This window comes from Rhineura floridana, chromosome 2 (assembly GCF_030035675.1).
Source record: "Rhineura floridana isolate rRhiFlo1 chromosome 2, rRhiFlo1.hap2, whole genome shotgun sequence".
Taxonomy (NCBI): Eukaryota; Metazoa; Chordata; class Lepidosauria; order Squamata; family Rhineuridae; genus Rhineura; species Rhineura floridana.
This window is the reverse complement of record NC_084481.1, coordinates 202,030,416-202,102,504: the sequence shown is the minus strand read 5'-3', so window position 1 is coordinate 202,102,504 and position 72,089 is coordinate 202,030,416. Positions and strand designations below refer to the sequence as shown.

The window sequence follows — 72,089 nt, the reverse complement described above, 5'->3', positions numbered from 1 at the left end:
AGCTTTAGTCGAAGGTGATTTTTGTTCCTTTCTGGCATGACAGAAATAAGGATTGGGTGTAATCATTTTTATTCATTCATTCATTCATTCATTCACTCATTCATTCATTCATTCATTTAACAGAATGTATATACTGCTTAAATCACCAAAACCTCTAAGCAGTTTACATAACATATAAAGTATACAATAAAATAACTGATAAAATTAGATGTTAAAAAAAGTTAGCCTTTTTTTCCAAGGTACAATCAGTAGTTTTAAAAACACGTGTTATAAAATTACATATTAAAATGCATGCCAAATGTATATGTCTGGGTAAGCTTGCTTAAACAAAAAAGTTTTTAGCAGGCAACCAAAACACTGCTTGGCTAATGACATTGTTACTTTTATATCTCAGTGTTGCATGCTTACTCAGACAAAAGTTAAACCCTACTGATTTCAGTGAGACTTCCATATACATATACTTAGGATTGTAGCCCTGGACTCAAGTGAATTCAAGATACTTCAATGAAGGTGTAATATATACTTATTTTATGTGTTATGTATTGTGTAATGAAGAATTTATTATCTGAGCCATGTTCTTTTGCCTTCCTTGACCATGTCAGTAACGATGGAACGCTTTCCCAAAGGAGGCCCGCCTACTTCTGCTCAAGATGCTATACTCAAGATGAGGTATTAAATTCTTGTAGCAAATGTTCTGGCTTCAGCTCACCACTCTTTGATTCACATCAGAGCAGGTGAAAAAGGTGGAAGCTGAAACATTTTGCTATAAGAATTTAATATAACTGTTGTCTTTGCATTTCCCTCATCAGGGGCAAGTTTGACTCATTCCTCCCTTCTTAATAAGATTCTGGATTGTCTCCTGAAGAGAGGAGCTGATTGGAAAGAGGGGCCATGTGGGCATCAGCAGCCAATGGGAGGGGATAGGAGTTAGACATAGGCGGTTGACTGCCTTGGCCACCTTCTTTTTCCCAGTGTCCATTTTATAGTGACTCAAAACAACAGACCTTTTTATTTTATAGCAGGACTAGTATCTGATCCACAGTACTCGTGTAGTATTTTGCTGGCCCACTATGAATTCTTGCTCTTCATATTTTGTTGAGCCCTTCCTCCCTCCTTACATGTGGTGTGGCTTGGCCAGGTGCCTCTTAAAGGGGCTAAGAAGGAATTATGGGGGTGGTTCCTTGAATGGCCTTGGGTTCCATTCCTTTTCTTCACTTATTTCACATTGTTGGGATATATTTGGCTTTTAGGGGACTGGCAAGGTTTATTGCTCATGGGTATGAAATACAGGCAGGTGAAGTAATTTGTGGGTTTTTTTCTATGTATACTGAGGCACAATTGGGTAAAGGGCACCCTTTAAGGATCTGCCAGTGCTGTATGCCAGTTGGGACCTGTGGGGTGCCCTCTGAACCTGACATGCATATTTGGGTGAAAGCACCCACAGTAGGGCCTTGGTGCATACGTTGGGCACATACCCAAGGATCACTTAAAAAAGAGGGAGTCAGTTCTTTCCCATCCTTTGCTGGGAACCCAGAGCCAGCAATTGTTAACACACATCCAGGGGTCTGGAGGGATCTTTCTTTACCAGAATTGGTCAAGACACTCACCGGCATGTACTTTCTGAAATAGGTTGGGGTGCAGTTGCTCCAAGTTGTTATATTTTAATAAATATAAACTTTCATCCATGTGAGTTTCCTGAGTCTTATTTCAGATGTGTGTGGTGGGCAAATATATGATTAACTGTAATAAATAAATGTAATTAGGGTTGCCAGGCTCAGGGCCTGAGACTGATCCTATATCTTTAGGAGAAGAGAAAGTCAGCCAAGCGCAGGTGTTCTTGCAACACTGTAATGGGAAAAACCACAAGGTGGAATTCTCCCTTCCCCCTGCACAACGTCTAAAGATACAGAAGACCTCTTGGAGGCCGGGCCTGGCAACCAAGAGGTCTTCTGTATCTTTAAACGTTGTGCAGGGGGAAGGGAGAATTCCACCTTGTGGTTTTTCCCATTACAGCATTGCAAGAACACCTGCACTTGGCTGACTTTCTCTTCTCTTAAAGATACAGGATCAGTCTCAGGCCCTGAACATGACAACCCTAAAGGTAATACAGAGTGATTAATCCTACCCTTCCAAGATTCTCTGTGTGTGGTCACATTCACACCAGAAATTGTCAGTCATGGCTTCCCACAAAGAATCCTGGGAAGTGTAGTTTATGAAGAGTGCTTAGTGTTATTAGGAGACTCCTATTCCCCTGACAGAGCTCTGATGGCCGGAGTGGTTTAACAGTCAACCCCTCTTCCCAGAGAATTCTGGGAACTGGAACTCTGTAAGAGAAATAATGGTCTCCCAACAACTCTCAGCACCCTTCACAAACTACACCTCCCAGGATTTTTGGGGGGATGCCATGACTGTTTAAAGAGGAATGATAGTGGGATGGTGTGAATGTGGCACCGGGTTAGAAGGTCAACGGACCAATATCAGTCCCACCCATCTCTCTCTGTCTCTCTCTCTGTCTCTGTCTCTCTCTGTGTGTGTGTGTGTGTGTGTGTGTGTGTGAGAGAGAGAGAGAGAGAGAGAGAGAGAGAGAGAGACTTAGCTTTAAGATTTTAAAGAGAATTGGGGAAGGGCCATACCTTAGTGGGGGAGCATCTGCTTTACATGCAGAAGGTCCCAGGTTCAAACCCCAGCATCTCCAAGTAAGGCTGTCTAAAACCCTGGAGAGCCACTGCTAGTCAGTGTAGACAATATTGAAGCAGACGGACCAATGGTGTGACTCAGTGAAAGGATGCTTTCTATGTTCCCACAACATTAACTAAATAATGACAACTCTACCAGCCTATATTATATTATAAATAACTTCAAATCTAAATATATAAATCACTCGCCTTCTCTCTCCATTCTGTGCCCCTCCCCCTTTTCACAGCTCACATTCCAAGGCCCTTAAAAGAAGGCATTACACCTGCAGGCTCACAATTCAACAGAAATGATACAAAAGGCGAGGGAGGGGGAGAATGGGTGCTATATAGAGGGTAGAGGAAAACAAGAAAATGCAGCCAACTATCTTTGAAGTTAGGTTATCTCAGCAACTGGCAGCTGGAGCCGAGGGCGAAGCAAGCTAAGCACATTAAGGGCATAGTGAGGGGGCAGGTTACAGGGGAGAGGGCAAGATAATTGCGGATTATTTGTAATGCCATTTATTCGCTGGCTTTAAATAACAGCATTGATAAAACTCACAGCATGGCCATCTCTTTTCGCTTAAGAAGGAAATCATCCAACAGCAAAAATAGAACCCAATGAAAGGGGAATAAAACAAACAGATGTAATTCTCTGGCTCCTGCCCAAGTGAAAATGACAAAGCGCTAAGGGATCATAGAGTGGGGGACATAGCAAGCCCTATGACATGAATTAGAAAACAATTTGATCTCAGACCATTCTTCAAATGATGCTAAATATGTCCCTGGGCAATTACTAACTGCCTAGCGAGATGCCCATGAAATGGCTGAATGTGTATGGATATGGGGGAGGGGGCACAGAGTAGAGCTGGAGCTTGGGATGGTGTACAGGGGAAACAACAGTTTAAACTTCCTTTCCCAGCTAGAATTTCCCCATTTCCTTGCCATTATCACATTATTGTGTTTCAAGAAGTAATAGTGGTGGTTGTTGATCGATAGACGAAGGGCATCTATCTGCAGATTGTCCCCACATGAGGATCTTTTCCCAGAAGAACACTTTGTTTGGGGGGGGGTATCTGGACCAGATGAAAACTTTTTCCCCTTCAAGGACTCTCCAAACACCCTTAGTATCTCTTGTCCAGTCAATGACAACTGCAGTAGAAGAGACACCATTCACAAGCTTTCTTTTTCATTCTGTCTATAATGCAAATATCAGGTGCAGAGGGTAAGTGGGTGGAATCCAGATCCAGACTGCAGTGGGGTGCAAAAGGTTAAAGCCCCCTAACGTCACCCATGTCCTAGTCCAGATTGTGCCCCTGCCACCTTTGCAGTTTACTTTTCAAAAGCCATCTCACAACTGCTAATCATATGAGTGGGGTCTTGTCTCGTTTGGCTCATACCACTCCATTTGAAACGTAGTGGAAGTTTCTAAATCTTATTTACTAAAGCATCAAAGTCCATTATAAAACAGTTTGCAGAGAAAACTGCTGATGCAATGACACAACCATTTAAAAAATGTCAAGAGCTTCTTTTTTTTAAAATGCCTTTGGAAGCAAGGCAGAGAGGAGCTTTGTGCCATCGCCAGATGAAGCAAGTGAGGGCTCTTGCCTCTAACCCACCAGAGACACTGTTTTGTCTGCAGACAAATGGAGACATAATGTGATGCCTGCCCAAGCTCAGCTCACTAGGGGTCATCAAAATGATGTCCTCTGAAATGAGATGTAGGGCTCTTTAAAGCCCAAGATATGGAGCTATAGCTTCTTAGATGCGCTGAACCTGGCTCCTTTATTCTACAGCAGCTGTCCGGGCAACCAGTACAAGGGAATTCCTAGACTCCCTTCCCCATTATTGTTCTGGGTCCCTGACATTTTCCTGGTGTGAAATGTAAGGCCTTTGAACCATATCCAATCAGCAATGTTTTTTTCCCCTCTTGGCTTCAGAGCCCTGGGAAAGTGACTCACCCATGAGCCAGTCATTCCAGGGGGTGGGGTGGGGGGTGGGAGTGCATGCAAACTGGAGGGGTAGATTGCCCATTGAAGAAGCATGATGAATTTCGTATGACATGCTTTGCTTTCTCTTGGACAGATAATGTTCTGGATCAGACCAGTGCCCATTGTTTTTCTCTTTGGAGAAATTGAGCATTCTCCACCCCCACCCCAGTAGTAGGATGATTCACTGTATTCTGAAATGAGTAAAAATTTGATTTTTTAAAAAGGTTCTATGTAACTGACATATGCCCATAGAATAATGTGCCTCTAGTGCCAGTTGAAGGCAATATCAGTTTCTCTATTATTATGACCCGTCCTTCACCAGCAGGCCCCAAAGCAGGTTATAGCAGTAAAATTCAGTATTAAAAGCAATTTAAAAAATTTCAGTCACAAGAATAGGGTGGGTCTTGAAAACATACATCTCAGGTGCCAAAAGCCAGGATAAAGTGGTGTGTCTTTAACATTTGCCCAAAACTGTACAGTGTAGGGGCCAGGCACACCTCTGTGGGGAGGGAATTCCACAACTCAGAGGCTTCCAGTAGAGAATGCCTTCTCCCAGGCCACCACCTCTGGAACAACCAGGGTTGTGGAACCACCAAGAAGGTCCCCTTTGTTGATCTTAACCAGTAATGTAGTGGCAAATTCAGAAGTGCAGGGTCCCTTCGCAATCGTCACAGCTATGCCTCCCCCCCCTTTTTTTCTTTTGCTGCTGGGTTGAGAATGAAGTCCTTGTTAATGCCTTCTCCAACAACAACAGACATCCCTATGAGCTAATCAGCATGAAATGGGAGTGTGTTAGCTACTGAGAAGAGTCTTCTCAGCGGCTGACTCACCTCCTTTAATTGATTCCAATCAGCAGGAAGGGACAAGGAAGCATGTTAGAAGACACTTTTCAGTGGCTAACACAATCCCATTTCATGCTGATTGGCTTGTAGGATGCTGGAGACATAGGGACCCCCCTGGGACCCTGCTCCCAAAAAAGGAAGGGTCTAAGACCCCCCAGGACCTCAGATGACTACACTCCTGATCTTAACACCTGAGAGAGTCTGTAGGGAAGGAGGTGGTCTCTCAGATATTTGGAGCCTGAGTTGTTTAGGGCTTTATACGCAAGAGGAAGCACCATAGACTGGGCCCAGAAACAAACTGGCAACCAATTGTATCCCACTCTTCCACCAAAGAGCTCAGGGCAGCTTATATATTAATCCTACTTCATCTGTACAATGTCTGTAAACTGGGAAAAGAAAAAGTTCTTGGCCCAAGGTAATGTTGCCCAGTGATGTTCAGATTCTGAAAGGAGGATTCAAATCCAGATCTTCCTGGTCCAAAGTTAATTATTCTGTCCACCACACTACATCGGCTTCCTTCACTACATATATTAAATGATAAAGCTCTCTGTGCCAGTATTTCAAATATACAACGATTAATGGAAATACTACTTTGAGTGAAAGGGCTTTTGTACCAAATGAATACCTTGAACTGAGTTGCAAGTGAATTTTGAACAACAAACTTCAAATGAGCCTGTCAAAAACATCCATCAATTGCCACGCTTAATTGTTTGATACATTAATTGCCCATTAAAAATGTAAATTTATAATGGGATTTTAAATACAGAGGTCCTCTGTGAAAGGATATCGAGTGCCAAAGGCATTGTTGTGAGCAAACTAGCCCCATCTCTGACGACAAGCAATGTGTTTCAGAAACATTTCTAAATCACAGATCTTCCCGTGTGATTTAGTCAAGATAAATGTCTCATTAATTCCCCTCAAAATATATCCTTCTTAAGATACTGTGATATTTGTTTCAATCATCTAATTGGTAAACTGCAATTTGTTAATCAACAGCTAAAGATTAAAACAGTATTTGCACCCTTAATTTAATTTGTTAGCATTGTCATCTATAAGTAAATGCAGTGTAGTTTTAAAAAATCAGTTAAAAGTCTACAAAATAGAAGATAAGATGATGGAATATATAATGCCATTGTAGACATGTGAGATCTGCAGCGATGAAGGCAAGGGTACCTGAAGATTTACTCAGATGAAGACCTTAATACTTGGACAGCTTCATAGAGGAGTAGATGGCCTTTCAGATAGTCATAAAGGTGCTGATGCTCACCTTTAAAACTCTAAATGATTTGGGATTAGGAATGAAGGAGAAATTCAATTCAGTTAACATTTAAACACAAATCTGCCTAATTTGCACTTCCCAGAACAATACACAAACCAAAATGCAATTATCCTTTAAAATTCACACTTTTCTGAATTTTGTAATGCAGTTCTTCATCCAAAGAATGTGTACAAAAATGTTTACAGCAACCTAGCCACAGCATTCTACACCAGCTCCAGCTTCTAGACTAAGCTTAAGGGCAGCCTGACATAAAACACATTATACTAATCCAACATTGAATTTACAAATACATGGACCACCATAGCCAAGCTATATCTGCCAGGAATGGTAATAGATGATGTACCAGCCAAAGGTGATCAAGGGTGCTCTGAGCCATTGAAACAGCTTGTTGCATCCAGGAACACTGTAAGCAGGAACAGTCTATCTGAACAAGTGAAATTTCGAATTTCAGCAGCAGTATCTTAAGGGTTTACAGCCATTGTCACTGGTATAGGAGTAAATACTGAAGTGTGGGAGCTCATCAATAGCCACACATCCAACAAAAGTCCAAAAATGCAGGCAGCTATCCTTATCAATGATGGTATAAAACTAAAACAGCGACCTGGAAAAGAGTGGTATAGTGGTTATATGTTCAGATTTGGCTGAGGAGACCTGGGTTCACATATTTGATAGGTCATGTAGCATGACTGCAATCCTTTGAAAGTACGTTCAGCTCAGTTCGGTGGTGATAACTTCTGACTACAGAAGTTCAAAATACATGGGTCCTGCAAAAAAAAAAGTTACCATTTAAAATGTTAGCATGAGGTAGGAACCCCATCAAAGGAAAGAAGTGCCCAAGCTCTGTTTGATTATTTTCCTCATTCTCTGTCTTCCTCTATTCTAATCTGTCATACACAATAGAAGAACATGAACAATTTCTCATTGCCTCATTCACTTACCAGAACAAGGAGATGCCCTGGAGGAAAATATCACTCTTCATTCGCCCGTCGTTTAGATAGTTTGGTAGACAGTGCTGGGAAGGAGTCAGTGGTCGTGGTGCACGTCGGCACCAACGACATGAGGAAATGCAGCCGTGAGGTCCTGGAAGCAAAATTTAGGTTGCTAGGTAGGATGCTGAAAGCCAGGACCTCCAAGGTGGCTTTCTCTGAAATGCTACCGGTTCCACGTGCAGGACCAGCCAGACAGGCCCAGCTTTGCAGTCTCAATGCATGGATGAGACGATGGTGTCGGGTGGAAGGGTTTAGATTTGTTAGGCACTGGGGAACATTTTGGGACAAGCCGGGCCTGTACAAAAGGGACGGGCTCCACTTGAACCAGAATGGAACCAGACTGCTGGCACTTAAAATTAAAAAGGTGGCAGAGCAGCTTTTAAACTGACTGAGGGGGGAAACCCGACAGGAGCTGAGAAAGGTCCGGTTCGGAATAAACCTCCCCCCTGGGATAAAAACCAAAGAAATGATGAAATTTTAAAAGGGGTAGGCCTAGAAGTAGGCATTGTGAAGAAGTAGGCATTGTAAATTCAGAAGAGCAAAATTACCACAGGCCAAACCACAAGTGCCCAACACACTTGAAGAGAGACACTGCTTACAAGTGCCTGTACGCTAATGCTAGGAGCCTGCGAACCAAGATGGGAGAACTGGAGTGCTTGGTCTTAGAGGAGAGCATTGATATAGTGAGCATAACGGAGACCTGGTGGAATGGAGAAAACCAGTGGGATACGGTTATCCCTGGATATAAACTATATCGGAAGGACAGGGAAGGACGTATTGGTGGAGAAGTCGCTCTATACGTGAAAGAAGGCATTGAATCCAGCAAGCTCGAAACCCCAACAGAGGCAGACTCCTCCACAGAATCGTTGTGGGTGGTGATACCATGCCCCAGGAGGGACTTAATACTGGGAACGATCTATCGTCCGCCTGATCAAAATGCTCAGGGAGACCTTGAGATGAGATATGAAATTGAGGAAGCATCCAAACTAGGAAATGTGGTAGTAATGGGTGACTTCAACTACCCGGACATAGACTGGCCGCATATGTGTTCCAATCATGACAAAGAAGCAAAGTTTCTAGATATTCTAAATGACTATGCCCTAGACCAGTTGGTCATGGAACCGACCAGAGGGATGGCAACCCTGGACTTAATCCTCAGTGGGGACCGGGACCTGGTGTGAGATGTAAGTGTTGTTGAACCGATTGGGAGCAGTGACCACAGTGCTATTAAATTAAACATACATGTAACTGGCCAATTGCCAAGAAAATCCAACACGGTCACATTTGACTTCAAAAGAGGAAACTTCACAAAAATGAGGGGATTGGTAAAAAGAAAGCTGAAAAACAAAGTCCAGAGGGTCACATCACTCGAAAATGCTTGGAAGTTGTTTAAAAACACTCTATTAGAAGCTCAACTGGAGTGCATACCGCAGATCAGAAAAGGTACCGCTAGGGCCAAGAAGATGCCAGCATGGTTAACGAGCAAAGTCAAGGAAGCTCTTAGAGGCAAAAAGTCTTCCTTCAGAAAATGGAAGTTTTGTCCGAATGAAGAAAATAAAAAAGAACACAAACTCTGGCAAAAGAAATGCAAGAAGACAATAAGGGATGCTAAAAAAGAATTTGAGGAGCACATTGCTAAGAACATAAAAACCAACAACAAAAAATTCTATAAATACATTCAAAGCAGGAGACCATCTAGGGAGGCGATTGGACCCTTGGATGATAAGGGAGTCAAAGGTGTACTAAAGAACGATAAGGAGATTGCAGAGAAGCTAAATGAATTCTTTGCATCTGTCTTCACAGTGGAAGATATAGGGCAGATCCCTGAACCTGAACTAACATTTGCAGGAAGGGATTCTGAGGAACTGAGACAAATAGTGGTAACGAGAGAGGAAGTTCTAGGCTTAATGGACAATATAAAAACTGACAAATCACCGGGCCCGGATGGCATCCACCTGAGAGTTCTCAAAGAACTCAAATGTGAAATTGCTCATCTGCTAACTAAAATATGTAACTTGTCCCTCGGGTCCTCCTCCGTGCCTGAGGACTGGAAAGTGGCAAATGTAACGCCAATCTTCAAAAAGGGATCCAGAGGGGATCCCGGAAATTACAGGCGAGTTAGCTTAACTTCTGTCCATGGGAAACTGGTAGAAAGTATTATTAAAGCTAGATTAACTAAGCACATAGAAGAACAAGCCTTGCTGAAGCAGAGCCAGCATGGCTTCTGCAAGGGAAAGTCCTGTCTCAGTAACCTATTAGAATTCTTTGAGAGTGTCAAGAAGCATATAAATAGAGGTGATCCAGTGGACATAGTGTACTTAGACTTTCAAAAAGCATTTGACAAGGTACCTCACCAAAGACTTCTGAGGAAGCTTAGCAGTCATGGAATAAGAGGAGAGGTCCTCTTGTGGATAAGGAATTGGTTAAGAAACAGAAAGCAGAGAGTAGGAATAAACTGACAGTTCTCCCAATGGAGGGCTGTAGAAAGTGGAGTCCCTCAAGGATCGGTATTGGGACCTGTACTTTTCAACTTGTTCATTAATGACCTAGAATTAGGAGTGAGCAGTGAAGTGGCCAAGTTTGCCGACGACACTAAATTGTTCAGGGTTGTTAAAACAAAAAGGGATTGCGAAGAGCTCCAAAAAGACCTCTCCAAACTGAGTGAATGGGCGGAAAAATGGCAAATGCAATTCAATATAAACAAGTGTAAAATTATGCATATTGGAGCAAAAAATCTTAATTTCACATATACGCTCATGGGGTCTGAACTGGCGGTGACCGACCAGGACAGAGACCTCGGGGTTGTAGTGGACAGCACGATGAAAATGTCGACCCAGTGTGCGGCAGCTGTGAAAAAGGCAAATTCCATGCTAGCGATAATTAGGAAAGGTATTGAAAATAATATAGCCGATATCATCATGCCGTTGTATAAATCTATGGTGCGGCCGCATTTGGAATACTGTGTACAGTTCTGGTCGCCTCATCTCAAAAAGGATATTATAGAGTTGGAAAAGGTTCAGAAGAGGGCAACCAGAATGATCAAGGGGATGGAGCGACTCCCTTACGAGGAAAGGTTGCAGCATTTGGGGCTTTTTAGTTTAGAGAAAAGGCGGGTCAGAGGAGACATGATAGAAGTGTATAAAATTATGCATGACATTGAGAAAGTGGATAGAGAAAAGTTCTTCTCCCTCTCTCATAACACTAGAACTCGTGGACATTCAAAGAAGCTGAATGTTGGAAGATTCAGGACAGACAAAAGGAAGTACTTCTTTACTCAGCGCATAGTTAAACTATGGAATTTGCTCCCACAAGATGCAGTAATGGCCACCAGCTTGGACGACTTTAAAAGAAGATTAGACAAATTCATGGAGGACAGGGCTATCAATGGCTACTAGCCGTGATGGCTGTGCTGTGCCACCCTAGTCAGAGGCAGCATGCTTCTGAAAACCAGTTGCTGGAAGCCTCAGGAGGGGAGAGTGTTCTTGCACTCGGGTCCTGCTTGCGGGCTTCCCCCAGGCACCTGGTTGGCCACTGTGAGAACAGGACGCTGGACTAGATGGGCCACTGGCCTGATCCAGCAGGCTCTTCTTATGTTCTTATGTTTAACCCTGTGAGGTAGGGTTGGAAACCAAGGCAGCTCAGAACAAGAAATAAAGCCATTTAAAATCCAATAACCATAAAGCAAGAATAAACAGTTGGAAAACAGCCTAAAGAGGCATGATTCTGAATTTTGGGTTGGGTGAATGAAGTTTATTTATTTATTATTTGATTTATATCCCGCCCTTCCTCCCAGTAGGAGCCCAGGGCGGCAAACAAAAGCACTAAAAGCACTTTAAAACATCATAAAAACAGACTTTAAAATATCTTTGAAAATATTTTTTTAAAGCTTTAAAAAAATATTTTTAAAATAATGGCGTTCCTGTTAAGGGGCATGTTTTGCCACAACCCCAAATAGAGAGGAGACTCGGGAAGGTTCTCGAAATCTAGAACTGAGTCACGTGGGTTTGATCCTCCAATTAGGAAGGGGTTTGAGCAGCAGTTATAAGGCTGCTCTGTCCCCCAAGCGTTTGCCTTTTTTGCCTTGCGGCACTTACTGTTGGTTCCTGCTTCCAGTGGCTCCTTCAGCGTCTGTGTGGTGATCGTTATACTGCTTATTGCCTCCTTTATTGTTCTTTGTTGTTTGTTTTCCTTCTGTGGTCTTCCTATCCCATTGTTTGTTTGCTAGTCTGCTTCCCGCCGATCAGCTGGGCTGCGGGAGTCCACCCACGCTCTGGGTGGTCGTCTGCCGGCTCGCCGGCTGTGTGCTTTGCCATTAAGTTTATTGGGCTTGATATCATTTGTTGGGATCCTTCTGTGCAGCCTGGTTTCCTAGGAGGGGGCTGGGGGTGGTGAAGTTCCCTGTGCTTGCTCTTATCCTCGCGTTTGTTACAGTTAGTTTCGTTTCCGTTTGAAACGCTCCCGCCCCCCCGCCCCCCCTCAAAAAAAAAAAACTTTTCCTATTTTCCTTATTAGCATTGTTAGTGATTTGTGGTTTGTGTGTTCTCTTGGTTTAGGTTCTAAATTGATTATTTGGTTTCTTAATTGTGGATAGCAGTTGCATTAATTGATTAAGGAGTTATTAATTTATTCTTTGTTTATTTGCAGGTTTGGCAATTTGATTTCCTTTAATTGTTCCAGTTTATTAATATTCCCCCCCTTATAATACCCCCCTCTTCAATAAAAAATAAATAAATAAATAATAACAATTTAAATTAAAGGGATAAAAATTTTATTTATATATTGTTTCTTTCTTTTTTGGTGGTGGTTATTGTGGTTTCCTTTTCTCTATTCTTATTGTGCATATATATCTTTGTTGGGAGTTATATCTTGCTGTTTTGTAATTTCTGGTTGTTGAGTTTTGTTATAGTTCAATTTTCTCAAGTGTTGTTTCTTCTGTTATTTTCTTCCTCACTGAGTAGAGTTTCAATATGCCACCCAGGAAGTTTCAGCAGAAAAAAGGTGTTCGGGTGGTGAAGCAGGCTTCCAAGCGCCCTCCATCTCAGCAGCACCAGTCTTCTGATGAGGACGAAGACATGGGCACCGTGCGAGCCTTGGTGGCTAGGGTAGAAGCTCTTGAGAGAGAGCGCAGGCAGACGGTGGATGTTGAGACGGGACCAAGTTCCGCCCCTTCAGGTAAGAAATCTTCTCGCTTGGCAGCTAAGAAGCCTAAGTCGCGTATTCTTGCTGATTTGGTTTCTAGGATCAGAGTTCTGGAAGCCGCAACACCTGCCGAGGAGCCCACTGTTCTGCTGCCTTCAGCTGGCTCTTCAGCTGGTACATCTTCAATGTCTGCGTCCATGCTCCCAGTTCCGGCGGCGGGGACACTTCAAGGGCAACCTTCCTTTCCTTCCACTGGTATCCCGCCCATTCCAACTGAGGCTTACGGGTTTGTCGTCCCACCTGTGGTTGCCTCTCCTGCTGTTTATACAGGTGAGCACAATGCACCACATCATGCTCACAACACGCTGGCACAGGCTCAAGGTCTTCATTCTCAAGCCCCTTCAGTGGCTGGAGTACCACTGGAAGGTGGTATTACGCAGCCTCTGGTTTTTATGGGTGGAGTGCTTGTTCCGCAGCAGCCTCAGCTTCCGTGGCCTGCGGCGGCGGTGACACCATGGCAGCCGCCTGCTTCTTCTTTAAGCCAATCCCCTAATTTGTTGCCCCTTCCTCAGGGAGTATATCCGCAGGGTGATACCTCCCTTCCTTTGGGTGACCATTTATTACTGACTACGAAGGAGAAAATTTGGCGGGGAGAGAATATTGATTTGTTTACTCTCCTTTTTCGTGAAAACGAGGTGAACTCTAAGGAAGGCCAAGAGGTTAGGGAGCATGAGGCAGCCACTAAAAAGAGGGCTGACCGCATATGGCCCAATTGGCTCAATGCCTACACTATTTATATGGGTGTTATGTCTCAAGCTTATCCGTCCAGGGCCTTGTCAATGATAAAATACCAGGATATTATTCATCGTGCCTTTCGTGAATTCTCTGGGACCGCTTGGTTGCAGTATGATGAGAATTTTAGACAAAGGGCCGCTTTGGACCCCACCCTTCATTGGGATGTAGAGCATGCTGGCCTGTGGCTGCGTTCTATGACCCCTGCTAGGCCCACTTTGGGTGATAGGGCTGATAGCGGGCACCTTTTGGCACGCACGCAGACTTCCGCCTCTGGCCCCAGCCAAGGCGGGCACTGGGTTCAACCCCAGCAAGTCTGTTGGGCCTTCAACAGCGCTGGCAGATGTTTCAGGCGCCCCTGTCGGTTCCGCCATGTCTGTGGGCTGTGTGGTGGCACCCACCCCAGTTCCTCTTGCCAGCGCGCACGTCAGGCTCGCCAGAGTGCGGGGGAGCAGCACCATCCCAAGTGAGGTTCTGGCAATAGCGGCAGTACGTCGCAAGGCCAGTAGCCCTATTAAGTTGTTTCCGCTTGCCGGTTTGTTGGTTGGTTACCCAGATAGGCGAGCGGCAAAATTTTTGTCGCAGGGTTTTTCTGAAGGTTTTTGCATCCCTTTTGAGGGTCCCAGGGTTGCTTCTTCCTCTGCCAATCAGTCCTCCCTTAGCTCTATGGCACCAGTGGTTTTGGCCAAACTCAATAAAGAGATTGCTGCCAACCGTATTTCAGGCCCCTTTGCCTTTCCTCCATTGGAGAATTTGCATATTTCTCCTTTGGGTGTGGTCCCTAAGAAACAGCCTGGGGAATATTGCCTCATCCATAATTGATCATTTCCAAAGGGTGCATCTGTTAACGATGGCATTTCTCGTCAGTATGCATCTGTCAGATATACATCTTTTGATGAGACTGTTAGGGTAGTCCGCAGGGCTGGTAGGGGTGCTTTAATGGCGAAGTGTGATATTAAATCTGCTTTTCGCCTCTTACCAGTACACCCCGACGATGTTGATTTGCTAGGTTTTACCTTTCAGGGCCAATTTTATGTTGACAGGGCAATGCCTATGCGGTGTTCTGTGTCTTGTGCTGCTTTTGAAACTTTTAGCACTTTCCTCGAGTGGGCATTGTGAAGGAGGGCCTCTTCTTCCTTCTCCGCCCATTATCTCGATGATTTTTTGTTTGTAGGGCCAGCGGGATCTTCGCATTGCCGCTATTTGATGCAATCCTTTGAAGCTTTAACCACTGAGTTGGGCGTCCCTTTAGCTCCTGAAAAATCAGAGGGCCCGTCCACTTCCCTTACTTTTTTAGGGATTCATTTGGATACTGTTGCTCAGTCTTCCTGTCTGCCTCAGAACAAGTTGCTTGCATTGCGGCAACGACTTAACACAGCACTTCTATTGAGGAAGGTTACATTAGCACAATTGCAGGAGCTAGTAGGCCATTTAGTTTTCGCTTCTAAGGTCATCTCCCCTGGCCGTGCGTTCCTCAGGCGTCTATGTGACGCGATGAAGGGAGTTCGCTCTTGTTTCCATTTTATAAGGATTTTATCTGGAATGAGAGCGGATTTGCGCATGTGGCTTGCCTTTTTGGAGGATTTTAATGGTCTCTCCTTTTGGCGCGAGGAATTGCTTTTAGAGGCGGAGTTCCAGGTACATTCTGATGCTGCTGGTGGCTTAGGCTTTGGGGTAATTTTTAGATCCCAATGGTGCGCTGAGAGGTGGCCTGCCTGGTGACGTGCCTCGGGCATTACGTCTGATTTGACATTTTTAGAATTTTTTCCGATTGTGGTAGCCATTCATATATGGCTGTTGGCATTTCAGAATCGCACCGTACGTTTTTGGTGTGACAATCAGGCCACAGTGTGTGTTATTAATGCTCAGACATCTAAATCTCCTCGCGTTATGCGATTGGTGCGTGCCTTCGTCTTGCAATGTTTGCGTTTTAATGTCCTATTAATTGCTCGACATGTTCCAGGTTTACAGAACTGTGTTGCTGATGCTCTTTCCCGCTTACAGATGGCGCGTTTTTGAGAGCTTGCACCTGGAGCAGCCCAGCACCCGGTTCCGGTCCCACCTTTCCTGTGGCACCATGGCAATTAGCAGTTGGGGCTGCTATTGCTTCTGCCCTTGTTCCCAGTACTCAAAAAGCGTATCAGCGTTCTGTTGCGCAGTTTCAAGCTTTCTGTATCAGTGCTGTTCTGCCTTTAGTCTGGCCTGTTCCTGTATCCCATTTATTACAGTTTATGCTGCACTTGAAAGGGCGAAACAATTCTGTTTCTACTATCACTGGACACCTCTCTGCGCTGGCCTTTATTTACAAGGCACAGGGACTGCCGGATCATTCTGTAGATTTTAGGGTCAGAAAGGTCCTTGAGGGTTGGTCGCGTTCCACTCCCAGGCCCGCTGACCGGAGGAGGCCAATCACGCCCGATGTCCTCCTTCAGATCCTGGCATTATTTCGCTCTTTATGCTCATCCCAGTATGAGTCGCACCTTTTCGCTGCAGTAACTCTGACAATGTTCTATGGTGCTTTTCGCCCTAGTGAAGTATTAGTTCCTTCTAAGCGTGATGTGTCCTATCGGGCCTTATGCTCTGGCGATTGCACGTTAGGTGCTGATTTTGTTAGGCTTTCTTTAAGAGTCTCTAAGACTGATCAGAGAGGCCGTGGTGCCGTTATTTCGTTACGTAATTGCCAGGTTTCTGAATTATGCCCTGTGGCAGCGATGCGTCAATTCCTGTCTATAAGGCCGTTCGGCCAGCATTATCTCTTCATACATGCGGATGGCTCTGCCCTGACTCAATTTCAATTTTGGGCCGTTGTTCGGTGGGCCTTGTTGGCCGGTGGTCGCGATCCAGGAGTCTATGGGCTGCATTCTTTTCGAATTGGGGCGGCCACGGCCGCAGCCCTCGTGGGCATGAGCGTTAGCAATATACAGGCGATTGGTAGGTGGCGTTCTTCTGCTTTCAAGTCATATGTTAGGTATTGATTTCAAGTATTGTTCCTTGTGTTTTCTTCAGGTGTGTTACGCCTTCCAGTTCCTGCACGGATCGTCCTATGTGGGCATTCTATCCTGTTTTGGGCGCACCGGAGGGCCTCTTTGACGGTTTCTGGCACGCAGCTGCAGCTTTCCACTTGGGCTACAGTCAGCTGGGAGGCGCGGAGGGGCATGTTGTGGGACGCGTTTATGCCCTCTATTTGCCGAATTATGTCTTCGGCTAAGCGGCCTCATGTTCTGTTGATCCATTTAGGGGAAAATGATTTGGTGCGGCGGCCCGGTATGGACTTGCTGCTCAAGGTCACTCGTGACCTAAAGTGGCTCATTCGTTCTTACCCTGATCTCATATTAGTGTGGTCTGACATGCTTGAGAGATGGGTATGACGGGGTGCTATTCACCCCAATAGGATTGATAGGTCCAGGAAATGGGTCAAGAGAAAGATCAGGGATTTGATTTTATCCCTGGGTGGGGCTTTTATTCCTCATGGGAGGATTAAGTTCAACTTTCCTCACCTGTTTCGAGATGATGGAGTGCATCTTTTGGACCAGGGTTGTGATTTATTTTTGGAAGATCTTAGGTGGGGTCTTCGGGGTTTGTTTTCCTCTTTGGGTGGAGGGAACCAAGCTTCAGCTGATTCTCTCTTGTGGCATGGAATTCGGGCAGGTGAGGTATAGTGGGGTTAAACTGAGGCGGTTAAGGCATTTTGGTAAAGGGCACTCCTTAGGGAACCATCAGGGCTTAATGCCTGGTGGGGATCTGGGGAGTGTCCTCGTGGTGACCGGCTTGCGCATCATGGTGAACGCCTGTACGGCGGGGCCATGCTGCGGGGGTTGGAACCACACATCTGCCTCCAATAGCAAGGAGGGTGAATTTCTCCCTCATCCTTGACTATGGAGTTACAGTATTAGGAGAATTATTTACCTTTGGAAGGGGAGGGAGTATTCCCTCATAGATAGGTATAGCCTCACCTGCCCGAAGTAATTTAGATTGGAATAATTGGCTGAGCGTAATTGGATTTAGATTGTTATATTTAATAAATATAACATTATACCGTATCTGTGTCACAAGTCTTCTTTGGTGGGGTGGCAAAAAGAAAAGGCTTAAAAACATATTAAAAAGCAATTCCAACACAGACTCAGACTTGGATAAGGTCTCAACTTAAAAGCACAAGTTGAAAGAACAAGTTCCTTATCACTTGAGCCTGTAGTTCTCTGCACACTTCCCAGTTTCAGTAAGCCCCATTGAATACATTGGGACTTGCTTCTGAGTAAACAAACATCGGATTGCACTATAAATATATTTAAAGATTGTGTAATTCATAAACATATTTGATAGTAATGTTTATAGAAATATTTCTTTATACTGTGTCCCAATAAGTATTTGATTTCACACTATGGTTGTAGATGATTTTTTCCTCTACATTTTAAGTGTGCCCTTCTTCCTGGGGGTGGTCATGGTTCTCTGTTGTTTTCATCCTGAGGGGAGGATAGGCTGAGAGATGGTGAGTAGCACATTTAAGATCTTTTCACCTCCCCCCCCTTTTTTATTTGTATTTATTTTATATTTCTCCAATATCTTCCCCTGGCTGTTTTTATGTATTTTAAATATTTTTAGTATAAATAAATAGGAAATCATAATTGTGAACCTCCCTAAAAGCAATTTACCTATCCTTATGTTTTGGCAAAGTGATGGTGTGAAGGCATGCTGGTAGAACAAGAGACCATGTTTGAGGAATGTTATAAGGTGTTTGAGGACTTTGTCACACATTACTTTTTGAGACCTGTAGATTCATGTTGGAAAGAACACGTGCACATATTGAATGGTGGCTTGGGTGCTGTTTTTTCAGTCTACGCTGCATGCGTAGCAAAGGTGATACATCATCTGACAGCTAGCTTCATAACGTGAGAATGAAAAACATTTGGATCACCATTCACTTGTTTACTTTTCTCACTATTGAGACCTCTTCATATATTACTTTTTCATACACAGAAATTTAATCTTTGTATAGGAAAAAGTATTTTGTAAAACGTGAAGGACAGTGCCTGCCCAGTCGGTATAACCACTGTACAAGATCTACTCAGCCACTGTAATTACCTTTTTGTTTTGAGTGCCCTTTTGTCTGGGTCTTGGTTCAGGTGTGTATCCAACTTTGATGTGCTTATGGAAGGGGTGTGCAAGTAGTGCCCCCCCCCCAAGTGTGGAGGCTTGGACAAACATTGTGTTATGGAAAACCAAAGTCTGTGTGAAAGTACATATTTGGGAATGCCATCAGTGTAATCCTAAACACACTTAATAAATAATTTCGAACTTGCACATCACAAAATATATTATGGTCATGTCCATAAGCACCAGGAGGGTAGTCGCCCAGGGGAACTTAGTCCCTCTGCTTTTTTGGGAGCAGGGTCCCTATGTCTCCAAGCATCCTACAGTCAGCATGAAAAGGGAGTGTGTTAGTCACTGAGAAGAGTCTTCTAATAGGCTTCCTTGCCTTTTCTGCAGATTGGAGCCAATCAGAGTGAAAGGAGGTGAGTCAGCCACTGAGAAGACTCTTCTCAGTTGCTAACGCTCTCCACTTTCATGCTGATTGGCTCCTAGAGATGTTTGTTGTTGTGAGAGAATGCATAACAAAGATCTCATTCTTAATCCAGGAGCAAAAAAGGGTGTACGTGGCTGTAACTATCATGAAGGGACCCTGCAGCTCTGAATTTTCTACTAAACAACTGATAAATACGTAGGTAACTTTGTGTCTGGAGACTTATTATTAAGAATCACTTTCCATAATTGTAAGGAGGTGTGTCCACATGCATGCATCCCAGGCACCTAAATGAGGGGTGAGAGCAGCATAGGGACATAAGCAGGTGTCTTATTCTAGGGGTTCCCAAACCTTTCTTCTACATAGACCACTTGAAAATTGCTGAGGGTCTGAAAGTATCTGAAAATTTACTATGGGCATATGCAAGATAATTAACTCCCATTAGTAATAAGAGCAAGAATTTGAGCTGTGCGTATGATATTGTAATGTAAAGGTGTAATTTTAATTTTGCTAGTTGTTTATGTCACTACTATTGCCATTACATTCAGTGATATATGGGAATTACGATTTACGAGTAACATTAGTACAAAAAACATTACTAAGGATTTTGTATGGTCTGGTACGGGAGGAGGTCCATGGGGGTGACACCATGAGTTACTGCACCAGGTGACACCAACCCTAGTGATGCCACTGTATCTAGTGGGAAATTGGTGTGTGGCATGTATAATGGCATGTATAACCAACTGCAGAACTGCAGCTCAAAAAGATGGAGCATCCTTGACTGGATAAATGATATCACACATAAAATTACTTTCAACAGAAGTCAGGAATTAGCACACTGAAAATGTCATTTTAGCCATTTAGTTTATAGAATTGATTGTAGCATTGGCAGAACAGAGCAAACCACACAATCCATAAGTGCTGGTAGGAATGAATGGTTAATGACAATCTGCTGCTTTTTATGAGCCAAAAGGAATGATATAAATCCACTCAGGCTCCTCTGACAGGCAAAGTCAATTGATCTCAGGAAATGGAGAGGACCGAATGACACAAATAAACACATAGTATTAACTGGCAATTAAGTCAAAATACATGTGTTTAAATCTTCTCCGGCCTCCACCAGGAAACACCATGGGGAATCACAAGGAGCCAGAAGACCATACTTAAGTTACACTTAAAATTGGATTAAAAATCCAGTCATTTTCATGCCCTCTGATATTTCTATAAAGAAGTCACATGCATCTGCACTTTATTTGTTGCCAATTTGCTGAAGGGTGCTCAGATGATCATATGACACCATCATTAAATATATGCTCTGGCCACTGAAATGTCTGATCTTGGGTAGCAGAGCTAGGAAAGACCCCTGTCTCAGACCCTGGACACCTGGTGCTATGCAGGGTAAATGGCATTATGCTTCATGGACTAATGGTCTAACCAAGTAGGCAGCTTTGGAAGTTCTCCATTCGTTTCAGTTGACACTTACCCAGAGATGCTACATCCATTAAGCAGATGGGGAGTGTTTGTGTTTCTTAGAGATGTGTATATGCATCAAGAGTTCCTGTGCCCACAGAAATGAAATGGTTTGAAAAAGAAGAATGAAGTTTTTAACCAGTTGGTTAAGTAAACACTCTTCTGCAATCATTTCAGCTATTCAGAACTGAATATAAAATTAATCTTGGCCAGCACAACACAATCTTCCTGGAATCAATTATTAACTGAAAGAAACTTTGCCCTCACCATCACAGAATGTTTGAAAACAATTAGTATTTTGACATATGTGCAATCCAAACAATTTTAATGTGTAACTACAAATAACATTTCTACTTATAGACTAAAATTCTGATTATAGTTAGAAAAAATGTAAGAGCTTTTCATACAGACCATATTCTCTGGACTGTAGTTATTTCTTCCTTCTAAATGCAGTTCGTTCTCCCTTATGTAGTCCCTATATTCTGAGGGCACAAAAGCGGTTTAATGGGGAGGAGGTTTTGACCAGTCTCAACTTGGAGCCAGTGGAGGTATCATTGATCATCTCACTTCAAGTATTGATAGCTCACTTCAAGTATTCAAAGCACTTTATGTATATAATTTTAATAGTTCTTACAACAACTCTGTAACCTAAGGCCATGTTATCACCTGCAAGCTGCAGATCAGGAGCTGAGGCTGAGAGGTGGTGTCTCCCCAAGACTACCTAATGTTTAAAGAAGTGGGATCTGAGGACTATCTTGACCGCATTCTTTAAAAATATATATTTTATTACATTAAAAATAATATTAACTATACATACTGTAAACAACCATAAATCACCCAATCTAAATATTGTATGGAGAATAGTGCATCTGTGCTCACAATCGCTTTATATTTTACAACAATATTAACTATGCAGCTAACTGCCCCTCCCTCAGTTGTGGGCATAATTCAGTGCAGCAATATTTTTGATGGCTGAGTGGAAGAATCCCAGAGGTCCCCTTGCCTGTATACAGTAGGAATGTCCACAAACCTGCTCCATTTGTCCTTTGCTTGCTCCATGACAATGAGCAGATTTCCTGTGTAGAGCCAGCTGCCACACTAGACATCCAGCCTTTTATGATGAAACTCTCTGCTTTCCAGTGCTCAGTGACCTGCTCAAGACACCGCCAGTAATAATATTACTACATATTTGTGTTCTGCTGATCCTCTTTGTTGCAGGAGGATGGATGAAAGGGTTGGGGTAGAGTCCAAAATGACCACCTGCTCAGTAATATCTGATAAAACCCTAAAACCATTTGCTAAACACCTGGACCTTGGGATGAAGAATCAGCCCTCTCTCCCACACCCTCTCCTGCTCTTAGGTGATATGGTTTTATTGATGTGAATCATAATCAAATCATAATCGAATATAAGGACATGGAGAATGTAAAAACCAGTGAAACTGCTAAAACACATCAGTCACCAAAAGACTGAACAGGGCACAAACCCTCTGCGCTATCCCATGGCTCTAATCTAGGCCCCTGTGTGAACCCAGGGACTACCCATCCCACCGCATATTTGGCCCTGGATCAATTTGGTGCTGCCCTGGTCTCCAGCTGGGAGGAAGAGTGGGATATAAATGTTACAATTGTTGTTGTTATGTGCCTTCAAGTCAATTACGACTTATGGCAACCATATGAATCAGCGACCTCCAAGAGCATCTGTCATGAACCACCCTGTTCAGATCTTGTAAGTTCAGGTCTGTGGCTTCCTTTATGGAATCAATCCATCTCTTGTTTGGCCTTCCTCTTTTTCTACACCCTTCTGTTTTTCCAAGCATTATTGTCTTTTCGAATGATTCATGTCTTCTCATGATGTGTTCAAAGTATGATAACCTCAGTTTCATCATTTTAACTTCTAGTGATACTGCTGGTTTAATTTGGTCTGACAAATATTTGTCTTTTTCACAGTCTTCTTCAACACTCTCAAACCCCCTCACCACGTTAAGGTGTGCATCCTAAAGGGGAATATTACAATAAATAAATATAAATAAATAAAATAATAAAAAATTGGAGGTGGGCCTAATATTTAATTAAGGTTTTTTAAAAGCCCAAGTTAAACCTATGATTGGAAAAGGGCAAGGAAGGAGGAGACACTGCATCTCCTTCTCCCCTGATTGAGAGCAGGAGAGTTTGATCCTGCAGGGTATTGCACCTTCACGAGTGCTTCCTCTGCAGGGAAGGTGTTTGCAAAGCAAGAACCTGCACCCCACAGGATGGAATCTTCCACTTACTAGCTGCTAAGTGAAGGAATCTATTTTGCACACTGCTGCTCTTTTGCTAGTCCCTTCCCTGCAGGATAGAATCCTCTGCTGACCAGATAGGAAGTGAAGGATTCCATCTGGCAGGGAGTTGCTTCAGGGGGCAGCGTGCTGGGTGAGGGAGTGGGCAGGAAGGAGAGGCCAGGCAGGCAAGCATTGAAAGGCATTCCATTCAATCCTTCCTGGAAGACGCAGCTGGCAGTCAGGTAGGTCTCTGCCTTTTTGCCATTTTTATTCTTTTTCCTGCCATTTGCCTGCCTCTCTTTCTTTCCTGATGCCCTTTTCCTGGCAGTCTGGGATAGCTCTGGGTTGCCCAACCTGTGGCAAACCAGGGTTGTTGCAACCCAATGCAAGCAACTCACAGTTTCCCTTGGATTGGCCCAATTTGGTTCGGGAGTTGGCCAAATCTGATGCACAGACCTACTGGATACTGTTGGAAGTGGAGCAAGAACAACTCCTCTTTTGTTCTTTTGTTTATGTTCCAGAAAGGCGATAGAGTTAGGGTCCTCCAGATGGCTAGGCTTGACTATCTTTACCTGTGATGCTCTGACTGACTTCCTTCCATCACAGACTGATATGCTTAGGGAAGCGTATCTGCCCCTCCTCCTTCCACCCTTTCCTTCCTCTCTTCTTCTACTGTCTGAGAGAGAGGAGACATCTTTGTCTCAGCTCTCTCCCTCCTGAGCCATGAGGGCAACTCCCAAACATGGGCGTTGCGCCTCCAACTTAGTTAGAACTAGGTATGCCTTTCCTATCTACTATGTATTTCTGTAAATAAAGTAGCTTATCTTATTTTACTAAGTCTTAAGTCTCAGTGATCTCAATGTAGGGTAAAAGCCTGCTACTTAAGTAAACACACACACTGGCACACACACATCTCAGACCATTGATAATCTCTGCCAATATCTATACAAATTTACATACCAGATACAAGTCATAAAACCCCATGGAAAAGGATCAAGGTCCCAAATCTGGCAAGGATCCAAAGGTAGCCAAAGTTCCAAAGGTAGCCAGAGGAGGGTCCAAGAGAGACAAAGGGGGGGGGAGACAAGGCAAAGATGTTCAGCTTGAATTTTTTTAAAAAAAATAACTGCAGGGTCAGTGTTGCTTGTTAATATTAATGCTGAGTAATCGGTCTGAAAAGGTTGAAGATATGCCTCTTTTAAAGTTTCCAATCTAGTCTTGCGTTCATATACTCATAGTAAACTGGTAACTTTCGGGTTATACCACACTCAGCAAACCATAGCTTGTGCTTGCTCTGGTTCACCGCTGCTTTCCAGTTCTACTTCTGAGGACAAAACTATATAGGAATTTGCTGGTTTGGAACTAACAGTAAGCTGTCTGAAACAGGAAATGTCTAGTTGGCTTGGTTGGAGTGTGCAAAGGGAGGAAGGAGTGTATGAGCTGAATACACAACTTTTTCACAGTCTTGTAAACTATGGTTTTGACAATTAGAAATGTCAGCCAAACACACTAGGAATGATTTCATGCCATGTGGAGGGTGTAACTGTGGGTCAGAGAAGATACTACAGCAAGTAAATGAATACATAAATGAGTGGTGGGCTGGCTTGATAATCACTCCACATTGTGTACAATCCACCTCCCACACTCACCTACATGATTGCTGTCTGGAATCCACTTCCCATGGAAATAAGCCACAGGCTCTCCTTGACTTTAGAAAAGTTAGATTGCACCTCTGTCATGGTACATAAGCCTCTCTGAAATTGGTGTCCTTATTTTGATGGCTAAATAAGTGCTAGACTCTATTTCACATGTGTCTGAGATCTGGAGTCCAGATAACTTGGAGATCACCTGTTTAAAGTCTGGCTCCTTCACTCAGCCAGAAAAACAGACCGGCAAAAGGTAGGTAGCCACATGCTTGGCAAGTAGTACTAGAAACATGTGTGATTATGTGTTGAGTAATTGTTTAATAGTGCTAACTAAATTGGGAATTAGCCTATTCAGTCCGTACTCTTGCCAGGTTTACTAAAGTGAATACAGTGCTGATGCATTTGTGGTAGAAGCTTCTGAGAATCCAACAGTCAAGACCTCTGGCACAAAGCTGAGCCCTAGAATACAGTTCTGAGTACAGTCTTCACACAATTGGGACCTCACATGTTCATATACATATGATTATTGGTGTAAATATGTCAAGAAGAAAAGAGAGGACAATAAAATCAAACAATCAGCAATACATCTGGCTTACATCTTTCACTCGCTTTCTTAGTCGAGGGGAAACATGGCTATTATAAAATCTGCTGCCCACGTGCATAGTCACATTTATATTACATTTATATAAGAATCTTTCTTTCACAGGAATGATAGGGAAATGATCCTTTGAGACTGTTACCCAAGCTCAGCATACAGAATCAAAGTTCTGCTAACTGTTTGTGGTAGTGTACCTTCTCCTGTGAAGTTTGCTGTTGTTTCAGAGAATTAAGCTTGGTTGAAGAGAACAGGTTTCTGATACTCATATATAATTTTTCATAAGTTTCAGAAATGGTTTGCTGTGTGTCATTGGGAACTGCTCTCTGAGCAGCACATGCTCAGGCACATGGAACTAATAACACAATCTGTTGGATTAGGGCCCAACAGGAGTACTACATCTTGGAGGAGGGATGGGCAAACATGTCAATTTTGGTTTCTCTCAGTTTCTCATTTTTCCAGTCTTAAGTTCAGTTCTCCACATTTCCACATCAGGTTTGGTATGTGTGTGTGCATGTGTGTTTTCAAAAAAGTTCTGATGAAAATTGATCAGCATTTTAGTACAAATTTCTCCTAATAAACACATTTTGTACACAGTTTTGCCTAATATACACATTTCTGCAAAGCAAAATAATAGAATGCATTTTTGTATGTTATTTTTCACTAATATATACATTTTATGCACACTTAAATATGTACATATTTGTACACATTACTTGGCTGGAGAACTGCATTGCAAAATTCAGAGATGTGTGAATGATGGCTGTATTTCAGTTCACATTTTTTTTTGGAAAATGTGAATTAAGTTAGTTTAACTGTAAATGTGAACTGAACTGAATTTCTTCCCCTCCCCCCCCTTTTTGAGGTGGGGAAATCAAACCAGTCCCTGCCGGAGGCACTGATGCCTGGGGTCCTTTATATGAAGCCCCCCTTCCAACTAACCCTAGAATAATATTGGGCATTTCCTTAGCAGGAAATAAATATCACTTCCTCTTGACTTTTCCAATCAAACTAAAGGAGAAGGAAAGCATCCAGTGAGGGAAGAACTTGCACCTGTCAGGGCATATGATTGCCACCAAAGGAACACACACAAAGGAACACACATTGCATTTTTTAAAACTGCAAAACGGAAGGCTATCTGAGCAGTCTTTACAACATCTTAGAAAAATGCTTTCTGTTCACTTCTCAGAAAAAAGAGATGAAGGCTTGCACTTATCCAAAGCTTTATACAATTAGTTTAAGTATATACACTTTAGAAAATACCAATACTGGAGTTTATAATGCTGCTGTGTTGTTTTTCCACTTGGCTGGAGCTCTGCTTTACATCTTGCTTCGGCGGCATAATTAACTTTAGCAGCTATAGGAGCAAAGCCTCATAGTTTACAAAGCAGAGATCTTCTTGAAGCATCACTGTAGCCAAATAAACCCAGAAAATATTGTTCATGTTCCTTATATGCTTGTAACTTTTGTATACTTTACCATTCTTCTCTCTGCTGTGGACAGATGGGATTTTCAAATAAAAACCAGATGAAAAGCAAACAGCAATTTAATAATCAAAAGCTCAAGGTAAAAACTGGCATCTCCCACTCAGAACTGCAATTAGATCTGTTTGTGGAGTGAAAGCATGTATCTAATGAGTGTGTTGTTACTTCTTGCTATGAAAACTGCAAATTATTAGATGTTTAATGGTCTTTCCACACACACTAAGGATGAGAGAATGACAGGTGGACAACTGGTGTCTAAATTCTGTGACACTGAGATATGGTCCAGCAGCAATTTTTTTGTTTTGTTGACCTCAGTTTTGTGCAATAATTAGAAGTACAACTGATACACATGTAGGCTCTCCTTAGAGGTTCACACGAGTGCCTGTAGACTGGGGCAAGGTCAGTGGGTGCAACCTCACACTTCCCCTCCCCAAAGTGAAGCCATTATTAATCAAGCACAGCTTTCTCCTTGAATGTAGATTATATTAGGGGATGTTTCTGTGTGTCCTCTAGGGATGGGTGAGAAATTTGATTCAGTTCACATTTAAAACCAAATTTTGCAAATCCGCACTTTCAGAAACAACATGAGAACCACGACTCAGCCTTCCTTCAAAAGTCACACTTATCTGAATTCTGTGATGCAGTTCTTCAATTGAACCATGTTTGCAAAAATGCATATATTAGGACAAAGTGTGCATAAAAATGAATATACATTACTGAAAATGAAATACAAAAATGTATTACTTTAGAAAAAATTGCTTGCAAAAATGTGTCATTAATCAAAACTGTATATAATGATGTGCTTAGTAGGAAAAATTTGCACTAAAATGCTGAAAAATGTTCATGAGGATTTAAAAAAAAGAAATTCACAAATCGCTGCAGAAAAATGGAGAACCAAACTTAAGTTTGAAAAAAATGAGAAACTGAGATAACCCAGATTGACAGAGTCATCCCTGGTGTCCTTATCAACAAGTATACACAATTGTAGAACAGTCCCTGGCCAAAACTTGTCCTACTCTTTAGCTAAAGGGGTGAACAAATCTGTCAGTTTTGGTTTCTCTCAGTTTTTCATTTTCCAGTCTTAAATCTAGTTTTTCACAAATTCATTTCACAGCAAAATGCAATTTTAAAAAATCCTCACATAAAATCATCAGCATTTTTCTCCATTCACATTTTTGTATGCAGTTTTGATTGATATACATTTTTGCGAGCATTTCCCCATAATATAATATGTGGTCGTATGTTATTTTCACCAATATATGCAATTTTATGAACACTTTACCCTAAAATGTGAATTTATGTACATATTGCCTGGAGAACTGCATTACAAAGTTCAGAGATGTGCAAATTTTGATTTGTGCATTGGTGCAAGAACTCCAAATGAGGTAGTTTTTCATTAAAATGCAAACAAAATTGAATTTCTCTCCCATCTCTAGCTAAGTCATTGTGGACTGTGGGACAAATTACCTTTATATCAGGGGAAATGAGCAATTGAGCAACAAGTCAAAGCTTAGAGTAAAAGAATATGTATCTTATTATAAAAACTGAGATTCACGAAACTTAAAACACAATGAAGACTAGGAGAGGAAAAGAATGTAAATGTTCTTTGCTGTATTATCCTATATCTAGGCTAGGAACCTTTTTCAGACCAAGGACTGCATTCTGTATCAGGCAAATTTCACATGCCAGTGGTGGGCAGGTCCAGAGACAGAAGTGAGTGGAACAACAAACGTACATTTTACCTTTACATAGTTGGGTAGTTTCTATTGTTAGTATTAGTATTATATAAATTTATATCCCACCCTTCTTCCTGAAGGAGCCCAGTGTGGCAAACAAAACAATTTATCAAGAACAAAAAAGCATTCTAAAACAATTTGAAACATTCTGAAAAACAATTGCAGATAAAAACACACTTCCATTCAGTGATCTCCAGGTTGCCAGGAACAGTGCCCTTCAGCTATCAAATGCCCGAGTAAACAGGAATGTTTCCAAATTCCTCCTAAAAGTCATTAATGTTGGCAACAGACACACCTTACTGGGGAAGGCATTCCACAAATGGGGAGCCACCACTAAAAAGGCCCTGTCACAGGTGGGCACCAATAGGGAAGCTACCAACAAGGCCTCAACTGCCAATTATAGGCTCTGAGATGGTTGATACTGGAGAAGGTGCTCTTTTAGGTACTTGAGTCCTAAGCTATTTATTTATTTATTTATTATCTAATTTGTATCCCGCCCTTCCTCCCAGCAGGAGCCCAGGGCAGCAAACAAAGTGCTAAAAACACTTCAAAACATCATAAAAACAGATCTTAAAATACATTAAAACAAAACAGCATTAAAAACATTTTTTAACAGAACAACTTTAAAAAAGGGTTAAAAACATTATTGAAAAACATATTAAGCAATTCTAACACAGACGCAGACTGGGATAGGTCTCAACCTTGTTGAAAGAGGAAAGTCATCAAAAGGCACCGAAAAGATAACAGAGATGGTGCCTGCCTAATATTCAAGGGGAGGGAATTCCACAGGGTAGGTGCTGCCACACTAAAGGTCCATTTCCTATATTGTGCACAATGAACCTTCTGATAAGATGATACCTGCAGGAGGCCCTTACCTGCAGAGCGCAGTGATCGACTGGGCATATAAGGGGTAAGATGGTCTTTCAGGTATCCTGATCCCGAGCTCTATAGGGCTTTGCACACTAAAACTAGAACCTTTATATACTAGTACTAGCACCTTAGAGCTTTATATACTAGTACTAGCACCTTGAATTGGGCCAGGTAGTTCACTGGCATATACACACCTCCCAGTCTTCCAACCAGGCAAGTTAAAGATATCATGATTCAAGGGCACATCCCAATCAGACAAAAACTGTTCAGCAGGGTGCAAAGCAGGGTCAGTGATGGGAGTGGCCTGGGGAGATGGGTGCAGCTGGGGAGAGTGTGGTGAGGGGAGAGTTCTGAGGGACAGATAGGAAGGCTTGGAGGGCTGCATTTGGCCACTGGGCCTGAGGTTCCCACCCCTGGGCCATATTCCAATGGTGTAAAAAAGAAAGACACAAAATAATATATACACACGAGACTATGCATTAGGCTGTGCTCAGACCCCCTGATCTGTCCATGGCTCTGATCCAGGTCTCCCGGGTTGGCCTGGCCCATCCGGTGGCAACCTGGGGACCACCTGCCCCACCCTGTATCTGGACACAGATAAATTTTGGAGCAGGGCTAATGTTTAATTAGGGCTTTTTAAATACGGTTGGGGGTAAAAGGAGGAGATGCTGTGTCTCTTTCCCTCCTTCCAACCAACGGCAGGAGGATTTGATCCTGCACAGTGCTGTTGCTTCTTCATGTGGGGTTCCCTCATGAAGGAGCAGTCACCAGCAATGCACAGTATCAAATCATCTGCTTACCAGTTGATTCCATCTTGCACGGTGCTGCCTCAGGGGGTGGGGTGTCAGGGAGGAAGTAGGAGAGGCCAGGCAAGAAGGAGGGATCGGTGGAGAGAAAGCCCAATACCCAAAGTCATCCACCCTTACCTTCTCCTTGGAAGACACAGCTGCTATATGGTTGGGGAGGTGCCTCTCTTTGTGTGGTTTCTCCTTCTTCCCTCCCAATGGCTGCCTCGCCTTCCCGCTTGGTTCTGGTCCACCTGACGTGTGGCAATCCAGGGCTGTCTCAACCCAACTCAACTGATGCCTGGATCCCCATTTAATGGCCCGATTTGGTTTAGGACTCGGCTGAATCTGGTGCACAGCCCTACTAAACATCTCAGCATCATCAGCTGGTTGACAACTGTGATCCAATTTTACAAGTAGTCAGGGCAAATTTGTCTTCTGTTTTGTAATGAAAAGGTATTTGTCAGAGTCCAAGTTGAGCCTTTTGGCTAAGCTAGCTTATTGAGATGGGTAGCAGAGTTAGTGCCTGCCTGCTCACCACTGCTGCTTCTGCCACCAGCTGTCCAGAAGAAATCCAGGTGTGCCTACTGGCCGTGGAGCAGCCAGCAGCAATTGGAATCCTTTCTCTTGGACTGAAATGCACTGTGTGGCATATGATGGCCACTGTACTGCAGACCTTGAGAAGATCTTCCAGTCATGATCACCTACTGCCTGGGATCACTGCTGCTGTTTGTCATAACTCTGAATTGGCTTGATTTACTCTCATGATTCCATGATACAGCTACTGTTTCCAGGAAGAAGTCAAGGGAATCAGGATCCAGGGTGTGGTCAATGCACCACTGCGGGAGGGAGTGGTTCCAGCCACCCTGAAAGAGACGGTGATCCAACCACTCCTGAAAAAGCCCACCCTGGACCCATTGGTTTGTGACAACTCCTGCCCAGTCACAAATACCCCCACCTTAGGGAAGGTGATTGAGAGGGTTGTGGTGCAGCAATTGCAATACTCTTGGATGAAATAGATTATGCTGACCCATTCCAGTCTGGGTTCAGGCCTGGTTATGGGAACAAATTGATGTTGGTCACCCTGATGGATGACCTTTATCAGGAGAAGGACAGGGGGAGTGCAACCCTGTTATTCTTACTTGTTCTCTCAGTGGCTTTTGATATCATTGACCATGGCATCCTTCTGAGCCAACTTGGTGAGATGGATATTGGAGGTGCTGTTTTACAGTGGTTCCAATCCTATCTCCAGAGTTGTTTTCAGAGAATAGTATTTGTTGATTGTCTTTCGGCCCCCTGGCAGTTCTGCTGTGGGGTGCCACAGGGTACCATCTTGTCCCCCATGCTGTTTAACATCTGTATGAAGCCCTTGGGAGCAGTCATCAGGAGATTTGGGGTGAGCTGTCAGCAGTATGCTGACAATACCCAGCTCTATTTCTCTGTAACATCTGAATTGGGAGCCCTTGACCGTTGCCTGGAGTCGGTGGTGGGCTGGATGAGGGCCAATAAACTGAGTCTGAATCCTAGCAAGACAGAGACACTGTAGGTTAGTGGTTCCCAAGTTCTGATAATTGATCAGTTGCCTGCTTTGGATGGGGTCATACTCCCCTGCAATAGCAGGTGTAATCTGGGGGTACTCCTGGCTCCATCTTTATCACTGGAGGCCCAGGTGACCTCAGTGGCTAGGAGTGCCTTTTACCAGCTTTGGCTGGTAAGGCAGCTATGGCTGTTTCTGGACCAGGATAGCTTAACCACTGCTGTCCATGCACTGGTAACCTCCAGGCTGGATTACTGTAATGTGTTCTATGTGGGCTGCCCTTGAGGTCAGTCTGGAAGCTGTAGCTGGTGCAAAATGTGGTGGCAAGACTGCTCACTGGGGCAGGGTAGCACCAACATGTCACCCCACTGCTGAGAGAATTGCACTGGCTGCCTATTAGGTACCTGGCTAAGTTCAAGGTTCTAGTTTTGGTGTACAAAGCCCTACACAGCTTGGGACCAGGATACCTGAAATATCTTCTTACCCCTTATATACGCAATCTATCACTGGGCTCTGCAGGTGAGGGCCTCCTGCAGATACCATCTTATTAGGAGGTCCATTCCATACAACATAGGAAACGGACCTTTAGTGTAGTTACACCTACCCTTTGGAATGCCATCTCTTTAAATATTAGAAAGGCGCTGTCTCTGTTATCTCTTTGGCACCTACTGAAGGCCTTCCTCTTTCAACAAGCCTTTTAAGTAGAGACCTTATCCCAGTTTGTGTCTGTGTTGGAATTGCTTTTTAATATGTTTTTAAACCTTTTTAAAAAAAGATGCTTTTAAAGCTTTTTATAAAATGTTTTTAAAGATGTTTTGTTTAAATATATTTTAAAGTCTGTTTGTATGATGTTTTAAAGTGTTTTAGTTCTTTTGTTTGCTGCCCTGGGTTCCTACTGGGACAAAGTGCAGGATAGAAATCAAATCAAATCAATAAATCATCAGATAACAAGTTGGATTGCATTTTGAACCTGGCCAGTAGAAGCTAACACCTGAGTTGTTTCTTCACTCTATAAGGTGGAAGTGTCCAGTTGTTTACTGTATGTCATATCATCCATATATAGAGAACGGGAATACCATGGTCTGAATGATCCTGATGTTAGTGTTCAGTGATACATCTTTGCATTTGAGGACCTTTTCTAGTTTTCTCATAGCTGCCTTCCCCAGTCCTAGCCTTCTTCTGATTTCTTGACTATTGCCTCCAGTTTGGTTAATGGCTGTGCCAAGTGATGAGGATTCTGGCCATCATTCCTTCTAAGCAGGGGAGCGACATAGGCAATAGTGAATAGAGCTGCTGCAGCAGTCTGACCATGTGCAAAAGACACAGATCTCACAAGAATGCATAGAGGCATGTAGCTAGTATGTGGGCAGAGCATCACAGTGGCATAGAATAATTGGATGAGACTGTTGCTATGGCTATGATGAATGTAGGGGTATATATGTCTGTACCCAACCGCTATTTTTTAGCCGAGTTGTGTACTTTGCTCCAGTAAAGTGCTTTGCTGAATAAATAAGCTTAAAACAGGCTTTGGCTTTGTTACTGAGTCTCCTCCAAAAGAACCTAGTCGTAAATTCCACGACACAAGGTATTCATAATCTTTGACAAGTGTCGATAATCTTTGACAAGTTCAATGTCCTCATTGTCAACTTTAAAGTTACATAAATCTTCTGTTGTCATTACTTTAGTCTTCCTGATGTTCAGCTGTAGTCCTGCTTTTGTGCTTTCCTCTTTAACTTTCATCAGCATTCGTTTCAAATCATTACTGGTTTCTGTTGGTAGTATGGTATTGTCTTCATATCTTAAATTATTGATGTTTCTCCCTCCAGTTTTCACACCTCCTACATCTTGGTCCAATCCCGCTTTCTGTATGATATGTTCTGCGCATAAATTAAACAAGTAGGGTGATAAAATACACCCCTGTCTCACACCCTTTCCGACTGGGAACCAATCAATTTCTCCATAGATTCTTAATTCTAATTTGTGGCCTGCCAACAGAGCTTGTTTATTGGTTTGTATCACCATAAACTTATAAACCCTTTTCTTAACTGCTTCTCTAACTAGTTTCAGTGCCAGACTTTCCAAAGGAAATAGGCCACATACTACGTAAAACAAATCAGCATGACTAGCATGTATTTCTCTTGTCAGATACATAATAATGTATGGTGGATTGTGTCCAACAACTAATAATTTCCATCGTTTGCCAGTTTGAAGTTCATTCCTAAAAAGTCGTAACAAAAAAGAGGAAACCACACCTATACATAACTCTCATTCCTCCACCCACCCAAATGAAACAGTTTCAATGTTTAAGTGAAAAATGACCATCAGCATTCATTAAATTGAATTGTTTGGTGGAAGAAAGTGTATTGTTGTTTTTGATAAAGTGAAGAAAAATCTGGGAAGTATTAAAGAAAAGAAGAAAAAAGGTCCACCCTTTCCACTTAGTTGATTTCATTTCAATAAGCAAAATGCAAGACTCTTTTAAATCCCACTCTTTCTATATTTATTCTCCTAGTGTCATAGACTGTAAGGTCTATAAATTTAGGATGACCATTGTATTCATCATTTCTTTTCTTCCTTCGTAGAATCTGGCAATGTATATGTTTTCTTCTCTCATTCATAATGCTTTACATTTTCTGGATTTCCCATCTGGAGCCCAGACAGCCTACTCATATTTATAATTTACTGACAACAAAGTCATTTAACTTTCTGTCCTACACATTCTGTAACAGAACCAAGCTTCTATGACAGGTGAATTTTCCATTAAGAGGAAACTCTCTCTCTTTTTTGTTGTTCATTTGTCTCTTCCCTTAAGATCTTTATCCATTCTGACAGTGACATGCTCAGAACACACGATTTGTGAGAGTTGAAAGGATCCTTGCAGACTTCTGCTCCATCTCACACACACAAGGAAAAAAAATCTGCACCAGAAGATGTTATATGTCCAAGGTGGTGTAGTGAACTGAATATTGCAGATTGTGCTGAACTGCATGGTGTACAAACTTGGAGAGAAATGTTAAAGGACAGGGCATGGCAAATGCCTCTAGATTATTAGCTTTGATTCTTAAAGCATACCCCTACTTTGTTTGCTAAAGGTAATTCTTTAAGGCAGGGATGGGGAACCTCTCTGTCTCAACCTTGAGACTCTCCCCAAGCAACAACCCCTCCCCCTAGGCCACACCCCTTACTAGTCCCACCCTGCACCCTCTTGGAATGTTTTTGCTTGATTAGAATTTGTCCTTAAACTGTAATGCGTCTTGCTTGCCTGGATAGGACAGATGTGTATGTGTGTATAGAAACCTCTGGCTTTTGGATGGCTGATATAAACTACTGCATAAAGGAAAGAGTCACACCACCCACTATTTGTGCTCACCCTGCACCAGTAGTGTAGTGGCAAATTCAGAAGGGCAGGGTCCCTTCGTGATAGCCACAGCCACGGGCCTCCTATCTTTTTTTTTTTTTTTTACTGCTGAGTTGAGAATGAGATCCTTATTAATGCCTTCTCTCAGAACTACAGACATCCTTAGGAGCCAATCAGCATGAAAGGGAGTGTGTTAGCTACTGAGGAGAGTCTTCTCAGTGGGTGACTCACCTGATTGGCTCCAATCAGCAGGAAAGGACAAGGAAGCATGTTAGAAAACTCTTCTCAGTGGCCAACACACTCCCTTTTCATGCTGATTGGCGAGTAGGATGCCGGAGACATAGGGACCCTGCTGAGACCCGGCTTCTAAAAAAGGAAGGGATCTAAGACCCCCTGAGATCCCAGATGACTACACACCTGCCCTGCACACAGAGGTACTCTTTCATAAAATCATTGACTCCACGTGAGCACCATTGGTCACAATCCTGCCAGCAATCAGACAGGCTCCCACAGTTACCATTCAATGGCTACGAAACATCTTCACTTTTCCAGTTATGACTTGGAGACGGAAGAGAAGCAGCCTGGTTTGATTTAGCTGGCTCAAATTCTTCAGTCTGAGGCTGGAAAAATGACTAGGAAGAGAATCATTATTACTGAGGCTCAATAAAGTCAGGCTCCTTTTGTTCTACCCTATTGTGAGATTTACCACTAGAAATTGTGGCAAGAGCTGGATGATGGGGGGGGGGGATACAATTACTGTTGTTACTAACATTGTCTTGGTCACCCACACCAAAACATTTGGGAAATGGTGCCTCTGCTTAGATTTTCTACTATCTGGGTCACAAAAACAGAATTACATTAAAAATAGAGAACATGCCTATAGACAGATACTTCCGATTATAGTGTGAGTAGGGATACTATGAGATGGCTGTTATGAAACGAGCCAGTGGAGCAGAACAGGATAGGGCAAAGCTGTTCATCTGGATTCCCAGCATTAGGGATGGGGTTCACTGCATGGTTCCGATCCACTTGCATTCCGATAGTCTGTCTTTTGATCCCGGTCTGTCCTTTCTTTTGTTTCTGCTTGCTCTGGCATTTGCAGATTTGATTTGCTGTGCATTGTTTTGGGGTGATTCGGTCCTCAGTGTTTTGGGGGGGGAGGTGGCAAAACAATCCTAATTATTAACATAGTTGTTGTTGTTATGTGCCTTCAAGTTGATTACGACTTATGACTACCCTATGAATCAGCGACCTCCAAGAGCATCTGTCATGAACCACCCTGTTCAGATCTTGTAAGTTCAGGTCTGTGGCTTCCTTTATGGAATCAATCCATCTCTTGTTTGGCCTTCCTCTTTTTCTACTCCCTGCTGTATTTCCCAGCATTATTGTCTTTTCTAGTGAATCATGTCTTCTCATGATGTGTCCAAAGTATGATAACCTCAGTTTCATCATTTTAGCTTCTAGTGACAGTTCTGGTTTAATTTGTCCTAACACCCAATTATTTGTCTTTTTCGGGGTCAATAGTATGCGCAAAGCTCTCCTCCAGCACCACATTTCAAATGAGCTGATTTTTTTATCCGCTTTTTTCACTGTCCAACTTTCACATCCATATATAGAGATTGGGAATACCATGGTCTGAATGATCCTGACTTTGGTGTTCAGTGATACATCTTTGCATTTGAGGACCTTTTCTAGTTCTCTCACAGCTGCCCTCCCCAGTCCTAGCCTTCTTCTGTTTTCTTGACTATTGTCTCCATTTTGGTTAACTGTGGAATAGTCCTCCTGTTGAGGTGCGCTTGGCGCTGACATTGCTATCTTTTCGGCGCCAAGTTAAAACCTTTCTCTTTGCTCAGGCATTTTAGTTTAATATGTTCAAATTGGTTTTAGATTTGTGGATTTTTATATATATGTTTTTGTACCAATTTATGTGATTTTATTATATATACTTTCTGTTGTACACTGCCCAGAGAGCTATGCTAGTGGGGCGGTATAAAAATTTAACAAATAAATAAATAAATAAATAATGGCTGTGCCGAGGTATTGATAATCCTTGACAAGTTCAATGTCCTCATTGTCAACTGTAAAGTTACATAAATCTTCTGTTGTCATTACTTTAGTCTTCTTGACGTTCAGCTGTAGTCCTGCTTTTGTGCTTTCCTCTTTAACTTTCATCAGCATTCGTTTCAAATCATTACTGGTTTCTGCTTGTAGTATGGTATCGTCTGCATATCTTAAATTATTGATGTTTCTCCCTCCAATTTTCACACCTCCTTCATCTTGGTCCAATCCCGCTTTCCGTATGATATGTTCTGTGTACAGATTAAACAAATAGGGTGATAAAATACAACCCTGTCTCACACCCTTTCCAATGGGGAACCAATCGGTTTCTCCATATTCTGTCCTTACAGTAGCCTCTTGTCCAGAGTATAGGTTGCGCATCAGGACAATCAGATGCTGTGGCACCCCCATTTCTTTTAAAGCATTCCAAGGGTGATTTTCTTCTGAAATTCCTTGCTCCATTCCATTATCCAACGTATGTTTGCGATATGATCTCTGGTGCCTCTTCCCTTTCTAAATCCAGCTTGGATGTCTGGCATTTCTCGCTCCATATATGGTAACAGCCTTTGTTGTAGAATCTTGAGCATTACTTTACTTGCATGGGATATTAAGGCAATAGTTTGGTAATTACTGCCTTCTCTGGGATCCCCTTTCTTCAGAAGTGGGATATATATTGAACACAGTCTGTGGGCCATTGTTTAGTTTTCCATATTTCTTGACAAATTTTTGTCAAAATTTGGACAGATTCAGTCTCATTAGCTTGTAGCAACTCTATTGGTATGCCATCTGTTCCTGGTGATTTGTTTCTTCCAAGAATTTTAAGAGCAGCTTTCACCTCACATTCTAAAATTTCTGGTTCTTCATCATAGGGTTCCTCCGTGAATGAATCTGTCATCCTGGCATCTCTTTTATAGAGTTCTTCAGTGTATTGCTTCCATCTTCCTTTTATTTCATCTCGGTCAGTCAGTGTGTTCCCCTGTTGATCATTCAACATCCCTACTCTTGGTTTAAATTTCCCTTTCATTTCTCTAATCTTTTGGAATAGGTCTCTTGTTCTTCCCATTTTGTTGTCCTTTTCTATTTCTATACAATAACTATTGTAATAGTTTTCTTTGTCCCTACATACTAGTTGTTGTATAGTTGCATTTAGGGTTCTGACCGTGTTTCTATCTCCTTTTGATTTTGCTTTCCTTCTCTCTTTAACCATTTTAAGAGTTTCTTCAGTCATCCATTGAGGTCTTTCTCTCTTTTTAACAAGAGGTATTGTCTTTTTGCATTCTTCCCTGATAATGTCTCTGACTTCAGTCCGTAGTTCTTCTGGTTCTCTGTCAACTAAGTTTAACACCTCAAACCTGTTCCTTATTTGATCTTTATATTCTTCTGGGATGTTATTTAAATTGTATTTTGGCATTATGAGTGCTTTGTTCTTCTTCTTTAGATTTACTCTGATTTTCGATACGATCAGTTCATGATCTGTACCACAGTCTGATCCTGGTCTTGTTTTTGCAGAAAGTATGGAACTTCTCCATCTTCTGTTTCCAATTATATAATCAAATTGATTCCTATATTGACCATTTGGTGATGTCCATGTGTACAGTCGTCTTTTTGGTTGCTCAAAAAATGTGTTGGCAAGAAACAAATCATTGGCTTCACAGAATTCAATAAGTCTTTCTCCTGCTGCATTTCTGTCACCTAAGCCCCATTTCCCCACAATTCCTAGTTCTTCTCTGTTCCCTACCTTTTCATTCCAGTCCCCCATGATTATCATCATATCTTGTTTTGGTGTGTGATCAATTTCCTCTTGTACTTCTGTGTAAAATCTCTCCAATTCTTCTTCTTCTGTGTTTGATGTTGGAGCGTAGACTTGGATGATGGTTACGTTAATAGGTTTCCCGTTTAATCTCATTGATATCACTCGCTCAGCCCTTGCGTTGTAGCTGCTAATTGCTTTTGCTACATCACTTCTCACTATTAAAGCAATCCCGTTTCTTCTTAATTTCTCATTTCCTGCATAAAATATTTTGTAGTTGCCTGATTGAAAATGTCCCATTCCAGTCAATTTTAATTCACTCACGCCAAGTATTGTAATGTTGATAAGTTCCATTTCTTGCTTGACGATTTCTAACTTTCCCTGGTTCATGCTTCTCACATTCCACGTTCCTATTGTGTGTGTCGTACAACTCCGGACTCTCCTTTCACATCTGTGCGCATCAGCCTCTGGGCTTCCTTTTGGCTTTGACCCAGCTGCGTCATTAGTCACAGCACTACTCGTACTTGTCCTTTGTTCTTCCCCAGTAGCTCGGTGAGTGCCTTCTGACCTGGGGGTCTCATCTTCCAGCACTATCTCGTGTTGCATTTTGGATACTCTGTTCATAGGGTTTTCGTGGTAAGAGGTATTCTGAGGTGGTTTACCATTGCCTTCCTCTGAGTTTGGATGCATCTCAGTCTAGTGTCTCAGCTTTGACCATTCCGCCATGGGTGCCCCTGCTAGGAGTCTAGCCTCTTGGTCTAGACTCCTGACGGCATTGCTCTCACCTTCTTCAACACTCTCAAACCCCCTCACCACGTTAAGGTGTGCATCCTAAAGGAGGTATTAACATAGATACTTATGTAAATGAGCACAGTGTTCCATGTGGATTTTTGGCGGCAGGAAAAATATTGTGTAATGTTTAGGTAGCTGACGTGAATGATCATACCTGTAGTTATGAATGCAGCAGCTTTGATTATGAAAATAATTACTTACAATGGGGGAGGGAATTCAAAAAGAAAATTAATGCCGATTGCAGCCGCAGCTGCAAAATTCGTGCTGATTACAGTCACTACCCGCAGCAAGAAATCGGTGCCGGTCTGAAAGGATAGCGAACTGGCAAATTCAGTTGGAATCTGATACCAGGTCTGATTTAGCGGACATTTCCCCCATCTCTACCCAACACAGCGGTTGCTGCCAGTAACTGAGAGGCAAAGGGGGAAGGCTGCAGTGAGGCTGATGCACTGTGAGCACGGCAGTGGGAGAGTCAGACTGGCTTTATCTCCTTGTCCAAACTGTGCCAATCTCTCCCTGCCTTGCCTCTCCTGCTCCCCCTTTCACTTACTGGCATTCCCTTCCCTTTGCATTTGGAAGTCAGGTGAGCAATGCTGCTCCACCCTACTGCCCCCCATGACTGGTGCAAGACTTTCCTAGAGTCTTCAGCTTGGTTAAAAACCCATAAAGACTCAGTGAAACCCTAAATGACATGCTTCAAAAATCAAGTGTCCTGTCCTATTAACTACTTGATTTATGAAGCTAGATGTAGTGTAGTATGCTTACATATGTCACAGGCTAGAGTATGAACTTGGAAAATACTCAGGATTTGTGTTCCTTAATGAAAAACCAAAGAGTTAGGGGACTTGAAACGTATTATTTATTAAATTTATATCCTGCCCTTCCTCTCAGGATCCAGAGCAGCAAAGCCATCAGTGATAAAACAATACAATTAAAAATAAAATAAAAACATATTTAAAACATTTAAAAGCAATTAAAAAGATCTAAAACATTTAAAAAACATATAAAACAATTATATATCCTCACAGCTCATAATATTGCCAGGAACAATATCTTTCAGCCATCAAATGCCTGGGTAAACAGGATTGTTTTAAATTCCTCAATGTTAATAATGAAGGAAAGGCACACCTCACCAGCGAGGGTTTTCCACCAATAGGGAGCAGCATCAAGAAGGCCCTATCACAGGTCAACAGCAACCAACGAGGGCACCAACAGGGCCTCTACGGCTGATCATGGGGTCCAAGATGGCTGATATTGTGAAAGGTACTATTTTAGGTACTTCGCTCTGAAGCCACTAAGGGTTTTGTATGGTAGTTAAATTAGGCCTGGTAGCTCACTGGCAGCCAATACAGTGCTTTCAAGACCAGTGACATGTGGTTTTATTGGGCTGCCACACCTACCATTCTAGCAGCCACATCCTGACCAGCTGCAGCATCCAGACTATCTTCAAGGGCAGCCCCATGTAGAGTCCTGGTGGGAGGTCACAAGACCACATAGACAACTAAGGCTAGGCTATTGGGTTAGAAAAGAACCATTCACTAACTCATTTCAGTGCAAACATCAGACAACTGAAATTTGTTGCTCAATGAATTTATTCTAATCTAGGACTGAGTTTTTGCTACCCATAAATATACGAAAAAGTCCTTTTGTCTCCTTTGAGTCCTGTTTACCCACTTGATCAATGTCAAGAGCATGAGCACAATTAAAGCAAGAGCTGTAGAATCCAACACTAAAGTTATGGGGAAGTGTTTAAGGACCAAACAGAAAGCTAAAATAAAATAAAATAAAAATAAAAGAAAGAATGAGCATGAGATGAAAACTGCCATAATTTTTTTGTTTTATTTTTGTTGTACAAGAGCTCTGTGTATTAATGGTTGACCACCAGACCTGTGGGAGTACAAGTCTGAAAAACTTAGAGCAGTGTGAATTCTTCCATTGTGTCTCAATTACAGAAACACCTGTACTGAATAATGCTATATTGAGTCAATACAATGATTCATGGGACATTTTTAAAATCCTCCCACAATCTGCCAGAATCTGTTGTTACACAATGTTTTGATGAAGTACCATTCAAAAATTTAAACTTGCTCAGTAGCCAGGGGACTCAATACTAGCCACTAAGCGCTAGGGGATCTGGGATGTGTTGAATTCCTGTACTTCTAGAATTGGCTAGAGTCTTTGAGACTTTTGGGACCCTTCCTAGTGTTCTTTACACCCATTTGACTTCTGCTAAATTGGTTGAGGTCTCATCCTAAGTGCGAGAGGATGGCAATGACGTGATAACCTCCACCACCATTTTGGATCCCCCACTCACAGTCCCTGTTTGATTTGGTAAAACTACCTTGGGCAAAGAGCTGCAGTTGATGTTAGGGATGCATGAGCATCCCCTTGCTCACCTTGAAAGGCTTGAGCATTTTGCAAGTGTTTATTATCAGTGCTCACAGAGAACTCAGAGGGTACTTGCAAAGCACCCTAGGCCTCCTCTTTATCTTCTAAGACCAAGAAGCTTACCTTGCTTCAGGGCACACCAGAAGAAATCAGCAGGAGAGGTGGAACTAGTCAGCACTCACCTGGGCTCTGATAGAGTGTCTTTTCCCACCTGTGGCTCGGGCTACCATGAAGAAGGCCCCATAAAACCTCTGGAGGGAATTCTAACCTGTGGAAATGATACACAGAATATCTGTTTCTTTTTAAAGGGGATTCTGCAGGGGAATGGTAGTTTCAGTCACAGGTGGCAAAAGACATTCCACTGGGAGCTGAAGTATGTCATTCTCTGCCAGTTTTTTCCTGTGGCCCATATTCATCTCCTTGTGGTAGGTGAATGTGGAGGTGGCTTGCAGCAGGATAAGGGTAACAGCCATGGTGGAACTTAGTGCATGGAGCCTGCTAGAATCTGGAGTTCATTGGCTTGTCAGGCTCCAGTACTGGCAACCTTATAGAAGATGGTTTTACTGGTTTACAATGAAATACAGGCTGATCCAGGAGTCAGTAAAGTTTATCAAAATGGAAAATGGAAATGGATTGCCTTCAAGTCGATCCCGACTTATGGCGACCCTATGAATAGGGTTTTCATGGTGAGCTGTATTCAGAGGTGGTTTACCATTGCCTTCCTCTGAGGCTCGGAGACAGTGACTGGCCCAAGGTCACCCAGTGAGCTTCATGGCTGTGTGGGGATTCGAACCCTGGTCTCCCAGGTTGTAATCCAACACTCTAACCACTACACCACACTGGCTCTTAAAGTTTATCAAGTGGGGGCAAATTCCCAAGGAATTTCAACCACATGAACATGGTAGACAAATCCACTAGATCTGGACCTAATAGGAGGCAAAGACATGTAACCCCCCCAAAAAAACCCACCTTTAGCCATGATGGGGGGAAAATGTTACCAGGACCTGACAATATGAAGTTGCCAGATCTCCTTATTGTCACATGCAAGGCAGTACCTGTGCTCTTTCATCCCAAACCAGGGAATATGCCTTTTTTGACACATCAAGGAGATTAGCAGAAACAAACAAGTAAAAAAATGGCCTCTAACAAAATTTACTGAGATCTCTTTTTCTATCTCTAGAGAATGACTAAAACACAAGCACTCCCTCTGCACCCCACTGCCAAAATGCTCATTTATGAACGTGTCTCAGACCCCTAAATGATTATTCTATACGTGGCAGCTTTAGATTGTAGCACCAGTTACGTTAATGGTTTCTGAGGTGATGCTGATGCCTCTGAGGTGCCTGGCAGAATTGCAAGCATAAAACTAATGAGTATCCCAGCACGACTATGTACTGATGTGGGAAAGAAAGGGAGGGAGCACAAATAAATTAGAGAGCTAAAGAATATCTGCACAGACACTTAATGGAGTCTGGAATAGAAAATTAATCACCCATAATGATTGGGGTTTGTGAGAATATTTAATTCCATTTATAAATATTTTCCATCCAATGATAGATGAGTACGTTGAGAGCTTGTCTGAACCTCATGGGAGCCTTAGATTGCAGCCTGTGCACACTTACCTGGGAGTAAGGTCACACTGAACATGGTGGGACTTACTTCTCAGTAAATGTGCACGGGCTTGCTCTGTTAGATGCTTTTTAGAGTGGGTTAGTAAAGTCCACACACTAGCTTTTGAGCTGTTTCCAATGGTAACCCTACTCAGAATAAACCCATGGAAATCAATATACTTAAGTTAGCCATGATTTTCATTGATTTCAATGGATCTACTCTGAGTAAGACTAGTACCCATTACAGCCCTCTGTCTATGTATGCCTAGTAGTCATTTATTTATTTATTTATTTATTAAATTTATATACCGCCCGACTAGCAATAGTTCTCTGGGCGGTGAACATAAAATAGCATAAAAATACAATGAATAACAAAATAATACTAAAATACAATCATCAATCCAATACAATAAACATTTTAAAAAGTAAATCAGTGTAACTTAAAATGCTTCAGAGAATAGGAAGGTTTTGACCTGGCGCCGGAAGGAGAGCAGAGTCGGCGCCAGGCGTACTTCCTCAGGGAGACTGTTCCATAGTTCGGGGGCCACCACTGAGAAGGCCCTAGATCTTGTCATCACCCTCCGGGCCTCCCTGTGAGTTGGAACCCAGAGGAGGGCCTTCGTAGCAGAATGTAGTGCACGGGCCGGTTCATATCGGAAGAGGCGTTCCGCAAGGTATCGTGGTCCCACACCGTATAAGGCTTTATAGGTTAATACCAACACTTTGAATCTAGCCCGGAAACATATTGGCAACCAGTGCAAGCTGGCCAGAACAGGTGTTATATGCTCAGACCGCTTGGTCCTTGTCAGCAATCTGGCCGCCGCATTTTGCACTAGTTGTAGCTTCTGAACTGTCTTCAAAGGTAGCCCTACGTAAAGCGCATTACAGTAATCCAAACGTGAGGTTACCAGAGCATGTACCACTGATGTAAGGTCCTCTTTACTCAAATAGGGACGTAGCTGGGCTACCAACCGAAGTTGGTAAAACGCATTCCTAACCACCGAGGCTACTTGAGCCTCAAGTGAGAGGGAAGAGTCTAAAAAGACTCCCAGACTACGAACCCGGTCCTTTAGGGGGAGTGTAACCCCATCCAGGACAGGGTATATATCCACCATCCGATCAGAGAACCCGTCCACCAACAGCATCTCAGTCTTGTCTGGATTGAGCTTCAGTTTGTTAACTCTCATCCAGTCCATTGTCGCGGCCAGGCAACGGTTCAGCAAATCGACAGCCTCACCTGAAGAAGATGAAAAGGAGAAGTAGAGCTGCGTGTCATCAGCATACTGATGACAACGCACTCCAAAACTCCTGATGACCTCTCCCAACGGCTTCATGTAGATATTAAAAAGCAGGGGGGACAAAACTGACCCCTGTGGGACTCCATATTGGAGAGCCCGCGGTGTCGAGCAATGTTCCCCAAGCACTACCTTCTGGAGACGACCCGCCAAGTAGGAGCGGAACCACTGCCAAGCAGTACCTCCAACTCCCAACTCCGCGAGCCTCTCCAGAAGGATACCATGGTTGATGGTATCAAAAGCCGCTGAGAGATCAAGGAGAATCAACAGAGTTACACTCCCTCTGTCTCTTTCCCAACATAGGTCATCGTACAGGGTGACCAAGGCTGTCTCAGTGCCAAAACCGGGCCTAAAACCCGATTGAAATGGATCTAGATAATCAGTTTCATCCAATAGCGCCTGGAGCTGGCCAGCAACCACCCGTTCCAAGACCTTGCCCAGGAATGGAACATTCGCTACTGGCCTGTAGCTGTTAAAATTGTCTGGGTCCAAGGAAGGCTTTTTCAGGAGTGGTCTCACCACTGCCTCTTTCAGACAGCCCGGGACCACTCCCTCTCGTAAAGAGGCATTTATCACTTCCTTGGCCCAGCTACCTGTTCCATTCCTGCTAGTTTTTATCAGCCAGGAGGGGCAAGGATCCAGTACCGAAGTGGTTGCACGTACCTGTCCAAGCACCTTGTCCACGTCCTCGAGTTGAACCAACTGAAGCTCATCCAACAAAACAGGACAAGACTGTGCTCCGGACATCTCACTAGGATCTACTGCTATAACTTGAGAGTCTAGGTCCTGGCGGATACATGAGATCTTATTCTGGAAGTGATCGGCAAACTGATTACAGCGGGCCTCCGATGATTCCACCGTGTCCGGAGGGTTTGAATGGAGAAGCCCCCGGACAACTCGAAAGAGCTCCGCTGGGCGGCAAAGAGATGATTTAATAGTGGCAGCAAAATGATGTTTTTTAGCTGCCTTCACTGCTTCTACATAGAGCTTAGTCGAAGCACTAACCAGCGCATAATTGTATCCGTCGGGAGTTCGTCACAGTTTTTTTAGTGTTGTTCTATTAAAAAATCATAGGGAGGGAATTTTCATTGAGATCACAGTGGGTCAGAAGGGAAGATACAACCCTTCCCTCCTCAACCACAATCCTGACCAAAAATATTATCCTTTGTTCACATTTTAAACAGAACTACCACTGGTAAACTTGCTCTTTGATGATGAGATGAACGGTGGGTATGACATCCAAGTAATAGTAAGTTCAGACATACATTATCCAATAATATACATGGTAGGCCATGTCAAGAAAGCAGCAGTAACCCTTGAAAGAAGCTGTGCTACTACCACGGCCAATGGTGAGTTCTGCTTCCAACAGGCTGTTGGAGGATTTTCCCGCCTCCTGGGGAAGTGTGACAAAATGATACCCTTCCCCATTTTCTCTGCCCACCAATAGAACAAGAAAGAAAATTTTGAGATGCCATCTCCTCACAGCACAAAATTTTACTGTAGACACCGGAAGTAATTACACTATTGATAAGGCAGATTCAGGAGAGATTTCATAGAATCATAGAATAGTTGAGTTGGAAGGGGCCTATAAGGCCATTGAGAACAACCCCCAACTCAATGCAGGAATCCAACTTAAAGCATACATGGCAGGTGGCTGTCCAGTTGACTCTTGAATGCCTCCAGTGTTGGAGAGCTCATCACCTCCCAAGATAATTGGTTCCATTGGCGTACCACACTAACAGTTAGGAATTTTTTCCTGATGTTCAGCTGAAATCTGGTTTCCTATTACTTGAACCCATTATTCCATATCCTGCACTCTGGGATGATCAAGAAGAGATCCTGGCCCTCCTCTATGTGACAGTCTTTCAAATACTTGAAGAGTGCTGTCATATTTCCCCTCAGTCTTCTCTTCTCATGGCTAAACATGGCCAGTGCTTTCAGTCTTTTCATATAGAGCTTTGTTTCAGTACCCTGGTCATCATTACCCTCATCTGAACCTGTTCCAGTTTGTCTGCATCCAGAAGAGGAGGAGATGCTCAAGATGAGGCCTAATCAGTACAGAACAGAGAGGAACTAGTACTTCAGGTGATTTGGAAACTATACTTTTTTTGTAGCCACATCATACTGTTGGCTCATATTCAGTTTGTGATCAACAACAATTCCAAGATCCTTCTCACATGTTGGCTTCTAGTAATCACTACATTGTTGTCAAGGTGCTTACAGATAGACCACTTTATAATCTGCTTTGGAATATTTCCAGGGATCAGTGTCAGGCTGACTGGTCTGTAGTTCCCAGGTTCCTCCTTTTTGAAGATAGGGACAACATTAGCCCTCCTCCAGTCATCCGGCACTTCACCCATCCTCCATGATTTCACAAAGATAATAGACAGTGGTTCCGAGAGTTCCTTCATTCCTCTAGATAAGTTCATCAGGCCCTGCAGATTTGAGCTTGTTCAAAGTAATTAGGTATTCCTTGACCATTTATCTAGCAATCTCAAGCTGCAATCCTGTCCCTTCAATTTGTACTTCACATTTGCCAGGAGGGTCAGAGACCCTCTTTTGGCAGAAGACTGAGTTAAAGTAGGAATTGAGCACTTCTGCCCAGGTTGGGCCCTGGCTGAGGGCCCCTGAAGGACCCCTCCTTAGGGTAGGTGGGTAGTGCTCCACGGCAGCATCTGCTCCTAACCCAGGAGTGGATCGCAGAGAGGGAGCTCCCAGGCACCCCCTACTACAGTGCAGGCCTGCAACACCTGCCTGCATGCCTCACCTACCTTTCCTTTGAAGTAAATGTTGGCTGCACTATTGGTGCATGCCTGCCATCAATCATGATGGCGGCCGAGGTTTCCCTGAGGGGCTCATGCCACTGCTGCTATCTTGGTTGATGGCAGGCATGCTTGCACAGCACAGGCAGCATTCACTTCAAAGGAAAGGTAGGTGGGGTGTGCATGCGGGTGCCAGGGTCCCAACATGCCTGGCACCGGTCCTGCTTCTGCTTTTGCTTTGTCATCAGCTATCATTTTGCCATCCTCACTGAGTAGCTAAACCACCATTTCTCTTCTCTGTCTTCTACTATGGATGTACCTGAAGAAAGCTTTTTTGTTGCTTGTAGCATCCCTCACTAACCTCAGCCCATTCTTTGCTTTAGCCTTCCTGATGCCATTCCTGCAATTCTGTGCTATCTCTGTATTCTGTACTCTTGCTCTGTGGCCTGGCCTTCCTTCTGCTTCCTATATTTTTTGTTTGTTTTCAGGTCATCTCTAAGCTTTTTGTGAAGCCACATTGGCTTCATCTGCTGTCTTCTACCTTTTTTCCTTGATTGAATTGCTTGCAATTGTGCCTTCAGAATTCCCTTTTTAAGAAACTCACACCCATCATGGACTCCTTTTCTCACTAGGGTGGAACCTCACTTATCCTTGTTCTGAGTTTATTATAATTGGCTTTCCTGATATCCAGGATAAGTATATGGCTACTCTCAGCTATTGCTTTCTTTAAAATCAAGAACTCAAGTATAACATGGTCATTTTTCTTCAGAGTTCCCATAACTGCCACTTCATCCACAGAGTCATCTCTATTAGTTAGAATGAGTCAAGGATAGCTGATCCTCTAGTTCCTTCCTCCACTTTCTGTAGGAGAAAGTTATATCCAACACAAGTTAGTAATTTCTTGGAGGAGCCATGCTTGGCAAAGTTTATCTCCTAACAGATATCAGGGTAATTGAAGTCCCCCATTACTACAACATCATGCCTCCTTGAAACATTGGCAATTTGCTTTTCAAAAATTTCATCCTTGTTTTCTCCGTGATTGGGTGGTCGGTAGTAGACGCCAACCACCATGGTCCTTTTATTCCTTGCCCCATTAATTTTAATCCAAATTTGTTGTATCCCAGTCTCTGAAATTGTGCAAGGATGTCATATTTTTCAAGGTTGCTTTTTCACATTCATGCTGTTAGCCAGAAGCATTTCTTATAAACATGTGGCGATCCCCCCATATATACATTATTGGCTAAGCTTGGGGTGGAACAAAGTCATTACATGACAAAATAAATGAAAAGCAGGAGGCTAATGAAAGCTTCACATCAGTCTGATGTTGGTGTTGATGTGCAAACTTGAAATTATTCCCAAAGGATACATACACACTTAATGAAAGGTTAATGATTTGTTTCCAAATATGGCATCACAGTATGTCAAACAGACATCAGGAGGGCAAATTCAGAAACTTCTTGCATTGTTTCATGTGCTGGAAGTGACAGAGGCATTCACCTGAGACTTTTTAAAGAACTCTAATATGATTCTACAGAATGATGAACTAAAATAGGCAATAGGCAAGTTATACAAATCAACTGCGGACAGGAAGGTGGCCAAGATAATACTAATTTTTAAAGAAGTAGTTGGGGATATCTAGAGATTAATTCGCTGATAGACAAAAAACTTGCAATTTAAGAACGTACCTATAGCCAACAGATATTTCTATCAAACTTTTAAAAGCAGGGAAATTGGGGAGCTATAGTTAAGGCACCAGGGCAACAGGAGACCTGACCTCCTGTCTAAGGTATTGTACTGCCCTATGAATTTGTAAAAATGAAAATACAATTTGGGTTGGTCTTTCACAGTCCAATCCACTTGCTGTGTAGCTTGGAAGAATTTGGTAACATGTGCCTCTGAGCATATGGTGAGTGGTGGCAACACCAGCCATGTCCAAAGGTGGAGAATTACATTCTTGTATAATTGTTGGTGCTCTTCTTACATTGCTTCTTTCCTGTGTTATTACTGTTTCTACAGAGCATCGAACCTTGAAAATTATATTTCTCTCATTATTCATCCTAGAAATCTGTGTCAAATTTATTTTTATTAATTTCAAAGCCTTTTTATTGGTCAATATTATATGATAGTGAAGATAGCCTTTTGTGTTTCAAACTGGAGGTTATGTTCTATTTCTATTTTGGGTGCGTTAATAATTGAATCTGAAACTGCTGTTTGATGTAAAATCAGTCTGATTACAGCATGTTGGTACTTAAGCAATGAATCTAGCTGTTAGTAAAAAACAAACTTGGCTTGCCCAAGATGCATGTCTGTTTTGTTTTGAAATGAGCTTATGGGAAGCAGCAGAATGGCATGGGGAATATTTTTAATTTAACATTGTGGAATGCAAAAAATCCATGCTAGCTATAGTATATAGCCACTCTTGTGTCTGCATAATGATCTTTTGCCCCCATTATATGTTCAAATGTAAAATTATTTTTAGGAAAGCATCTAGGCTTCCAGCAGGGGTGGATTTCCCCCCATCCCTTCTTGCAAGGAATAGGATCCCACTTACTTACAGTGCTACAGGTAGGCTACGGTGACACACTACATCTTGTATCATCATTATAGCAAGTGGTTAAGTAATGCTTCCAAGTACAGCAAAATAATAACAGTTACTTTTTTATTTATCAGACATATTTATAAGCTCATGCAATTTGTTTTATAAAACAAAACAAACATTTGAAACACATCAAAATATAAACCATTCACACAAACAGTTAAGCCTGGCAGAGAATTTTAATATCATCATCATCATCTAAAATACTCACACAAGCTAAAAACAGATAATTATCATCCATTTGGCAGAGACCAAAATATTAAACTAACATTACAAGATGTTAAAAAGGTGTTAAAAGACCTGAAAGAAGAGTCTTTCTTTGGTGCCAGAAATACATTAAGGTGGGTTCTAGATGAGCCTCTCTTAGAAGAACATTCCAGAAATGGAGGTGAAACCACCCAAAAGATTCTCTTTGATATAGTCACCCTCCATTCTTCAGAAGCACTCAGAGAATGGCCTTCATTGGTGACCTTAGGGCATAGCAAGGTACATAGGGGAGGAACCATTATGTTACACCATTTTGGAAAAACCTTTTCAGCCCAAGAGTTTTATTCAGTTATGGCCAACCTACCAGTAGTGGTAGCCAGCAGCACAGGCAAAAAAGTGGGTGGGGCCAAAGCAATGGATCTAACTCTTATCTTTGTACAATAGTAAGAAGTTCCTCTCTCTCTCTCTCTCTTTCTCTCTCTCTCACACACACACACCCCTCCAAGCCTACATCCAGTCAAGCAAGAGGCATGAGAACCAGTGTAGTTTTTAAAGTGTTGGACTGGGACCTGGTAGACTAGGATTCAAATCCCTGCTCAGCCATGAAGCTCACTGTGTGACTTTGGGCCACTCACTGTCTGTCAGCCTAACCTACCTCACAAGGTTGTTGTGAGGACAAAATTGTGAGGGGCAAAACCATATTTGTGGGCCACTTGAGTTCCTTTGGAGGAAAAGGACTCCTGCTGAGAGGAAGGGAGGGATATAAATCAAATAAATAAATAAATGTAAGCATAAAAGAAAGAAAGGAAATCATCACAGGTTAAGGGCACGTTCCAGCCAGGCAAAAGCACTTGATGAGAGTGCAGAGTCAGGCAATAGCACTTGAGTGAGGGGTGTGGCTTTGGAGAAGGGTTGTCCCCTGAAGAGAGTGCCAAGGGATGGTTTGAATGGTCTGGAGGGCCACATTTAGCCCCTAGGCCTGAGATTCTCCATCCCTGAATTAGGTACTGGGGTCCTAAGCCATGAAGATTTTGTAGGACAGAACCAACACTATGAATTGGGACCAGAATCAAATAGGAAGCCAGTGAAGGCAAGAAAGAACCAGCATAATTACACATCAGTTTAGGCACTATTGATGCATTTCTTCAAATTTTTCATACTGATTCCATTGACTGCTGATAACTTGACCTTGCAATTCTTATCCAATCTTGTCACAGCTGAATGCAGGCATCTATGAGATTAAGTTACAGAAATGGAGTCAAAGAATCCTTAGCAGAATAAAAAGACAAGTGTTGAAAGGCATTGCTGACTAACTGGTGATGGGAAAAATAAGACTGGCTATGTTCTGAACGAAGAAGGGAGCTCACCTTGGATTTTAGTTAATTCCACTCTTTCTTTACATAGCGATAAATCACCATTTACACCAAGAGTTGTCAGCACGGTTAGAGATTCATGTTGGATGCAGCAGGCTTGCAAACTTTAATCAACAAGCTAGAGTGTGTTGCCTGAGCAGATTCCCCACTATTTCTTGTGCTATTTTTACTGGGTCGTGAGAAATCATTTAAAAGGCAAAGTTAATTGTGTGAGAAGCTTGTAATGGGTTTGTGCTGCTCTCTGAACTGCTGCTTTGTTGTCCTGGTTCTTAATTTCTTTTATTTTAAAACGAGACTCTTTCCACTGTGCATGTGTACTGCAGTCTCACTTTCTGTCTATGTGTGTCAATTTTCTGCCCAGACACTGAAGAGAACTACTGATGTGCATGGGGAAAAGGTGGCTGTTTGCCACAACACTACAGAAAAAAGCTGTGAAGCTGTAAAAGATGGGGAAGCTTTTTCAACCCAAGGGCCACATTCCATCATAGGTAGGGTTGCCATATTCCAGTCCCACAAATGCAGGCTCCCGACCCTGCAGCAGATTACGAGAGGGAGCTCCCAGGCACCCCCCCACTGCACAGGCCCGTGACGCCCTCCTGCATGCTCCACCTACCTCTCCCTTGACATAAATGCTGGTTGCTCTGCGGGTGCAACCCCGCCATCAACCAAGATGGCAGCTGAAGTTTCCCCAAGGGGCTCATGCCCCTGTGGCCATTTTGGCTGATGGCAGGGATGTATACAAGTAGTACGCACACGTGCCATCAACCAAGATGGCGGCGGAGACATCAGCCCCTTAGGGGAGCCTCAGCTGCCATCTCGGTCAATGGCAGGGTTGCACCCGCAGTGCTACCAGCATTTATGTCAAGGGAGAGATAGGTAGGTGGAACATGCTTGCCTGCATGTGTTGAGGCCTGGGGCAGGCTGATGCCAGCCCTGAGCACCACCCACCTTGCCCTCCCTGTGCACCTTTCTTCTTTTCTCCTCGCCAGTTTCTGCAGGTTGGCACCCACCTGGAAAATCCTGGCCACCTAATGGGCTAAGTGGGCGCCAGGTAGCAGGGCTATAATCCGGGTAAAACCCAGTAACGGCAATATGGCAACCCTAATCATAGGGAACCTTTCAGGGGCTACATGCCAATCAATGGTGGGTGTGGCTTGAAGCAAAAATGGGTAACACAATAGATTTGGCTTTGTACAGGAAGCTACACCCACATGCACCATCCGTGTTCTTTCCAGGCAAGCAAGATACACTATCACAATTCTAAGGCACATTCCAGCAGGGCAAAAGCATTCAAGAGGGGTGCGGAGCAGGGCCAGTGAGGGTGTGCCTAGGAAGAGGGGAGGAGGCCTGGGAAGAGTGTGAATGGCCTGTGGTTATTTTCGATTCAGAGTCTTTTGGGGTGTAGTTTTCTGATCAGGTTTCATTTGTTTTGAATTACCTTGCATTCTAAAAATGGAAATGGACTGCCTTCAAGTCCATCTCGACTTATGGTGACCCTATGAATAGGGTTTTCATGGTAAGCAGTATTCAGAGATGGTTTACCATTGCCTCCCTCTGGGACTAGTCCTTCCCAGCTGGCTAGGGCCTGCTCAGCTTGCCACAGCTGCACCAGCCAGCCCCTTCCTTGTCCGCAACTGCCAGCTAGGGGGCAACTGGGCTCTTTGGGACTATGCAGCTTGTCCACGGCTGCACAGGTGGCAGGACACGTCACCCCTGAGCCACTCACTGTGGGGTTAATCTTTAGCTGGCCCTTGACACCCAGGAGACATGAGCGGGGATTTGAACTCACAGACTCTGGACTCCCAGCCAGGCTCTCCTCCCTACTGTGCTGAGCATCTCTTTATATTGCATTCCTTCCATAGAACTCTATGTACAGTTCACAGAAAGGTCACACGGAAGGAACTGAGAGAGAGAGAATCAAATTGACATATAAGAAGGTTCTATTTAGAATAACCTTTAGAAAAAGTTACAGGAATGGGGAAGAAAAAGAGAAGTGCAATTGGCTGATAGGGACACTTTAAGTTTGGGTATCTGTTAGGCTGAGCCTTTCAGTCTAATTTATTTACCAGTAAAATGGGGACCTTTTTGTCCTATGTATCTGAAATTCAACAGGTGTGATGCACTGATGTGATAGTGGAATACCTGTAAGTGTCATACCAATTGGACGGAAAACTCCAAAGTTACAGGCGGCAGAATAATGGCTGGGTCTTTATTGAAATCAATGGGAGAGGAGAATACAAATGTGAAATGAGTGAACTAATACTGAATTAACAAATGAAAAAACTGCTATTCAAATGAATGGAAACAAAAGAAACGAAACATTAAAAATGGAATGAATGAAGAAATGAACACAAAAATACATTTTCCATTCTTGCACACCTCTAGGAAGTCCAAAACCACACATGTTTTCAAGTAATGGAATTCACAAGATGTGATGATGGCCACAGTCTCAGATGAGTTTTTTTAAAAAAATTACGTAAATTAATGGGAGACATGAAAGAACAGCATGACCTGAGTGTCCAGAGGCTTCTAACTGTCTACCATGGAACATAAAGTCTTGAACAAAAGATAACTTTGATCCTACAAGGCAAGGTTTGTTATCCAGTGTTTAGAGGGTCCTTTTTATTTTTCAGAATGTTATATTTATATGTTATGTGAATGTCCTTTTAGAGAACTTCAAAAGGATCAAAAGGATCATCCAAATAAGGAAAAATATGAAAGTCTGTCTTTGCAATCTGAAGCAGGGGAACGAGCCCCCCTCACTACCAAATTCAAGCAGCACATTAACTTGGAATGCTTCCAATATGGTACATTAATCTGTTATTCACTTTGAATACAAACTTCAACCATAACTAAATATTCTCTCCCCCCCCAAATCCTTTTATATGCTTGGAGTGCTATTATTGGGATGCTCCAGGATCCCAGAATGAAATGTCAAATAAGCCTAGGTTTGTTTCCTTTTTCTCCTTATTCATAATGGCCTGCCTTGAACTCTAAATATGCTTTCTTTCAAGTTTGGCAATGAAGTCAATACTGAGCTGACCCAGATGGAGGTACAAGCAGAAATATCCCTTCCAGCCTGCTACATCAGCATCATCTTCTGCTTTCAAGGTTGAGAAGGGTAAGCTCATGGGAATGGATTGAAGGGGAACTGGAAAGTGTTTCATCTTTAGGAGGCTGGTTAAAATCTTATTGAGGCTCAGAGGATGTAAAAATATTTTCTCTTTGATGACTTATCTCTGTCACAAGGTGAAAATGTGTGTGTGCGTATCCATTTGTGTGTGTGTTTTATGAACATTTTCTGCAGGCATGCATCATGCCTCTCCCAGTTTGGCCTATTTTCTATAGCATAGCCCTTCCTACCCACAGCCCCTTTCTTTCTTTCCCTCTCCTTGCTTCCCATTGGGCTTACTAAACTAGGCTTGTTTCCTTACCTTTTCCTGTACCTTTACCTCTCCTTGCAATCTGACTGTATCTTTCTTAGGCTGTGAGCACACTAGTCGCCTACAGCAAAGCGTTTCCATTGGCCACACCTGGAGGGGAAACAGGTTGATCTGCTGATCAGTAGCAAAATCTCTTTGAAGCAAATTAAAAAAATATATACACTCAAGCTGATCCCACCAGGTTTTACAGTAAAAAGGAGCAGAGTTTGACTAGCATCAGGTGCCCCCATTTTCAGAAAAGAGAGATGGAGATGCACTGAAACAGGCAGAATAGTGAGTGTGTTTCTACACTTAGTTTCTCTGTTTCACTTTCATTGCTCTTTAGCCTGTCTGTGGCCTATAAATCCTCCAACTGTCCATCCTTCCATCTATCTATCCCTCCATCTATCCTGTCTCTCTTTTTCTATATTCCTGGGATTTCTGCCCAATATTTCTGCCCTTTTAAGTAGCTGCTGTGAGCATCTGGGTCAGGAGTAGGAAACATTTCACCCTTCAGATGTTGCTGAACTACAACTCCCATCAGTCCTAAAAATCATGGCCAATGGCCAGGGATGTTCAGGAATCTCTGTAGGGCAAAAGGTTCCCCACACCTGATCTGAGCTCCACAGTTGCATTGCATCACCTCACCTGTGTCTTCATTTGAGCTAGCAAGAAGAATGACATTGAAGGCAACAGCAGTTCTTGTGTCCTTCTGAGACAGACAGCAGCTAAACATTAGAAGAAACTTCCTAATAGTAAGAACTATTCCAAGGTGAAGCAGACTGCTTAGGGAGGTGGTGGGCTCTTTTTTGCTGGAGGTATTTAAGCAGAGGATGGATGACCATCTGCCAGAGGTGCTATAGCTGCATCCCTGCAATGAGCAGGAGTTAAACGAGATGACCTTGAAGATACCTTCCAACTCTATAAATCTGTGTTTCTAAGAGTCTGTGATAAACTAGAGAATGTAGAGTGAATTCAGGGCCCTGCTTGCTACCTTACAAGCTACAGATTTCTCGCTCTTATTTGTTCTACAGCAGGGAGCCCTAACCTGTAGCCCTCCACAAGTTGTTGGACTCCCACCTCCCATCATTCTTAACAATTGGCTGGGCCTGATGGGAGTTGTAATTCAGCAACATCTGGAGTGCCACAGATTAGTCTCCCTTGTTCTAGAGACTTCACTGCTCATAATCTCCTCTTAATCCCTTTACTATACAAAGTCCAAGGATGAATAGCACATCATGTATGTATTGTGTAGAGTGTTCTACATAGTTTTTTCCCATTCATACCCAGAGCTGTTACAGTTCCTATTAGGTTAGGCAGTAATTTTCATTGCCTGTTTACCAAGGTAATAGCTTTGCGTTTATAGATTTTTTTTTTCCTGATAGCAGATGGTACCATACATTTTTAAGAAGGAGTCCATTGTCTTTTATTGACACATTCTTACGACTGACTGTTGGTTTTGGGAAGAAATAGTTTAACCTGTTTTAATCACTGAATCTGTGCAAATATATAATGTGAAAAGGTGGCTTCCTGATCAAAATGTATAGCTGCTGTGAATGTTTCCTCTTCATCAGAATTGACTGAACCACTTATTCCATATATCTTCATATCAGATCTATCCCCCACAACTCTTCTTCTTCTCCTTCAGTATCTCTTTGTTCTTATCGAAGTCTTGTATCTTTTATCTCTTCACAGGGACAGATTTATGCTTCCAAACCCTCCAGCACTTGCCTCTAGCAGGGCGTGAAGGCAATAGGCTTTCCTGATTACATGAAGCAGAGGTCAAATAGCCAGGGTTTTGTTCATATTCTGGCTAGCCATATCTAGAAATCTGCTGGCAACGTTGAAAACAAATGTCTGGATTCAATAGATGAGAGGTGGGGAATGCTTTCTGGCCCTCAGGACTAGGGATGGAATAAACAGTTTTGGTTCTTTCAGTTTCACATTTTTCCAATCTTAAATTCAGTTCTCTACATTTCTGCAGAAATTTGCTTTTTTTAAAAAAAAAAATTGTCGTGAAACTTCTTCAGCATTTTAGAGCAGATTTCTAACACACACATTTTTGTATGCAATTCTGACTAATGTCCACATTTATGCAAGCAATTTCTCCTAATATAATGCATTTGGTATGGTATTTTACTAATATATTTATTTTAATGTACACTTCCCCCTAATATATGCATTTTTGTAAACATTGGTTGGAGAACTGCATCGTAAAATTTGGATAACTGTGAATCGGTTCCATTAGCGTAGTGGCAAATTCAGAAGTGCACGGTCCCTTCATGATCGTCACCCCAAGCCCCCTCACAGCCATGTCCCCTTTCCTCCTTGCCCTTGTCTTCCTTGCTCTCCATGTTGTCTCTGAATCCACACTCCACTACAATAGATCTCCCTAGGAGCTAATCAGTATGAAAGTGGAGGTTGTGTGTTAGGTCCTCAGTGGCTGACTTACTTCCTTTCACTCTGTTTAGCTCCAGTCAGTATACAGCAACAAGAACTCTTCTCAATGGCTAACATGCTCCTTCTTCATGATAATTGGCTCATACATAGGGACCTGTCTGGGACCCTGCTCCCAAAAAAGTAAGGGGTCTAAGATTACCAGTGACCCCAGGGGTCGATTCCCTTACTGTTTCAGAAAGTGCAAATTAAATGCAAACTGAATTGAATTTCTCCAGCAACTCTACTCAGGACTCTGCCTAGTCTATACCCTCTCCCTAGGCCACACCTCTTACTGGTCCTGTTCCAGAGATGGCTTGAGTGCTTTTTCCTTGCTGGAAGATGTCCTTGAACTGTAATAATGCCTCTCGCTTTGCTGGATAGAGAAATGGGCTGGGAGGCGGTGTCTGAAACTTTTGCGTGATTGGAATGTTGCCTGTTATAGGAAGGTGAAAGTCACATCCATTGCTTTACCCTTTTTTACCTGGACCACACCCAGTGCTGTCACGTGGCTGCCAGAGGGTTCTTCATAAAGGAATACGTGATTCCCCACTCCTGGGTAGAACCTTCCACTTAAAAATGCTGCAATAAGCCACAAGGTTTGGTTTCTGGTCCAGATATTGTAGTTCCACTGGTGAAAAGAAATATTCCAGACCCTCCTTATGTCTATATAACCTATTTTAATTACCAGAGGGAGAAAATGTATAAAATCTGCATTATCCAAATGTTGTATATGCTGCTCAGAGGGAGAAAAATAGATGTGGTTGGATACACATCTTATGCAAGCTTGGAGATTTTGTGTACAGGGGTCACAAATAGCTTCAGTAAAACTGATAAGCCTTTGCAGCAAGTCTGAAAGTGGTCTTTCACTGTAGAAAGGAAATTGGCAAGGGGTTTGCTTACTAGTTCCACCTCCTCAATGAAGAGGCTTCTTCTGACTGAAGCTTGCCAGTTTACTGCTGTTCCTTGTGATGGGGATTAGATCATTTTGGAGAATTATATGTGGAAAGCCAGCAAGGAATGGTGGTGAAACTGACCAACTTCCTGTCACAATTCCAGAGAAACTCCTTCACTGTTGAGTTGAAAATGACAAGGAGCCATTAAATATATATATATAGGGCAAGACACTGTCTTACAGTGCCAACCTATATTTGTTTTCTCAGAGGTAAAACTCCCATTGTGCTTCAATGGGACTTACTCTTTAATAAGTGTATTTAGAAATGCAGCTTTATTTGTTTTGTTCATCCAGCATCTCTAAGAATAACCTGAAATCTGCATAGAACCTAGGAGAGCCTATCATGCAGTAACCCCAACCTCACTTACCTGGGAGTAAGCCCCACTGAATTCAGTAGGATTTACTTCTGAGTAGACATAGTTAGGATTATAGTCTATTAGGTCTGCTACGTCTTAGCCTACTCCACCTTAGGGTTGCCAGGTTCAGGGCCTGAGACTGATCCTGTATCTGTAGGAGAAGAGAAAGTCAGCCAAGTGCAGGTGTTCTTGCAACCCTGTAATGAGAAAAATCACAAGGTGGAATTCTTTCTTCCCCCTGCACAACTTTTAAGATACAGAAGACCTCTTGGAGTCTGGGCCTGGCAACCAAGAGGTCTGCTGTGTCTTTAAAAGTTGTGCAGGGGGAAGGGAGAATTCTACCTTGTGGTTTTTCCCATGACAGTGTTGCAAGAACACCTGCACTTGGCTGACTTTCTCTTCTCCTAAAGATACAGGATCAGTCTCAGGCCCTGAACCTGGCAACCCTACTGCACCTTAAGATTGATACAAATGTTGACTTTATGCTTTTAACACCGAGTTTTTTCCCTCCCCACTCCCTACTTTACTTAATAGGCAGGCTGATGAAGAATTCTAGAGAACTTGAAAGCTTGCCCACTATTGATATTGCTCTAGTATGGATATTGGCATTTTTCTTATGGGCCAACCTTTGCTTTTTGTGAGCCTAAAAGGCCTAGAGATTAATGCATGAACAAGATGGAATGGGCTTACAAATGTGAAATTGGCACAGACCAGAAATAGACTGATCCATCCATCCATATGCTTTAATTTGGATTCCTGAATTCAGCAGGGGGTTGGACTCGATGGCCTTATAGGCCCATTCCAACTCTACTATTCTATGATTCTATGACAGCTTTTCCCAACCAGTGTGCCTCCAGATGTTGTTGGACCACAACTCCCATCAGCCTCAGCCAGCATTGCCAATGGTCAGGAAAGATGGGAGTTGTGATCCAACAACATCTGGAGGCACACCGGTTGGGAACGGCTGTTCTATGATATGTCTGGTGTTAAGTGCTAGTGCTACTCAGAGTAGACCCACTGAAGTTAATAGGCGTGAGTAATTTAGGTTCATTAATTGCAATGGGTCTCCTCTGAGTAGGACTTATTGAATACAACCCAGTAGATCTGTCAGATTCAAAATTTTGGAGAGAGTGAGTTCGAGGGCATAAAACTTATCAGCCCCTTTCAAAACCATTCCATCTCTACAAAACTGAACGAAACCCCTCTGCAACTATTCCTGCATGTAAAAAGGAAGGAAGGGATAATAATAAAAAGTCTATGAGCAGGGGGAAAGGGGGTGTGAGATAGCAGGATGTGAGATTCCAAGCATCTTTTAGTGTAAGTGAACCTTTCAGGTCAGCTTCCAATCCTGCTTGTAAAGTTCTTTGTGTCTTGAATTTATACTGTGAAGACAGTGAAAGTGAGAAATAGATAGACCACAAGAGACAACATCTAAATTAGTGCCCTTTTTATGACAGGAAGTGCCAATGTTACATTAAGCACCTCCTCAAATCTTTCTCACACACTTTGACTTACACCCACCTATGTAGACAAAACATTGTGAAAATGGCTTCCTTCCTCCCCTGACAAGTTCTACCAAAAAGAAATTAGTCAGGAAAGGAAAGAAAATACAAACATTCATACAAAATGAGTTCATTTAAATGGCAGCCCCGGACTCCTCTGGGGGAAAAGGGCAGGAAAAATGCAATAAAATAAATAAATTAAATCTGATCAATCCTGTTTGCGGAGCTACATTTGATGTTGCAAATCTAATAATTAATGTCTTGGTGTTCATGGTATTCATATCCATAGTCCCCAAAGTGCTGTCCCAAACACAGAAAGAAGGAAGGGAAATGCAAAAAATCTAGCATTTTTATAAAAGGATATAAAATGCTAAATCTCGATTAAGGATCAAAAGTAGATTGATTCTGATAACGCACACACACACACACACACACACACACACTATAAGGAAGTTAAAAACAAAAACAGTACATAAGGCAATGGAGCAGCCCTTCTTAGGAAGGCTACACAACAGAAGCAGAATGTGTTTATTAGGAGAAATTTACACCAAAATGCTGAAGAATTTTCCTGAGGGTTTAAAAATATATTTGCAAATTGCTGCAGAAATGTGGATAACTGAATTTATGATTGAAAAATGAAAAACTGAGAGAACTGACATTAACAGATCCTTTCATCCTCACCTGGGGGAGTAAACTCACTGAATTAAGTAGGATTTATTTTGAGTAGATTTGGTTAGATTGTGCAGTTGAAACTCTGCTCCATCAACAACATGGTGGTTTCCTTTCATTCATGGAATCAGCCAAATACTGGCCCAGAAAACTGGTCATGAACCTGCTCTTGGGTGGATTAATGCAGACTAATCTTTGCTAACACTATTTAACCATTTTTTTCATTACTAGGCAAGAATTCAGATGTCCCAAAGGTTGCTTTATCGACATGAAACTATTAATCCAATGGAAGTTATATGTAGGGTTGCCAACTTTTAAAGTGACCTCCATGCCTATGCCTTTAACAGCAGATTGAGCTGCAGACAGTAGCAGATGATAATGCTATGTTGTGAAAATCTTCTTCTGCTGATTTCTTCAGATAATTTTGCAAAAAGCACAGGGTATTTTTGTTTTGACACAAACTCTGTGGCTAAATCCTCCAGCTACAGAAGCTTTAGAATGTATGCTTATGTACGGCTCAGGAAAGTGTGTCTGTGGCAAATGGCAATATATTCACAATCTTGTTCACAAATAAAAGGCAAAGGAAGTATGCCTCTCGATAGAGTGCAGTTCTCAGGTTCTGCTTGCAGGCTTCACATAGGCATCTGGTTGGCCACTGTAAGAACAGGATACTGGCCTAGATGGACCTTTGGACTGATCCAGACGGACTCTTATGTTTTCAAATGTATGGAACCCTTCAAGCTTGTATTGTAAAATGTAGTAGGCTCTGATACTTAATGCTGCAGAGAAAGCCCTAGTCTTAATCTGTGCCTGGTGTTTACAGACTAGGATAAACAGAATGCATGGTTCACATAAGAACATAAGAACATAAGAAGAGCCTGCTGGATCAGGCCAGTGGCCCATCTAGTCCAGCATCCTGTTCTCACAGTGGCCAACCAGGTGCCTGGGGGAAGCCCGCTAGCAGGACCCGAGTGCAAGAACACTCTCCCCTCCTGAGGCTTCCAGCAACTGGTTTTCAGAAGCATGCTGCCTCTGACTAGGGTGGCAGAGCACAGCCATCACAGCTAGTAGCCATTGATAGCCCTGTCCTCCATGAATTTGTCTAATCTTCTTTTAAAGCCATCCAAGCTGGTGGCCATTACTGCATCTTGTGGGAGCAAATTCCATAGTTTAACTATGCGCTGAGTAAAGAAGTACTTCCTTTTGTCTGTCCTGAATCTTCCAACATTCAGCTTCTTTGAATGTCCACGAGTTCTAGTATTATGAGAGAGGGAGAAGAACTTTTCTCTATCCACTTTCTCAATGCCATGCATAATTTTATACACTTCTATCATGTCTCCTCTGACCCGCCTTTTCTCTAAACTAAAAAGCCCCAAATGCTGCAACCTTTCCTCGTAAGGGAGTCGCTCCATCCCCTTGATCATTCTGGTTGCCCTCTTCTGAACCTTTTCCAACTCTATAATATCCTTTTTGAGATGAGGCGACCAGAACTGTACACAGTATTCCAAATGCGGCCGCACCATAGATTTATACAACGGCATTATGATATCGGCTGTTTTATTTTCAACACCGCCAGTTCAGACCCCATGAGCGTATATGTGAAATTAAGATTGTTTGCTCCAATATGCATAATTTTACACTTGTTTATATTGAATTGCATTTGCCATTTTTCCGCCCATTCACTCAGTTTGGAGAGATCTTTTTGGAGCACTTGGCAATCCCTTTTGGTTTTAACAACCCTGAACAATTTAGTGTCATCAGCAAACTTGGCCACTTCACTGCTCACTCCTAATTCTAGGTCATTAATGAACAAGTTGAAAAGTACAGGTCCCAATACCGATCCTTGAGGGACTCCACTTTCTACAGCCCTCCATTGGGAGAACTGTCCGTTTATTCCTACTCTCTGCTTTCTGCTTCTTAACCAATTCCTTATCCACAAGAGGACCTCTCCTCTTATTCCATGACTGCTAAGCTTCCTCAGAAGCCTTTGGTGAGGTACCTTGTCAAAAGCTTTTTGAAAGTCTAAGTACACTATGTCCACTGGATCACCTCTATCTATATGCTTGTTGACACTCTCAAAGAATTCTAATAGGTTACTGAGACAGGACTTTCCCTTGCAGAAGCCATGCTGGCTCTGCTTCAGCAAGGCTTGTTCTTCTATGTGCTTAGTTAATCTAGCTTTAATAATACTTTCTACCAGTTTTCCAGGGACAGAAGTTAAGCTAACTGGCCTGTAATTTCCGGGATCCCCTCTGGATCCCTTTTTGAAGATTGGCGTTACATTTGCCACTTTCCAGTCCTCAGGCACGGAGGAGGACCCAAGGGACAAGTTACATATTTTAGTTAGCAGATCAGCAATTTCACATTTGAGTTCTTTGAGAACTCTCGGGTGGATGCCATCCGGGTCCGGTGATTTGTCAGTTTTTATATTGTCCATTAAGCTTAGAACTTCCTCTCTCGTTACCACTATTTGTCTCAGTTCCTCAGAATCCCTTCCTGCAAATGTTAGTTCAGGTTCAGGGATCTGCCCTATATCTTCCACTGTGAAGACAGATGCAAAGAATTCATTTAGCTTCTCTGCAATCTCCTTATCGTTCTTTAGTACACCTTTGACTCCCTTATCGTCCAAGGGTCCAATTGTCTCCCTAGATGGTCTCCTGCTTTGAATGTATTTATAGAATTTTTTGTTGTTGGTTTTTATGTTCTTAGCAATGTGCTCCTCAAATTCTTTTTTAGCATCCCTTATTGTCTTCTTGCATTTCTTTTGCCAGAGTTTGTGTTCTTTTTTATTTTCTTCATTTGGACAAGACTTCCATTTTTTGAAGGAAGACTTTTTGCCTCTAAGAGCTTCCTTGACTTTGCTCGTTAACCATGCTGCAATCTTCTTGGCCCTGGCGGTACCTTTTCTGATCTGCGGTATGCACTCCAGTTGAGCTTCTAATAGAGTGTTTTTAAACAACTTCCAAGCATTTTCGAGTGATGTGACCCTCTGGACTTTGTTTTTCAGCTTTCTTTTTACCAGTCCCCTCATTTTTGTGAAGTTTCCTCTTTTGAAGTCAAATGTGACCGTGTTGGATTTTCTTGGCAATTGGCCATTTACATGTATGTTTAATTTAATAGCACTGTGGTCACTGCTCCCAATTGGTTCAACAACACTTACATCTCGCACCAGGTCCCGGTCCCCACTGAGGATTAAGTCCAGGGTTGCCGTCCCTCTGGTCGGTTCCATGACCAACTGGTCTAGGGAATAGTCATTTAGAATATCTAGAAACTTTGCTTCTTTGTCATGACTGGAACATATATGCAGCCAGTCTATGTCCGGGTAGTTGAAGTCACCCATTACTACCACATTTCCTAGTTTGGATGCTTCCTCAATTTCATATCTCATCTCCAGGTCTCCCTGAGCATTTTGATCAGGGGGACGATAGATCGTTCCCAGTATTAAGTCCCTCCTGGGGCATGGTATCACCACCCACAACGATTCTGTGGAGGAGTCTGCCTCTGTTGGGGTTTCGAGCTTGCTGGATTCAATGCCTTCTTTCACGTATAGAGCGACTCCGCCACCAATACGTCCTTCCCTGTCCTTCCGATATAGTTTATATCCAGGGACAACCGTATCCCACTGGTTTTCTCCATTCCACCAGGTCTCCGTTATGCTCACTATATCAATGCTCTCCTCTAAGACCAAGCACTCCAGTTCTCCCATCTTGGTTCGCAGGCTCCTAGCATTAGCGTACAGGCACTTGTAAGCAGTGTCTCTCTTCAAGTGTCTTTGGCACTTGTGGTTAGGCCTGTGGTAATTTTGCTCTTCTGAATTTATATCCTGTGCCCCTGCTCTCACAATGCCTACTTCTAGGCCTACCCCTTTTAAAATTTCATCATTTCTTTGGTTTTTATCCCAGGGGGGAGGTTTATTCTGAACAGGACCTTTCTCAGCTCCTGTCGGGTTTCCCCCCTCAGTCAGTTTAAAAGCTGCTCTGCCACCTTTTTAATTTTAAGTGCCAGCAGTCTGGTTCCATTCTGGTTCAAGTGGAGCCCATCCCTTTTGTACAGGCCCGGCTTGTCCCAAAATGTTCCCCAGTGCCTAACAAATCCAAACCCCTCCACCCGACACCATCGTCTCATCCACACATTGAGACTGCGAAGCTGGGCCTGTCTGGCTGGTCCTGCGCGTGGAACTGGTAGCATTTCAGAGAAAGCCACCTTGGAGGTCCTGGCTTTCAGCATCCTACCTAGCAACCTAAATTTTGCTTCCAGGACCTCACGGCTGCATTTCCCCATGTCGTTGGTGCCAACGTGCACCACGACCACTGACTCCTTCCCAGCACTGTCTACCAAACTATCTAAACGACGGGCGATATCCGCAACCTTTGCACCAGGCAGGCAAAACACCTTGCGGTCTACACGCCCATCACACCCCCCACTGTCTATGTTCCTAATGATCGAATCACCCACTACAAGGATCCCTCCAGCCCCTGGAGATATATCCTCGGCACGAGAGGATAGCTGCTCATCCCCCAAGGAATGGGTCCCTTTTAAGGGATCGTTTCCCTCTTCCTCAGCTGGATGCTCTCCTTCCCCGAGACCATCGTTCTCCATGATAGCAGGAGAGCTATCATCGTTGGAGTGGGACACAGCTATAACATCCCTGAAGGCCTCCTCCACACACCTCTCTGCCTCTCTCAGCTTTTCCAGGTCCGCCACCTTGGCCTCAAGGAAATGAAGTCGTTCCCGGAGAGCCAGGAGCTCATTGCACCGAGAGCACACCCACGACTTCTGTCCAACAGGCAGATAGTCGTACATGCTGCAGGCGGTGCAAAACACTGGAAAGCACCCACACCCCTCCTGGCTTCTTACCTGCATAGTTTTGTTTAAGGTTTATTACGTCAATGGGTTGGAGACTGCGGTTTAGTTGAGGTCAGGGAACAGACGGGCAGAGTGGGTGGCCCTAGCCTCCTTGCCCTGCTGCTGAACTCGCTCTGCTGCTGAACTCGCCTTGACGCTTCATCAGCTGGGGCTCCCTCTAGCTTGTGGAGCAGGCTCCCTCGCTAGGGTGCTCTGACTTTATATGTGTGGCTGGTTCCTCCCAGCTACTGCTGCCAGCCAATGATGTGTTACTTGAGGCTGATGGCTATCAGCTGGGGCTTAACTCTTTAGTATTCTCTCAGGCTTCCTTCCTTCCTGAGCGAGGGGCGGGGCTGTTTAAGCTTTTGGCTGCTTTTAATCTAATCAAGGGGCTGCGCCTTCCAGGCAAGTCTTTTGTGTTTGTTGTTTTCCCACCTAGAACAGCCTGACCTTTCTTTAACCTAGGGAAACAGAGCTTGTGGTTGTGTTTCAGGAAGGCTGAAGCTGCCCTTTTTAGCAAGGACTGAGCTGACTCTCTCCCTGTATGTATTGGTGGAGTTTCCTTTTCCCCCTTCTCTCCGACTGGAATTTAGCCTTGTTTACAGTGTCCCCTGAAGCTTTCCTGCTAGGGTGGTGTTGAAAACTAGCTTTCTATAGGCTTCCTTCTCCTAGGATCTGTCTCCTAAGATATAGGTTCTTTCAGGATTTGGCTCCTAGCTCAGGGTGACCTTGGGCTGCCCTTATTACTTATTGCTCTGAGCTGTTTTACTTCAATTAAATAATGGAATAAATGGGAGCTACTTACCCTCTTTTTGCTCTGCTGCTTAACTCGCCTTGACGCTTTGTCAGCTGGGGCCTTGACGCTTTGTCAGCTGGGGCCTTGACGCTTTGTCAGCTGGGGCCTTGACGCTTTGTCAGCTGGGGCCTTGATGCTTTGTCAGCTGGGGCCTTGATGCTTCGTCAGCTGGGGCTCCCTCAGTTCATAATTTTTCAGGCATGTCTATTACTAGCAAAAAGGGGAGAACATCTGCATCCTGACAGGCAGAACAAAAGCCTTCCTGTTCTCCTACACAAGTGCTGCCCATCATAGAAAGGGAATTGGAGAAACAAGCCCAAGGGTTGGTTCTCACATGGCTGAGCCCAGGCTGTGTGTGCATGTGTAGTGGTGTGTGTGGGGGGGAGGGGGTATTTCTGGGTGGTTCAGTTTGGGCAAGTGGCAAGACATGGTTGTATGAATGAAGTGACTTATTGCCTTAAGCCCCCAATGCAGAGGAAGTAACCGTGAGTAAATACTGCTTGTAAAAATTCTGCTTTTCAAGACTTCAGCTTGGCCAGATGCCAACCCTGTTACAACAAAAGGGAGTGAATAGTCCCTGTGGACTGTCAAGACACATGTGTTGCTGTGGATTTTTTTTCTTTTTTTTTAGCCATGCCTAAATATATTCTGTAGATAGCTTGCTAGGAAATGAAATTTGGCATTGCCTTTCAAAGATCTGGAGGTCTGATTTCCTGATCCCTGGAGTAACATGCATATGTCTGTCTGATTATGCAGATTTAATGGACCGGGTGGAGACTTGCTATAGTCTTTTATCTGTCTGCAAAGTAAACAAAACTGTATTGTCTTCTCTGTTTTTCTCTTGTTTAAAGCTCCTCTGAAGACTTAACATTCTGTTCGCATGAATTATAAAATAATTTGACATGGAAGCAGCAAGCCAAGTATGTACTACTCCACTCTGTCTCTTAATATATGCCAAAATGCTTCAGTGTCATCTTTCTGGTCAAGGCTGAGCAGTTCTTTTTAGCAGATGTGATGGTGGTGGTGGGAGGTATTAATTGTTATTGGGTGACTGGATACAGTCCCCCCTCTTCTCACTTGAGAAATTACACTTGATGAAATTAATTCATTTGCCATTGTAGGTTGATAATACGTTGCTTAATTATTGTGCAGAAAACAAAGTAAGGGAGGAAAGAAAAGAAAACAACAGACTATCAGCAGAAGTTTTCACTGTGAAGCAAATGCGAAAGGGGAAAGGAAAAAAATGTCCCAAATGAGATGGATGTACAATGGGGAAAGACTCGGAAATAAGTTTCTAGGAGCAACCTTGCATTGGATAAACTAGTTCTGCTGTAAATTTACTAAGCAATGTTTTTAACAGACATTTGGGTAGGAATGCCTGAGGAATTATGTTTGGATTGCTTCTGGCAGCAGATGAGCCCAATCCAAAGCTCCTGAAAGAATAAAACTCCTGGATGAACTGTGCACTTATCTGGATTTTGCAGTGCATTTTGGGTGTGCAAAAGTGCATACAAAAATAGATATTATGCGTACAAAATGTGTATTTTACTGGTGACTGCACTGATAAGCATTGTTTTTAAATTGCTGATTGGTTTTCAGAGCCTGCAAAAAAAGCTTTTTTGTTTAAGCATGTGATTTTAGAATGTATATAAAGTAAAACTGCTGGTTTTATTTATGTTTTGATACATTTTAGGTCTTTGTTGCTTTTAATTTGATTTTATGAACATTTGATGTTTTATGTAAACCACTAGGAGGTTTTCGTTGATTAAGCATGATATATAAATCGTGCTAAATAAATAAATAAATAAATAAATAACAGAATGGTTTATTAAAAGTACATATTTCATGTAAAGAAGAGTGCACAAAATGCATCTGAAATGTGTACAATGGGATGAAATGGCATGCAACGTAATAGGATCAAACAGGATGGAATAGCACAGAAAGGGACATGGACCTCTGACTGAGGACTAGCAAGACCTAAAAGGGAAAGAGTGAACCGCTTATCTCATCTCTACATTTGGGATATCTGTCTGAGATATTGGGAGAGTGATATCCTGATATAATTTTACAAAAAGAGAAAAAGAGCCAGACCCACTGGAAGTTATGTGTTGTATGTCCTACTAATGGAGATTAGTGCAAGAGACACCCAATGCCTATCTCCCATAGTGGATTTCTGCATTACTGAGCAGAGAAGGTAAACTGAAGTTTTCTCCCTGTCTTATAACACGCACCTTTCTCTCCTCCTATTGAGCATCTTACAGAATGGTTCATTAATACATGCCAAAAACATAGGGCCTTTTCATCTAGCTGAAAGCAAACACAGTTACCATTCTTCCGTAGCAAAAAGCACCCTGTCACAAAATGTTTGAATGTTATAAGATTCATAGTAGGGCTGGACATCTTTATAACATATCAAAAAAGAAAAAAAAAACTTCTGATGCCAATTCAATTGATTAAACATAGCCCAATATGCTATCAACAGGCAAAGAGTTATAATTCATCTGCTATTTGTATCCTTATAAGTCTGTAACTATATGATTTATTGAAAACAATTGGATTAAAAACATATTTCATTTTTAGTGATCTGAAATTGTTCTGTTATGATGTAACCTTCCATTGGCTGCAGTGAAATCCATGCAAAAATAAGTGCCTCATTGTGACATCCGTATATGTTCCAGACAGGATTGTTGAAATTATGTGTGTGTCACAAGGACAAAGACAACCTCTGTTACTTTTTTATGGAATTGTGTGGGGTAGCAACATGTGAAAAGCTGTTTCCACTATGATTTTGTCTCTGCTATCACCAATCTCATCCCAAAGATGCTGCGATGAGTGTTGACCTGAAACACTTCAGAGTGAAATAGTGAGGGTGTGCATATCACACATTTAAGTCACCTTTTTTGACAACTGTGTGATCTTTGTGATGGTGACAAATCTTTTAAAAAAAATGTATTTACAAAATTTATATACTACTGATGTCAGGAAGCCTTTTAACCTGTTTACAAAAAAAAAATCTAAAGCATTCCTTTAAAAATACTGATGCAAGCAAATAGTAAAACAATTTGACATAAAATTTTATCAAAATATAAATAAAATAATTTTCAAACAATTATGCTTAATAAAATTATATATAAAATGCTTCTCTCATTTTTCCAATCTTTAGTTCTCCACATTTCTGCAGCAATTTGAAAATTCATTAAATTCTTCAGCATTTTAGTGAAAATTTCTCCTACTCAATATGTTTTTGTATGGAGTTTGACTAACTTACACAATCTTGCAAGTAATTCCTCCTAATATAATGATATTTTGTATCCATTTTCACAAATGTATTTGTTTTTATGCACATTTCCTAATATATGCATTTTTGTAAACGTTGCTTTGTTGGAGAACTGTATTGCAAAATTCGGCTAAGTGCAAATTTCGAAGGATGGATGTGTTTTAGTTTTTATATTGTTTTAGAAAGTGCAAATTTTATAGATTCAACTTTAAATGCAAACTGAATTTACTTTGTCCCCCATTCCTAGTTACAGACTGAAAATGTTTCTCCAGTTTAGGCTGTCTAAGGAAAAGGATGAAAAAGTGTCCCTATTCCCATCTATGGAAGTTGACTGGACTGGTAGATTTTTTCTTCAATGCTAGCCAAAGAGCATTCTTCACTGGATTAGTTTAGGGGATACAAACAGGCTCTGTGGCACACATAGCTCTGCTCTTCAACAGAAGGGAATGGCTGGGACATTCAGGAGGAAGAGCTAGTGTCTGCCACTGTTGCCTCCCAGCACCTGAGTTTGTTGCCTCCCTCTGCCTAATGTAGGGCCGGCCTTGCCAGTTTTGCATCTCCCTTAGGAAATCATGAAAGTGGGGTAGTGTTTTGACGCCATCCTTAGAGGCTGGGAGAAATTCTAACAGAAACTAATAACTGATCCAGGAAGCTTATCATGATCAGCAGCAGGAGATAGCAACAGATTATCTGGAGAGGGGATCCATTCAAGTGGTGGAGGAGCTACAATCTACAGGTCAGCATACTCCTCTGCAATGCCTCTGTTTGAATGACATGACAACAGGAAATGTAATACTAGAGTAGGAGAAGCCAATGTAGTGCCCTTCAAATGTTGTTGGACTCCAACTCAAGGATGACATAAGTTGCAGTCTAACAACATCTGGAGAACACCACACCTGTTACCCTTCTTTTAGAGCAGATGTGGGAAACCTTTGGCCCTCCACATGTTGCTGCGCTACAACTCTCATCACTCCTGGCCATTGGCCATGCTTGCTAGGGCTGATGGGAGTTGTAGTTCAGCAACATCTAGAGAGCCAAAGGTTCCCCACACCTGTTCTACAGATATTGCGGGAGGGGAGAGGATGGTTCCCACTATTCCATAGGGCAGTGCCCTCTTCTCCCTCTCCCCAGAAACAATGCCCTTTCCAACAAAGCACTGGAGCAATTAGTTTTTTTAAAAAAGAATCCCCCAGAAAGCTGCTGCCTCCAGTTTATTTATTTATTTATTTATTTATTAAATTTATATACCGCCCGACTAGCAATAGCTCTCTGGGCGGTGAACATAAAATAGCATAAAAATACAATGAATAACAAAATAATACTAAAATACAATCATCAATCCAATACAATAAACATTTTAAAAAGTAAATCAGTGTAACTTAAAATGCTTCAGAGAATAGGAAGGTTTTGACCTGGTGCCGGAAGGAGAGCAGAGTCGGCGCCAGGCGTACTTCCTCGGGGAGACTGTTCCATAGTTCGGGGGCCACCACTGAGAAGGCCCTAGATCTTGTCATCACCCTCCGGGCCTCCCTGTGAGTTGGAACCCAGAGGAGGGCCTTCGTAGCAGAATGTAGTGCACGGGCCGGTTCATATCGGAAGAGGCGTTCCGCAAGGTATCGTGGTCCCGCACCGTATAAGGCTTTATAGGTTAATACCAACACTTTGAATCTAGCCCAGAAACATATTGGCAACCAGTGCAAGCTGGCCAGAACAGGTGTTATATGCTCAGACCGCTTGGTCCTTGTCAGCAATCTGGCCGCCGCATTTTGCACTAGTTGTAGCTTCCGAACTGTCTTCAAAGGTAGCCCTATGTAAAGCGCATTACAGGAATCCAAATGTGAGGTTACCAGAGCATGTACCACTGATGTAAGGTCCTTTTTACTCAAATAGGGACGTAGCTGGGCTACCAACCGAAGTTGGTAAAACGCATTCCTAACTACCGAGGCTACTTGAGCCTCAAGTGAGAGGGAAGAGTCTAAAAAGACTCCCAGACTACGAACCCGGTCCTTTAGGGGGAGTGTAACCCCATCCAGG

At 42.7% G+C, this 72,089-nt stretch overlaps 1 long non-coding RNA gene across 1 annotated transcript; it reads left to right on the top strand.

The window, feature by feature from the left end:
• Window positions 1-67,020: 67,020 nt before the first annotated feature.
• Window positions 67,021-68,471, top strand: LOC133378405 (uncharacterized). Its single transcript, XR_009761004.1, has 3 exons — window positions 67,021-67,100; window positions 67,630-67,698; window positions 67,931-68,471. It is a non-coding gene; the product is annotated as an uncharacterized LOC133378405 (long non-coding RNA).
• Window positions 68,472-72,089: the final 3,618 nt, after the last annotated feature.